General features: G+C 39.6%; 6 protein-coding genes across 12 annotated transcripts in view; 4 read left to right on the top strand and 2 right to left on the bottom strand.

Annotated features, from left to right (window-relative positions):
• Positions 1-1011, bottom strand: part of LOC121794977 (nucleobase-ascorbate transporter 6-like) — a 4944-nt gene extending 3933 nt beyond the window's left edge. Inside the window, exons 1-2 of one of the 3 annotated variants that reach the window (XM_042193399.1) lie at positions 991-1011; positions 482-604 (exon numbers count right to left, since the gene is read on the bottom strand). In XM_042193399.1, coding sequence (XP_042049333.1) covers positions 482-587 — 106 coding nt within the window. In that variant the 5' untranslated portion in view covers positions 588-604; positions 991-1011. Of the gene's footprint in view, positions 1-481; positions 605-769; positions 952-990 lie in introns of those variants that run through there. The other 2 variants (XM_042193398.1, XM_042193397.1) reach the window with 2 other exon arrangements.
• Positions 1012-17274: 16263 nt separating this feature from the next.
• On the top strand, positions 17275-20281 carry LOC121794976 (39S ribosomal protein L47, mitochondrial-like). Of its 3 annotated transcripts, none has more exons than XM_042193395.1 (4): positions 17275-17337; positions 18083-18271; positions 18773-18930; positions 19906-20281. In XM_042193395.1, the coding sequence occupies exons 2-4, from the start codon at positions 18109-18111 to the stop codon at positions 20011-20013; spliced, it is 429 nt and encodes a 142-aa protein (XP_042049329.1). In that variant the 5' UTR covers positions 17275-17337; positions 18083-18108; the 3' UTR covers positions 20014-20281. The 3 variants fall into 3 exon arrangements, with proteins under 3 accessions (XP_042049329.1, XP_042049328.1, XP_042049330.1); XM_042193394.1 differs by lacking the exon at positions 17275-17337 and adding an exon at positions 17343-17438; XM_042193396.1 differs by lacking the exon at positions 17275-17337 and adding an exon at positions 17372-17396.
• Positions 20282-34239: 13958 nt separating this feature from the next.
• Positions 34240-38601, top strand: LOC121796573. Its single transcript, XM_042195396.1, has 2 exons — positions 34240-35003; positions 38463-38601. Exons 1-2 carry the CDS (start codon positions 34240-34242, stop codon positions 38599-38601), a joined length of 903 nt encoding a protein of 300 aa, XP_042051330.1.
• On the top strand, positions 38168-45519 carry LOC121794974. Of its 3 annotated transcripts, none has more exons than XR_006049386.1 (5): positions 38168-38325; positions 38463-38892; positions 39737-40108; positions 40192-44538; positions 45251-45519. XR_006049386.1 is itself a non-coding variant. In XM_042193392.1 (4 exons), exons 2-4 carry the CDS (start codon positions 38710-38712, stop codon positions 44365-44367), a joined length of 4731 nt encoding a protein of 1576 aa, XP_042049326.1. In that variant the 5' UTR covers positions 38168-38325; positions 38463-38709; the 3' UTR covers positions 44368-44680. The 3 variants fall into 3 exon arrangements, 1 of the variants encoding a protein (XP_042049326.1); XR_006049387.1 differs by having other exon boundaries at positions 45184-45519; XM_042193392.1 differs by lacking the exon at positions 45251-45519 and having other exon boundaries at positions 40192-44680.
• Positions 45520-45739: 220 nt separating this feature from the next.
• LOC121794975 (rac-like GTP-binding protein ARAC8) lies at positions 45740-48574 on the bottom strand. Its single transcript, XM_042193393.1, has 7 exons — positions 48359-48574; positions 47950-48037; positions 47709-47818; positions 47563-47626; positions 46887-47017; positions 46505-46599; positions 45740-46011 (listed from the first exon to the last, which is right to left on the bottom strand). Exons 1-7 carry the CDS (start codon positions 48572-48574, stop codon positions 45984-45986), a joined length of 732 nt encoding a protein of 243 aa, XP_042049327.1. The 3' UTR covers positions 45740-45983.
• An 18482-nt stretch (positions 48575-67056) lies between these two features.
• On the top strand, positions 67057-69103 carry LOC121795420 (probable inactive receptor kinase At2g26730). The gene is made up of 2 exons (XM_042193949.1): positions 67057-68279; positions 68400-69103. Exons 1-2 carry the CDS (start codon positions 67067-67069, stop codon positions 68921-68923), a joined length of 1737 nt encoding a protein of 578 aa, XP_042049883.1. The 5' UTR covers positions 67057-67066; the 3' UTR covers positions 68924-69103.
• The last annotated feature ends 2078 nt before the right edge of the window (positions 69104-71181 follow it).

Below are 71181 nucleotides of genomic sequence, written 5' to 3'. Positions count from 1 at the left end.
GAAATGCAGCATAGCCATAAAAGCACTCTAAACTTCAAATTTTAAATGGAAAGGCAAATAATATGGTGGAACCCAATTAGTAAGTGCAAACATCTGTTTAAGGAAAATGAATAAGATCCTATACACAACAAAGTAAGAAATTAAGCATCTAGTAAAAGCAAGCTGGGGTAATAAAAGAAAAAGGAATCATAGAATCAGAAAATATTTGATGCTAGTTGACCACACAAGAATCAATCAACAAGGAAGCAGAAATAATAGGTGTTGGAGCAACTGGCTCCACCCAATATTCTGCAAACACTTTCTACCAAAACCCAGAAAACAATTGACTCAAAGAATATACACCAATACACCAAGAATTCTTCAAGCTAAAAGAGAAAAGTAAAAAAATAGGGCTACAGCAAATCCCCAACCACCCATAATAAATTTAAAAACAGAATATGCTAAAAACGTGACAAAAGCAGCAAATTCATGAGATACTGACGCCATGGAGGAGGGCTGGTAATGCAGTAGGAAACTTTGGGAAGCTGATCTTTCGGCGGATGCGGCGCCGGCTCGTCGGCCTTCGGTGGTGGACCTCCGCCTGCCATTTCTTGCTTCTTCTAATCTTCAATGTTTGCACAAGAAAGGGTAACAACAAAAACAAAAAAGAAACATAGTTAGAAAAAAATAAAATAAGCAACAAATGCAAAAGCCCCAAATCTGCAAATACCCAGATCAATAGCCTTCAAAAGTGTTGCAATTCAACAACAACAAAAAAAAAAGAACTCACCACACACCAACCTATTTGAGCTAACAGTAGCTAGAAGAAATCAAAGAGCGCAAAATTTAGGAAGGGATAAGGATGGAAATGAAGGTGAAACAGAAGAAAGGTGTGTGTGTGTGTGTGTGTGTGTGTGTTAAAGAAGTGAAGTGTCATTATTGCAAAAAAATCAGTATTATAACCAGAAAAAAGCAGCAAAAAAAGATGAACAGGAGAGAAAAGAAAGGCACCTAAATAGTGAAACTTTTGAAGAAGGTAAAATCTTGAAGTGAGCCAATGTCAATCGATGGAACGACCCCACCTCAAGTAAAGAAAATTGGAAATAAAGCAGAAAGCTTGAGCAAAGGTAAGACCATCCACAATAACCGCCCAGCGAACCGCCCAGCGCCGGGCAAAGGTAAGACCATCCACAATAACCGCCCAGCGACCGCCCAGCCGAGCGCCGGCGCTGGGCGGTTCGCTGGGCGGTCTATTGCAGCCGCCCAGCCGCTGACTGGAGAGAGAAACCGCGCAGCGCTGGGCGGTGGCGTGGCGCTGGGCGGTCGGCTGAGCGGTCCTTTCGGCGCTATTGCAGCTCTCGGATCGCCCAGCGCGAAAATTAATTTTTTTTTTTCCGAAACACTATATATACGCGCTTTGCTCGTCATTTTCATTCGCACCACTTGTCACTCTTTTTTATTAATGTATTTTTTTTAAAATTAATGTACTTTTTTTAAATTATTGTACTTTTTTAAATTTTAATAGTATTATTAAACTTTTCCCGTATATGTCTCGTAAATTAAATTCCGTATATTGTGTGATTGTTAATTATGTCATTTTATATAATTGTTATTAGTGATGTGACTATTGATGTGGCTGGGCTATTTATGATGTGGCTAGGCTATGGCTGGGCTATTTATGATGTGGCAGGAGGATTTTTAGTGCTGATGATGTGGCAGTGGCTAGGCTATGGCTGGGCTATTGCTGGGCTATTCCTATTGTGGATGGCCTAAGGAAAAGTGTGCGCAAAAAATGTGAAAAAAGAATCACCTGCACCGAGCAAAGCTTGTGAACTGTCAAACCCTCTTTTTTCACTCTCTCTCTAGAAAAAGAAATGGTAAAGAATGCAGAAAAACATTAATCTCGGCGTGAAGAGAATCTCTTAACAAAGGTTTTGTTTAATGCTTTGTTTTTTCTCTTTTCCTTTTTCTGTGTTGTTTGTTTCCTTTTTCTGGCAGAGGATAAGAGTGTTTAGTGTCAGTAAAAAATTATTAAGAGAACTTAGTATGTTTAATCTGAATTATGATCTTTTTTAAATCAAGTCCATTCATGTGATCTGAATTTACAAAAAACTTGATTTTATTTAAATGACAACTGTAATTCAAATTAAAAATAAAGACTTTAATCAATGTAATAGTGTGCAGTTTCGATCTAAGTTCAAACTTACAATTAGTATACATTTTCATACTATTAACTTTTTTATCCTAACTTTTTGTATAGTTTGGTCAAAATAATATGAAGATTCATTTCTTTAACAAAATTTTGTAACCCATTGCAGTAAAACAATGGTGAATGGAATTTCTAAAGTATTATCGATAATGTTTCCAAAGTCTATTTTAGTGTTGAATGTGAATTCACAATATTAAAATAATTAGGGGGTGATTGACCAATTGATAATAATTGTAGCTACATTCAAAAGGGAATATTGGGATACCCAGAGAAGGGAGTGAGACTGGACTTAGGGATACCAAACAATGCACACCGACACATTCTTTTCATACCTTTTTTATTTATCAACTTGCATTTTTATCTACATATAGGCTTTACTTTAATTTCAATTGTTTTGAAATACTATATATTTACATATATAAACTTCGCATATATGATAATTAAGCTGCGGTCATTATGGACATGGACGAATGCAAAAATAAATATAGTAGGTGTTGTATTATCAAAATGCTATTTGAAAGTATATTTTTAGATAATTTAGATCATTAATAAGGATTTTTATATAACTATAGAACTATATATAAAAATATGAATAAATTTTCAAACTCTATAAAAGGGAAGATAGTTAAAAATATTAATTTAGCCCATGAATGTGGATAGACTATGTGTAAGTCGATATAGAGAATAAATTCATGTCATTGTTGTTACGCATATAGTTTCAAAGATTTCATTAATTACAATTGACATTTTTCAATATCTTCATTACTTTCAATACCGACACAGAGGCACTATAATATTAGGTAAATATAATTCCAGCAAATTTCCAGCACTGCGGCGCTTTTATTCCCTACTAATATCTACATGTACATTATATTTTCTTCTATCTCTTATGTTGAATTCTCTTATATCTCATTCAAGAAATAATGGTTCGACGTAAATAAGTGGAAGTAGTAATTGACATGTTAAAATAGTTCACAATTGCCGAAAAAATTATCAAATTTTATAATTTTGAACCAATTTTGCAATTTTTAAAATAATCAATTTGTAATTTTAATATTTTTTTCGATTGTTTCGGGATCAACAAAATCGACCTCCTATACATGTTCAATAATTGATGTATAATAGGAGTATTATATATGCTTCTATCAACTTTACTTATTAAAATGTATAGAGAGCTGATTTTTTAGTTATAGAACGATTGAAAAAATTATACTAATAGTATGATTGATTTTTTATTTAAATTATGAAATTAATCATAAATTGTTTAAATTTGATGATTTTTCTAATAGAGTTAAGTCTAAAATAGAGTGTCAATGAATTGAAGTATAACCCTCCACACATTAACATTATCATATATACGAACGTTAACTCAAATGGTTAAGGAGCCATATAATAGCCTCATTTTTAATTTGTTTATCAGGACAATTTATACTACTACTACCTCCGTCCCTGAAAATTTATCTCATTTTTCCATTTCCGTCTGTCCCCCACAGTTTGTCTCATTTCACTTTTTATCATTTTTTGTAGTGGATCTCATATTCCACTAACCCATTCCTACTCATATTTTATTATAAAATTAATATATAAAAGTATGACTCATAATCCACTAACTTTTTCAACTTATTTTTCATTACATTTCTTAAAACCCGTGTTGGGTCAAAGTGGGACAATATTTTTAGGACCGAGTTAGTAGTATTTAATTTGATTGAACAAGTGACATGTAGCTAAGATTGACTAACAAAAACCTGACACCACAAAATTGTATGTATTGGTGAAAGAAGTGCCTTGTGTAAGCCATGTGGCACTACAAAAAATAAAAAATAAAATAAATAATAATTGGAGTATGTGTTTGGTATTTATTAATATGTGGGGGGCGCTTTGTGTCATTAGATAAACGATTGGTTGTGGTTTGGTGAATTGGCATTTTCATGCTCATCGCAATCTCCAACTGTAATTGTTTTGTTCTATTTCCATCCCTTAACTTTGTTAGTATGGCATCTTCACCCATATAAAGTTTACACTAAAAAAGTATATTCTTAAATGTCATGTTTTAATCGATGCGTGACTCCTGATCATGTAAAAAAAGTCGAAATCAAAGTTGTCAAATCAACCTAGAAATTAATCTGTAAAGTTAGAATTTTATTTCTCAGCTATTGTATGAACTTTTTATACACTGTTCACCTACAAAAGGTAATTTAGTACTAAGGGCACCCGCAATGGGGCGCCCGATGGCACGCCCTATGGCGTCCATCGTCCTCGAGCGCGGACGATGCCCCCATTGTGGGTGCCCGCCATCGTCCGTCCCCTTCGTCCGCGGCCGATCCATAGGGCCCACCCTATGGCGCGGACGATGGCCTATCGTCCACGCCATTGTGGGATTGGCGGACGATGGTCGCAGACGATGGCACGCGTTTTTTATGGCTATTTAAACCTCGTTTCTCTTTCACTTGTTCGTACGAACATCTCACCTCTCTCATTTCTACCTCTCTCAAATACCAAAATGAACAACGACGATAACGCCACTAGTTCTAGCTCCTCGGAGTCGGGTAGTTCGACCTCGTCCACCTCGGAAGCCTTAGATGCAGCCGTTGAAGAGGCCATGGCGGAATGCTTAGCCCAAATGCAGCGCGATGCGGCAGCGTCAGCGGCGGAGGCGGTGGCGGTGGCGGCGGAGCAGATCCACATGCCTATTCGACGTCGGAATTCTGTCCGACGCGACCGCGCTGCAGCTCACGAGCGTCTGATTGCAGACTATTTTGCCGATCAACCACGGTGGGGAGAGACTGTTTTCTGCCGTCGGTTTAGAATGCCACGTTACCTTTTTCTCAGCATTGCCCGGACATTGTCATCACGTGATGAATACTTCACGTATCGAGAAGACGGCATCGGCAGACCCGGCCTTTCACCGTTGCAAAAGTGTACGTCTGCACTCCGTCAGTTGGCCTACGGCACCACGACGGACATTTTCGACGAGTACCTCCACGTCGGGGAGACAACAGACCGGGAGTGCCTGAAGAGATTTTGTAGGGGAGTTGTGGAGGCCTACGACGACACATATTTGCGCAAGCCGACTGCCGCTGATTGCCAGGGCCTGATGAAGATGGACGAGACGGCGCACGGCTTTCCTGGGATGCTAGGGAGCATCGACTGTATGCACTGGCAGTGGAAGAATTGTCCGACGGCGTGGAGAGGCCAATTCACAAGTGGATACAAGGGCAGCCACCCGACGATGATCCTCGAAGTCGCCGCTGACCATCGGCTCTGGATCTGGATCAGCGTAGCCGGGTCGAACAACGACATTAACGTCCTCAACTCATCCACCCTCTTCACCGAGCAATGCAATGGCAACGGCCAGGCCATCGAGTTCACTGCCAACATGCGCCAACACCACATGGGGTACTACTTGGCCGATGGCATATACCCACGGTGGCTTGTTTTTCTGAAAACGATCAGCTGCCCAATTGGTGAGAAGAGGGCTTTATTTGCCCAAAAGCAGGAGTCGGCGCGGAAGGATGTCGAGCGGGCATTTGGTGTGCTCCAAGCACGGTGGGCAATTGTGAAAGGGCCGGCTCGTCTCTGGTTCAAGAAAGTCATCGCCGATGTCATGTTCGCGTGCATAATCATGCACAACATGATAGTCGAGCATGAGGGTGGGAGCATCACCGACTACAACGATGATGACGGTGCATCTAGCTCGTCCAGCACGGCGACCGAGCCCCCCCGCTAGAGGATTACCGTCGAGCTTCAATGAGGTTCTAGCTAGCCAGGTCTCAATGCGCAACCAACAAGACCATGTTCAGCTCATGAACGACATGATTGAAGAAGTGTGGGCCCGTAACCGCCGTCGCTGAGTTTGTGTATTTTTTTAATTCGTATTGTAATGTATTAATTTCTATAAATGAAATGAAGTTTTTCCCCAATTTTTTGTGTTATTTAAATTTTCTATAAATGAAATGAAATGAAAATTCATAGGGCGCGCCTTAGGGCGCCCCATTGCAGGTGGGGGGTAGGAGGATAAAACTGATGACGTGGCGCGCCATAGGGCGCCCCATTGCTAATGGCCTAATATTTTAAAATTATTAGATAACTAGTCCTTCGTCCCATTTAAAATGTTCACCTTTCCTTTTTAATTTGTTTCACTCAAAATGTTCACTTTCTATATTTGAAAATAAATCTCTCTATTTCCTCTATCCTCATTAAAATATTTAACTATTTTTTTCTCTCGACTTAATCTACCCAACAACTCATCATAAAATTTTGTGATACTCAAGAATGTGGACATCTTGAATGGGATGGAGGCTGTATATATTGCATTTAATTATCTTGATCATGTACTCCCTCCATCTCACAAAAATATCTCACTTTCCTTTTCTAATTTATTCAATTAAAGATGTCATATTTTTATTTTTAGAATTAAAAAATTTCACATAAATATAAAAATTATATTTGTCCTCTCCGCTAGCAGAAACTACACAACGAGCGATGGAGCTCCGTTCATCGACCTCAACATGCCGAGTGATGGACTATTTATTAGCACTAAAAATACCTGCAAGTTTACATGGTAGATCTAGTATAGCTAAAGGTCAGTACCGAGATATCGAACACAGGAAATAAGATTGCAACTGAGTATCATATACTAAGCGTCATATGCTATCTAGAGACACGAAGTATTTTTGGTTTTGGTTTTATAAACTAGACATAAATATAAACAAATAAAAGAAAGTATAAAAACCAAAAAATACAAAGCAGACGAATGAATGTAGAATTTTAGGATCCAACTACTACAACCTAGTGATGAGTAATCTCACAAAACCTTTACTTTTATGTGTCTCTAGGATTATTAGAAAAATCGCGATTCTAAAAGAAGCCATCTCTCGAGTGCACCTATCAAGTAGATTAGACTCTAAGAGCATCCGCAGCGGTGCTCGCTGGCAAGGACGGTGTTCGTGCCGTTGGCGCTGCTGACCCCTGCTCGCCACTGTGCTCTTGCCGTTGGCACGGCGCTGCTCGATGCATCGAACACGTCCGTGCCGCTGAGCAGCTGACGTGGCGGCGCCTGATTGGCCAACGGCAATGCCGTTGGCAATTTCACTTTTTTTAAAAAAATCAGATTTAATTTAAAAAATCCAAATTAAATAAAAAATATTTTCCCACTTCCCAATAAATTATATCTGTTTTCTCCCCACTTTTAATTTATTTTTCAATTTTTCCCCAAAATTCACATTTTCATCTATAAATACCCCTCACTTCCACACCAAAAATTTCATACTACACTACACAATTCTCATCTAAATTCTCTCATCTTCTCTTATCAATTCTCAATCTTTCAGTCTTACTTACAAAAAAAATGTCCAACTCCGGCGATCACCCCTCCGACTCCCGCGGTTGGAACCACGAATGGTTCGGCTCACAACCATTTCCTAGTCCAGAAATGCAATTTTCGGCTCCTCCTCAAACCTAAGATTCTCAAGTTCCGGGTGGTTACCGGCCTTACCCGGTGGACGACCAAGATGCCCCCGATGGGCGATACGGGTGGGCACCCGAACCCAGATCGGGAGGGAGTGGCGGCTCTCAAACTCCTCCTCTTCCTACTCCTACTCCTACTCCTCGTGGTGTCCGCACCCCGTACACTCCGGCGGAGATGGATCAATTATTCAAAGCCTATTTGATTATCTCCAAAGATCCGGAGATATGCACGAACCAAAGCGGGGATAGGTTTTGGTTGCGCGTATCTCGCCGGTACAATGAAAACCGCCCGGCTGGAACCATCGAGCGCAATGAGAGTATGGTGCGCAATGCCATATTCAGAGCCAACGAAGAAATCCAAAAGTTCCAGGGGTATTACCTCCAGGAAGAGCAGTCGGCGGGGAGCGGTACGAGCGAGCTCTACATCATCAGTACCGCCTTGGCGACCTACCAATCCATAAATTACAAATCGTTCAAGTACCTCAACGCTTGGCAGGAGGTGCGTGTGCATCCGAAGTATAGGGAAGACGTATCATCCTCCTCCAGCTCCCCCAGCAAACGGTCGAGGTCAGTATCCCTATCCGACGCCGGCGAGGATGAGGTGGCTAGCCAGCTCGCCGGAGCTAATTTGGGTAGCCCCGACGCCGGCCCGAGCAGTTCCCAACGCCGGCCGCAATGAAGGAAGAAGGCGACGACCAACCGCCGTAGCGCCGCAACTCCATCCGCCCCCGCTCCCTTTGTGCCACCTCAACCCCCCACCAACTCGTTGTGGACCCTTTTGGCCCAACTCAATTTGGCCGATAGGTCAAATATGACCCCCGAGCAACTTGATTCATATTTGGCAATGATACGGGGTCTCCGAAGAACATTGGGGATAGGGCCAGAGGAATAGTCTTCCACGGAGGTATTTTTTAGCCTTTAATTATGTATTTTTTAATTTTTAGGATTTTAATTATGTAATTTTAAATTTTTAGTATTTTAATTATGTAATTTTTAATTTTTAGTATTATAATTATGTAATTTTTTTATTTTTTTAATTGGTAATAGTATTGCGGATATTTTTAATGCATTTTAATATTGTGGAAATGTTTTTATTTAAATTGAATAATAGAATAGTGGGACCCTTGAGCATGTCCTAGCGGAACAGCATGGATGTGGGTGTTGTGCTCTTGCCTAAGAGCAGGGAGTAAAAAAGTAATAAAAGTGGGTCCGAGCCCACATCCGTGCTTTTAGGCAAGAGCACGGATAGGGATGCTCTAACTATCAAAGTTTCCTTCCAATATATTAGATTCTAACTCCTTAAGTTCTTAAGACTCAAGCCCTCATAAAGGGTCCCCTCTCGAGTACAGATAAACATATGTGTTGTACTCGTTCCTTTTACCACGTAAAACTAGCTATCTCTCGATTAATCTAGTTAGACGGATATAGTTCTAAAGTTGGCCAGACAAAAGAACAATAAAAGCACAAAAACAAGCAAAACAATCACAAGAGCTAGGAAAAAGTTCAATTCAATAAATCAAAGCATGTTCATAATAGTCATCATAAAAAAACTACAAATGATGTTTAATTACTCATAGACAAGTAGTAAAAACAATAAAAGTATGAGATATGGAAGAAATTGATAAAACCAAAGGTTGAATCATCATCAATCTTCAGTCTTCTCTTGCCTAGATCTGCAGAGCTCCACTCCAATGTAAGATGAATGAATTATTTGTGGAAGATGGAATGGAAGAATGTGTAGAGGGGGGAGAAGGAATAGAGGCTCTGAGATGAAGAATATGAATTAGGTTAAGAGGTATTATAGGGTGGGAAAAGGTTTAGCTTTGATAATTTTCGTGCCCTGCAATAAATGGGAGAGATTTGGGCAACAATTTATTTTATTCCTTGAATTTCCTCCTAAATTTCCGTCAGCTTTTACTACACCGCGCAGTGTTCGTAGAATGGTCATAATTTTCTCTACAGAACTCCGATTGAGACGTTCAATATATCCACGCGAAGATCTTTCGAAAACGAAGAGAATGGTATATAGTAAGCACTAATTGGACTTCAAACTCACTGGCAGAATGGGCTCGAACAGAGGCTGCTGCACCTTAGCTTTTTTGCACCTTTTTTCTCTTTTTCTATCATATATCAACAAACATATCAAAAATACCAGCGGTATAATATATGCAATTTAAGAACATAATTTACATGATTGACATTTAAAATGAGTCAAATCTAGCCCTTAAAAACATGCAAAATCCGTGTTTGTCACCGAGGAGGAGCCCGACATGTCATCTCCCAACACTTAGAGCTGTCCGATGGGGACTAAAGCGGCGAAGAAAAAAGCGAAGGGGAAGGCTACTACAACTGGGTGTAGTATGTTGTTGTCACCTAATGTGAATCAAATTGTAGTCGTTTATTGCATAATTTTAACACATTTTTTTAGGTGAGCAATGTACTCATTTTGATATATTGTAGGACAAAAGACTGAGCTCTAACAGAGCGAGGACAAAGGAAAAAAAGTCTGAATCTAAACAGTAATCAGCATGCCAAGGTTAATTTCAAACGCTTATACAAGGCCACCGTTTCATTCAACTCCGAAAGAGCTTCACGTGGATACCTCGCACGCTTCAATCGGAGTCCGGTAGAAGAAGATATGGTTGTTTTACGAAGACTGTGCATTGCAGGGAAAAAAAACGTGTGCCCTGAGCATTTTGGAACTATAAACGCCCGACCGGGTAATTTGGGCACATCGCGAGTCAAAAAAATATAAAAAAGCCTGATCGAGCAAAATGTGTATGTGCCTATTTTTCAAACCCTAACTATTTAAATAGCTAGGGCATCACTCCAAAACGATCTTTTGACGACTAAAGGCAATTTTAATGGGAGAAAGATGCTTGGAGTCCATTTTTAGGAGAAAGAAGATGTTTGAGGCTAATCCTTCCCTAATCTTTCCCATATGGTAACATTTACTTATTTTCTTGTATTTTTGTCCACTATGAATGGCTAGATTTTAGGGATTACTCTTAGTTAGTTATGGAAGCTTTTAAATATGACTATGTGATTGTGTTTTAATAAATTTCCGTATTTTAGTTTTTGTTTATTTGTTTATTTCATACGGTGTTGGGTTTTGCTAGCAAACTTAATCCGCTAATGACCCTAACTTCAATGTCTTTTTAAATTAGATTAGGGAGCTAACATAGATAAGAAACCTTATGGCTAAACTGATCAGTGGATAGTTCAGGGTGGATCTTGGGTGTTGAACATTCATAGAAGCGGTGCACTATTTATTAGCACTAAAAATACCTGCAAGCATACATGATAGATCTAGTATAGCTAAAGGTCAGTACCGGATATCAAACACAGGGAATAAGATTGCAACTGACTACCATATACTAAGCGTCATATACTATCTAGAGACACGTGATTTTTGGGTTGATTAATTAAACTAGACTGAAAGAAATAAACAAAAAAATGGAAACCATAAAAAGAAATAATACAAAGCAGGCTTAAGAATGTAGAATTTTAGGATCCAAAAACACAATCGACTTCCTTGAATTACGGTCTCCAGAGCTATTAAGTCGATCACAATTATAGATTAAACCCCCTCCCGGGGTGAGAAACCTGTAGGTTAGGTGATAGGATTGAAGTCCCCTTCTAACCCTTAAACCCCTAACTCCTAAAAGCATATAAGATCAGAGACCTCACTCAAAACCTCAACTCTCCCGAGTTCTATTGAATTAAGGTGTGAATTATCCCTTTTTCCAAGTCAATTATTTCGTCTCCCGAGTACTCTAATCAATTCTAACATGTATTCAAGAGGTAGCTAATCAATTGAACATAGAAAGCACCAGATAAATCAAATAACTGCAAGAGCTAACAAGGAAAATCAATCGAATATCTATACCAAATATTCTACTACAAAAGATGTTCTACTCATAGACAAGTAAAAAATACAATTAAAGTACGAGACATGAAAGAAATTGATAAAACCCAAGGTTGAATCTTCAATCTTCAGTCTTCTCTTGCCTGGATCTGCAGAGCTCCGCTCCAATGGAAGATAGATGAATTATGTGTGTATTATGGAATGGAAAGAGGTGTAGAGATGGAGAAGGATTGGAGGCTCTGAGATAAAGATTATGAATTAGGTTCAAAGGTATTTATAGACTGGAAAAAGGTTTATTTTTAATAAATTTCGTGCCCTACAAGAAATATGAGAGATTTGGCTTCACAATATAATAATTTCTTTCTTCCGTGAATTTCCGCCTAATTTCCGCCAGATTTTGACTGCACTGCGCGATGTTTGTAAAATGGCCATAACTTTCTCCACATAACTCCGATTTAGATGTTTAAGGTATCCACGGGAAGGTCTTTCGAAGACGAAGAGACTGGTATCTAGTAGGCACTGATTGGACTTCAAAATCGCTTTCAGAATGGGCTCGAACAGAGGCTACTGCACTTTGGCCTTTTTTCACCTTTTTCTATCTTTTTCTATCATTTATCGACAAACACGTCAAAAATACCAACTGTATAACATATGCAATTTAAGAACATAATTTGCATGATTGACATTTAAAACAAGTCAAATCTAGTCCTTAATCTAGTCCTTTTTCTATCTTTTTCTATCATTTAGGGGTTACTCTTAGTTAGTTATGGAAGCTTTTAAATATGACTATGTGATTGTGTTTTAATCGATTTCCGTATTTTAGTTTTTGTTTATTTGTTTATTTCATACGGTGTTGGGTTTTGCTAGCAAACTTAATCCGCTAATGACCCTAACTTCAATGTCTCTTTAAATTGGAATAGGGAGCTAACATAGATAAGAAACCTTATGGCTAAACTAATAAGTGGATAGTTCATGGTGGATCTTGGGTGTTGAACATTCATAGAAGTCAACCTCAAACTAACTATGTGTCTTGTAGGAGTGAGGGGTTGGTGAATAGAGCCTAGGAACTCGTGATCAGCTTATCCTAGATGTAAAATTCCACGATCAGTGATCAGTTGCGTGAAAACGTAAAATCAACACGATCTCGATACATAATGGAAATTAACTAGACATTAGGATTTAAGTGAACAAGCACCCTGAAACAATCTAGGAGTAGTCTTCCCTCTTTATCGTGATTCCCTTGCATTTTGCTTTCTCGATTCGTCCTTCGCTTGTCTTCTGATAAAAAAACCAAAATCAAACAAATTATCTGTTTTTTAGTTAGATTGAATAGTTTTAGCAATTAATCTCTTCCTTATGGATTCAACACATTTTTATAATATTGTTTTGCATGTCTCTATACTTGCAGAACTAGTATTTTTAGGGATTTTTTTAATTTGTTTTGTGGACCTAATTTGCACCCTATAGATCACAACACTGCCACCGCCTCGCTAGATAAGATGTCAGACTCTATGAGCTCCATGAGTATCGCAGTACATGTCAGCTATCTGAGAGAGCTGATGGTGGAAGATACGTCGTTGAAGACGGAGATGCAATATGAGATACACAATGACATGATCGTCTTCATTCGCGCCAACTAAGAAAGAAGTATTTTTTGGAAGAAATTTTAAATATTAGGATTTGTAATTTCTCAATAATTAGGATTTGTAATTTTTAAATTTTGTAATGAATGAATGGATGTTCTGTTATATACTTTATCATTGTTTTTCTATTTTATAACTAAAATAGTTAATAGTGTAAAATTAATATTTATGGTGTGGGAAGGAGTGTTGAACTATGGAAGTTGTGGTTTGACGCATAAAAAAAGAGAAATAATTATGTGGCGGGGAGGCGTGGATTGTTGATGCTCTAATAATAACTAAATGTAACAAATATACTGATTAGTTGGTAATGACAATCTGACAATCAATAAATCTAGTTATTAATTACGTATATTGTAAGCATTAATATAATTTGTCAATGATTTGATAATTACGTATAAACAATTATGCTACCCTGCAGTGGCGGACGCAATTAAGAACAAGGGGTACGATTATACGCCAAAATTATAAGTAGCTTAGTGGTAAAATGCCCATGTGTCAAATAGAAGAACCCAGGTTCGGTTCTCACCAAATGCATTTTTTCAAATTTGTTCTTCTGTATTTGTTTTAATTTCTAACTATTAGGTTTTGTTTATGCTTCGCCTCCCTCTGCCTCGTTTTTTCCCCTATTATATCTTATATTTTATATTTTGTGTTAATCTGCTAAATGTTTTACTTTTGTTAAACATTGTATATAATCATTTCTAGTTTTTATGGTTTCTAATAATGTATAATTAAATATAATAATTTATTATATGCTCTCTTATTTGTTTTTACACAATAAAACATATATGGATAGATATAATTATTTAATTTAGAGATTCTTATTATGCTCATATTTGAGATTATATAGAAATATAAAGTATTTTGTTTAATTTTAATATTTAAAACTCTTTCTAAACTAAAATAAATTATCTATTATATACATTACTAAAAATCTATTTAAATAGTGATTTTTAAAAAGTAATAATATTAAAAATAATCCATTTTTATTTACAATGATTCATTGGGAAAAAATAATAAAAATAACAAAAGAAAAAGATGAAATTGAATTTTAAATCTCCAAGTCGATATAATTATCGAACCCCCAATATAAAATTCCTGGATCCGCCACTGCTACCCTGACTCTTGATGTATTTTTTTTTGTTCGTATTTAAAATCTACCGTTGCGTGCGATTATTCTGTTTGGACCCATCAAACCAACATTCCTTCCGCGTAACTATTATTGTTCGCTTCGTTTTTCACCAATGATCGATTCCCAATAACTTAGTTTTTTCATTAATGTATGTATACAGACAATTTTCGTGCAATTATGCATTCATGGGTGCGAAGAGGGTGTTTTGATGGAAATATTTAATTTTAATACCTTAGCCTGTAAGAGTTGGGTTCCTCATTTAGGAGCGAAATAAATTAAATTTATTACTAATTAGATTTTGTATCAACTACCTATAGTTATATTTACCAAACAAAAATACTTCAGTAGTAGTCACGACAAGAATTGGCTGAAAAGTATCATTATGATTGTTTTTGATAAAATTGTTTGATACCCTAAAATTGTTATGGGAGTGAGATTAAATTAAATTGAGTTTATCACCACAAAAAAGATATAATTACTTCTTTCTCCGGCAAACAACTCAACCATTCAGAAAGAAAGCAAAAAATTTATAATTTCATTATGAAATATCTCTTTCATATAATGAAGGTATATCCAAATTAATTCTCCTAACTAAGTTGAATCATTTTATTTTTTGACTAAAAACAAAATATTCAATCACTCTTAATTTTTCTTACTTTATTCCATCACTTACTTTACTCTCACTTTATCTTCCTAATTTTATTCATCTCTCTTACTCCACTTTTCAATACAATTTCTTAATCTCCATATCTAAAAGTTTTGAATGAACTTAGTAGGAACGAAGGGAGTATTATTCAAAATTTTTACACACATTAATGCGTGCAACAACATATAACTTGTGCAGTTGCCTTTTTTCCTAAAAAATGCATAATGTTTCAATCATGGCAGCTTGAAATTTAGTTGGACAATAGTTTGCTTTATTTTATAGTGGTGGATAGCTAATAGTATAAAGTTGTCACCACTATAAAAACCTTAGAAAGTAATTAAACCAACTTAAATCTAATTTGTGATTGTGAAATGGGTCCACCTAGATTTTGTCATTTTTGTCATTTTTCTCATTCTCATTTTAACTTTTTGGGCTCTCTCTCTTTTATTTTGGTATTAAAAACTGAAGAACAATTATTATTGGATGAGTATTCTATTTTACTTCTTTTGCTATGGATTAGGAATGTATTTGAACTCGGAATGGGAATTTTCGAGTATATATGCCGCGAATAAAAGAAGTTTAAGTCCGGATGCACTATCAACAAAAGTATGCTAAGACGGTATATATTTATTTCTCCCTCGATCCCACCATAACTTCGATGATCCAAAATTTCAGGCTTGATGTTGACTTCCGTTCTTCGTCCGATATCTTATTGTCACATGCTGCCACGCTGCCTTCCGACACTAGCGACAACTTTCTTTAATATGCTCGATGTCACGATTCATTTCCTGGATCTGTCATTGCCGTGCAAATACGACTCCATAAATCCAAATTGATAAATATAATATACTATAACAATCGCACCTGGAAAGATGCATTATAAAACAAGATTATTATGTTTGTTCGAATGATATAATGCATAACATCCCTTAGTTTTAATTACATATGGAAAGCAAATTAAAAAAAATTCAACAAATTGGAGGATAAAATATTAATTCTTATTGAGAAAATATATAAATAAACTCGGCAAACCGTCTCCATCAATCCCCATACATATAAAATGAATCTGAAATTATCGTTACTTTTTGTTTTGTTTTGATTCTAAACCAAAAAGGACCACCCTCAATTCCAAGTTGATGAAAATGTGTGAAGCCTTTCTTGTTACTTTTTTTTTTTTTAACTTTCTTGTTACTTATATACCAAATCTTTCTAAGTAGGTAGGGATATCGTTAAATATTTGGTGCTCCTTTCTTTCTATGACCACCTATTTATCTTTAAACCCATAGATAGATCTGACTTCTTTTATTCCAATAAAATGGTAGAACATTTGATCGCATATGGTCTTAATAGGCACAACTATTAATTATTACTACATGTTACCCCTAAAGTTGATGATTTTACTGACCAAGCTTAAAGTTTGCGAAAAATATCAGATTTTGCCTAAAATTCACAAAAACCTTCACCCTACTAGAGTCTGTCTCTTTCTTTCGTAAGTTAACGATGACTTCTTTATACATCTGCCGTTGCATACAATTCACCAATCTGAATTAATAGTACTACTATATAATAATCCCATTTGAAAATTGACTGGACACTCTCAACATCATTATTCTTTTGTTCAAATATACATGTGACACAAGTTTTTCTATATATTGTAGCAAAATGCTTTAAATCACTTAATATTGATGAACAGAGAGCTTGCTATATCGGAAACAAAAATCAATAACATATTACAACAATCAGCAAGCATAAGCATAATAAAAAAAAATCCCAAAAGAGAGGAACAAAGTCGCGGGTGGTGTTAATCATACCCTTGTATATTATCCTTCGCCTCCAATACTTTGAATATTTTCCGACTAACATAAAACTCGATAGTCATAAAACTAATTTAATCACACTATAAAGGGGAATGTAATCAAATGCAAACTCTAAATATTGTACAAACTCCAAGATCTGGACCTTTAAAAAATGTGAACAATTACAAAATAATAGCAACAGAAAATATCAACACCGTGTCAACGATTGACACCGTGTTGACATTGTATTGACACCAAAATCTTGAAATTTGACACTGTGTTGACATTGTGTTGACGTTGTGTTGATACTGTATTGAAAAGTTTGGAATTTGTACAATATATGAGTTTGCATTTTATCATTACCCCTATAAAGGGTGCAGGGTAGTACTATAAAGGGTGTAGATTGTAATACCACAATTTCATTTGCTTAGTTTAACAAATTTATTCAATGCTGAATGTTAGGCCTATTTTAGTTGACGAATATAAGTTCTTATTGGCCCAAAATATGATGGGCCGTTCAAAATTGAGTTTCATGGTTTTTTTTTATTATTTTTTTATTTATTTCGCACTCTCCTGTCTCCTCCTGAGCTCTCTCAAGGTCAGTTTCTCTGCCTCTCGCCGTCTCTCTTTAATACGATGCTATTCTATTTCTATTCGGTTGGTTTGGTAATCTCTTCTAGTCTAGGATTTAATTAGCAGGTTTGAATCTTGATAAATGCTTATATCTCTTCTAGGATTAGATTAGTGCGTTTGCTGCTGAATATTCTGGTTTGAGACTTTGTTTGAAATGAGGCGACAAGTAATTTGAAAGAATGTGTTCACTTGTAGTAATCAGCTGCATTTATTCATAAATTGTATGTACAGTTGGATGAGAATTTATGTAGTAGAATTGATGAATTTATGCTTGCTTGTGCTGAGTTTGTAACACTGATTCACTCAAGTCTGAACAGAGCTCTTAATCCAAGGAAACATCGTGGTTAACAAAATGAAATGAGAAAATTGACCGTTTTCTACTGAATCATTTCATTAAATTAATTTTAAGTGATACCATCTTGAACTAGAATGACCAATTTCATTTCATGAATTTTAAAATGATACAATCTTGAGTAGAACTTAATTTTTCAAGAATAAACAAATACAAAAAAAGGGAAAATGGAATCTGTTTGCATTTTCATTGAGGCATTTGGGGATGACCCAAAACCTACTGGGCTGGCCATATTGACATCCCTATGTGTTATACAACATGATCTTGAATCCAATATCATTTGGTCAGATCAATGTCCAGATTTGTGCTTAATAGATTGTAGGTTATTCATTGGTTCTTTGATTTCTTCTTTTTGCAGAAAGTCGTTAGATTTGTGAACCATCAATGTTCTTAACGAGGGTTTTTGGGAAGGCCCTATTTGGTGCTGCAGCCAAATCCGAGGCCTCGGTTGCTGCAGCTGCCGTATTTTCTACTGCTGCACGCAACCCTCTCGAGGAATTCTTTGAGGCTGATAGAAAGCCAGATGACGACAAGCCTGTTGTCTATGGTAAAAATAATACATTTTCTTTGTACATTCCTGCATTGGTTTTTTTTCCATATCCTTATGCTGCCTAAGGTATTTCGGACTTGTAGTTGTTACATGAGAATCTGATGATTTTGTTAAGCTACTTGGTCAATAAGATGAATGGAAGATTTCTTTTGAACATTTCTAGGTGTATTTTTAGGATTTTAGACCATGTTGTCGATCTATTTCTGGGGGTTTGCCTGACCTGGACCATGGCTTGATAAAAAAGGTGAAAGCTTTGTTCCTATGAATATAATGTACTTAAGAGAGTTGCACGTATCCACTTACTTCTCAAGTATTTTGTAATTTTTGACGGAGTCAGCTCAAAGTGAATATTGTTTAGACACAATAATTCCCTGTTTGTCTGTAGATTTTCTTCAGAAAGTTTACTTTTTGTTCATTTGGTTATTAAGAAATCCACTATTCATTATTTGAACAAATAAATGTGTGTTTAAAGTGATTTGCCATCAATTTTTTATTCAGGTCGGAGTTGGAAGGCTTCTGAACTGCGTCTCAAGTCTTGGGATGATCTTAATAAGCTCTGGTATGTTCTTTTGAAAGAAAAGAACATGCTGATGACTCAGCGACAGATGCTGAATGCTCAGAACTTGAACTTTCCCAGTCCCGAGCGTATTTCAAAGGTGCTCTTTCTATTCTCTGTTAGTTTATATTCTATATTAGTATTTCTGAATCTATATAATGCACTGCAAATTTCCACTGACTTCAGTTCTGAAATCTATATGCCACTAATTCGCACCCAACAATATTCAATCCATTCATGTTCTTTGTTAGTGTAGAAGTAGCATCTGGTTCCTCTAAGCTAGGATGATGGCTTTACTGCCCGTTCTCATAGGATCTTTGCTTGCAAAATAGAAACTTCTGTTTACTCTGTTATTCCAGCCTCTCTGTACATAAGACAGAAGTCAAGCTTATTTGCTAACCTCATGAAATTGATTAATGTATTATGAGTAGCCTACATTGTATAATTGTCATCATGCTATCCTTCTAATTTTCGGCTGCAGTGCCAGGTTTTACGACAATTCTAATGGTTTTTTGTAAAACCTTAAAATCATTCACTTGGAGAAGTATGGCTGATATCACGAGAATTCGGGAAAGTATTACCAGTGGGTAACCTTTCCTGCTGGAAAACCCAACAAACATAAATTACGTACATAGATCAGTAAGGAAATACTTGAATAAACACGGTACTTAGAAATTACCATTGCCTTCTCAAATACCTACCCGATTCTGTTGAATTTGTTTACTAAAGAAGTCGAATCTCCTTATCTTGGCTTCCATCTGTTCTAATGCAAGTAGTTTGAGGTTTCATATCATGATCTTCCTATTTTGTTTTTATCCTGTCTAGACTGTTAAAATTCAAGACCATATATTTTGTTGCAGATTGAAATACGCATATCCAAATATTTGGAGTTTCTCTGAAGTATGCTTACTTGGTTTTCCATATTCTTGTTTTAGTGATTTCAGTCTCCCTGTTTTCCTATGTTTAATCTGAATTTCATTCCACTCAATTGTTTACGAGTCAGATTGCCATGGCTATCTCGAATTTTTGTGCTTCTCTTCTGTTTCTTGTGCTTACTCGAGTTTTGATTGAACAGGTACGCAAGTCGATGTGCCGAATCAAGCATGTCCTAACTGAGAGAGCCATTGAAGAGCCGGATCCGAGGAGGTCAGCTGAGATGAAGAGGATGGTCAATGCCTTATAACTTGCAAGTTAGTGTTGGGTGTTTCGTCTTGATTCGAGCTTCTGTCCTCGATTCTTTGCTAGGTCCTTTGTCTGAGTGCAAGTAGGAGGTAGATTTGCCTGTGGCATGTCACCTATATGTCTGTCTTTGGAGGCGTTTCCAAATGGAGAAATAAGCCTTTTTTGAGTGAAATATCACTATATGAGGTTCCAATTTGAATTCCGTTCTGTGGTTGATGTGATAGGATTTGTCCTTTTTCTTAATATGAATTTGCTAGTTCATTGCAATACTTTAAGGTGCAATACACAATATAATTCAGTGAAGATATCTGTTTCAAATAGGAGAAGCAATCAAGCACAATGAAAAATATCCCACATAACGTCTCACATAAATACAATTGAAATCAAAGTGTTGAAAGTGCAATTTTCGTCAGGATACCTTTAACTGAACATGAGTGATTGTAAGCCCCTCAGTTTCCACCATTTCCTTGAAACCCTCCATATCTGGTTGGTACATTGTTAGTTGAACCTTAAGAACACCATTGCCCTGATTCTTGACCTCTTCTTCCTTAATTCTCACTGCTGGCAGACGTGCTGCAGCGACTCATGTGAATTGAGTTCCAAGCGTTGGTATTTCCCCGATGCCTAACGGGATCTCTTCCAAGTACCACAAGTCTGAAAGAATAAGCTTCTCCAAAACAGGGAAATGGGAGTTGTTTGCATCCCAATATTGTAGATCACAGAAATTGGCCTTCAACAGGACTCCACTTTCTCCCCCCTGTGATAGAGTTACCTCCTAGATGGAGAACTTGGAGTTGGGGCAATGAACCCATCATCCACACATCTTCCCACCCAAGGTGACAGCCTTTCAAGCTCAACTTGTTTAGTGAAATGGGGAATCTGAGGATCTTATCCATCTGTGGTCTTAAACAGCTTCTAAACGACAACTTGTTTAGTGAGATGGGAAAACTCACTACCTTGTAAAGCTCTCGATCTCGAGTTGACCATCTACTTACTTGGATACTCAACTTAAGGGACTCAAGTTTGTGCAAACAATCAAGATTGCACAGACACTCTATCAAACTATCAAACAGCATACAGTAGATGCAATTTCTTGATGTTGGGGATTACCTTGCACACTTTCTCAGACACCTTCAAATTCACAGCTTCTGTAAGAGTCTGTAAGTTATCCATCATTACCAAACCATTACTTTGGCGAGGAGGGTCAGGAACATAAATCCGAAAGCACTTGACATGCCTAAGTTGTCGCATCTTCCAAATTTCAGTCAGAACAACAATTACATGGATTGACCAATGTAATATTAAAGTTTGCAGATTCCAAAAATGGGGTCCTAAACTAGGAACTTCCACAATGACTGATCAAAATACTGGGAACTGTAAGCAAGGTAGCGCAAGTTAACATTCTCATGCAGGTGTCCTGCAAGATAGCCTTCAACATCCAAAACTCTCAACAATTTATGGTGACTCAAGTGACCAAAGAGCCTCCCCGACAATATTGAGCGTGCTAGCGATGGTCCATTCTGTTGTATATCATCCAGAACAGAACATATGTGGCGATACTCTTTTCCTTGTATTTCTCTTTCACTCACAATGAAAAATCCTTGTTTCTCACCTAGTCTCAAACATAGGTCTCTCACAAGATCATGAATGCCACAAGAACCTATCCTTCCATTATGACCATGCTTTCTAACTGAAACAAGGTTTCTGTCAATCAGTTCCTTCAAGTAACTCTCTGCAACCTTGTCTAAAACCTGGGCGTCCTTTGGTCTAAGAAACCCCTCAGCAATCCAGAGCTCGATAATTTTGGAGACACGAATCTCTGAATCCTCCCTAAAAACTCCCATGTAAAGAAAACATGGCTTTAAGATAATATATCTAAGCTTTCTTCTTTCTCTTTAGCCTTAGGATTCGATTTGATATTTCTAGCAACACTCCTCCAGAACTGTAGAGACTTAGGTGAGTTGAGAAGAAGGCTTCCTACGACAACAGTGGACAAGGGCATTCCTCTGCACAATCTAGCAATCTCCTTTCCAACTTCCTCAAGTTCAGGAAAAGGGCAATTTTCTTGTTTGAATGCCTCTTTACAAAATAGTTTCCAACTTGTTTGCTCATCTATTAAGCAAGACCGGGAATGACAGCTTCTAGCTACGTTCGACAACCTAGTGGTATGAACAACACGACTTCCATTTCCATTATCAGGAAAGAAATGCCTCAAGTCATCCCAAACTTGGACACTCCATACGTCGTCTAATATAATAAAATATCTCCTACCTGACAGAGTCTTATGAATCATCCTGTGAGAAAACGAGCAAAAATTGAAAGATGATAAAAAGGCATAACAAGAAAGCTTGACAGAGATAACATTATGTGCTGGACCAATCACACTGGATGAGCTGGAGCTAACTTCTCGACAAACTTTATCTTCAACATGTCCCACCATGAAAAAAAAGCATTGTCCCACCAATGACAGCTACGTGAAAGGATGTGATATCTTTTCAACGTCGAAAACATTATACAAGCTCAACTGAAAAGATATGAGTATAACAATAACACATGTTGTTGATTGTTCTTTTAGCTAAGGGCACCCACAATGGGGCTCCCGATGGTGGCCAGGGGCGGATCTACACCATAAGAGGGTAGGGCTTAAGCCCTTACCCATTTTTTTATTTTTTTATTTTATATTTATAAATTTTTAAAAATTTTAAAAAATCATGTTAAGTCCTTATTAAGGTGATACTAATGTAGAACAAATTATCTTGAAATAATTAATAGAAAGGGCTGAGATTAATGAAAGAAGTAAAAATTTGCAGAGCATTAACAATGGTGGATGATTATTGTGAGGAAGAAGATGACTTTAAAGTTAAATAATACATATATAGTTACATAAAATTAAGCCCATCACAGGAAATAAATAAAATTCAGCCCAAGAAGTATTAGACAAGTGAGTATAAATAAAATTCAGCCCATAAAAAGGTCCAAAATAAAATTTGTTTTCAGCCCAAAATAAAAAATACTACTCAAAATAACTAATTAAAAATAAAAATAACTCAGTAACAAAATGTAAATAAAAAAAACGAGAAAAGCAGCAAAACTGAAAATCCCCAATTCCATGAAACGTCTCTTCGCCGGCGGTGCCGCATCGCTCTATCGAGGCGAGGCACGACGCACGACGCTGCGGACATTCGCCGCCCGCGCCATCCGAAGGCCCGGAACGCCGTTTCTCTGTTCTACACGGCGACACCAGCGTTGCTGCCTGCTGCACAGAGACACGGCGACACCAACGCGACTCTGCTCGACTGCACCTCAAGCCCTAGTGGAGCCCTTACTGGCAATTTTTTCTGGATCCGCCTCTGATGGTGGCCATCGTCCTCGGGTGCGGACGATGCCTCCATTGTGGGTGCCCGCCATCGTCCGCACCCTACCCCCACGCCTGATGCATCGTCCGCGGAAGAAGCGCGGACAATGGCCTATCGTTCACGTCATCGGACGCCCCATTGTGGGCTAGGTGGACAATGGCGAGGATGATGACACGCGTTTTTTATTTTTGAATTTTGTTTATTTAAATCTCGTTTCTCATTCACTTGTTCATACGAACATCTCGCCTCTCTCATTTCGCTCATCTCTCACATTTCTACCTCTCTCGCATACCAAAATGAACCACGACGACGACACCACTAGTTCTAGTTCCTCGGAGTCAGGTAGTTCGACCTCGGAAGCCTTAGATGCAGCCATTGAAGAGGCCATGGCGGAATGCTTAGTCGAAATGCAGCGCGAGGAGGCGGCGGCTGCGGAGCAGATCCACAGGCCTATTCGACGTCGGACGTCTGTCCGACGTGATCACGCGGCAACTCACCAACGGCTGGTTGCAGACTATTTTGCCGATCAATCACGGTGGGGACTGACTGTTTTCCGCCGTTTAGAATGACGCATTACCTTTTTCTCAGCATTGTCCGGAGGTTGTCGTCACGTGATGAATACATGACGTATCGGGAAGACGGCATTGGCAGACCTGGCCTTACACCGTTGCAAAAGTGCACGACTGCAATCCGTCAGTTGGCCTATGGCACCACGGCGGACATCTTCGACGAGTACCTCCACGTCGGGGATACAACAGGTCGGGAGTGCCTGAGGAAATTTGGAGGGGAGTTGTGGAGGCCTACGACGACACATATTTGAGCAAGCCGACTGCCACTTATTGCCATGGCCTGATGAAGATGTACGAGACGGCGCACGGCTTTCCTGGGATGCTAGAGAGCATCGACTGTATGCACTGGCAGTGGAAGAATTGTCCAACGGCGTGGAGAGGCCAATTCACTAGTGGATACAAGGGCAGCCACCCGACGATGATCCTGAAGCCGTCGCTGACCATCGGCTCTGGATCTGGCATGCTTACTTCGGCGTAACCGGGTCGAACAACGACATTAACGTCCTCAACTCATCCACCGTCTTCACCGAGCAATGCAATAGCAACGGCCCGACCATCGGGTTCACTGCTAACAGGCGCCAATACCACATGGGGTACTACTTGGCCGATGACATATACCCACGGTGGCCTGTTTTTGTGAAGACGATCAGCTGCCCAATTGGTGAGAAGAGGGTTTTATTTGCGCAAAAGCAGGAGTCGGCACGGAAGGATGTCTAGCGGGCATTTGGTGTGCTCCAAGCACGGTGGGCAATTGTGAAAGGGTGGGCTCGTCTCTGGTTCAAGGAAGTCATCGCCGATGTCATGTATGCGTGCATAATCATGCACAACATGATAGTCGAGCATGAAGGTGGGAGCACCGAGTGGAACGATGATGACGGTGCATCTAGCTCGTCCAGCACGGCGACCGAGCCCCCCGCTAGAGGATTACCGCGGGCTTCAATGAGGTTCTATCTAGACAGGCCTCAATGCGCAACCAACAAGACCATGCTCAGCTCATGAACGACATGATTGAAGAAGTGTGGGCCCGTAACCGCCGTCGCTGAGTTTGCGTATTTTTTTAATTCGTATTGTAATGTATTAATTTTTATAAATGAAATGAAGTTTTCCCCAATTTTTGTAGTTATTTAAATATTCAATTAACAAAAATGCATAGGGCGCCCCACTGCAGGTGGGGGGTAGGAGTATAAAACTGATGACGTGGCGCGCCTTAGGGCGCCCCATTGTGGATGGCCTAAGAGCATCCGCAATGGCGGACTTCCGCGCGGATGTCAGACCGGCGTGCGCGACGTCCGCCATTGTGCAACTGTTCAGCGGATACAGACATCCGATACGGACACCGCATGTCCGCGCCTTTCCGCTGACGTCCGTCGCGACGTCCGTCATTGCGTTGACTCCCACGGACGTCGGTGCGGAATTCCCGATTTTTGCATTATTTTTTTTGAAAAAATTCTATAAATACGTCTCGTTGCATTTCGTTTTATTTGCACCACTTGTTTTAACAAGTTTCTCTCTCTCTAAATTTCTTTTATATTTCCGTATGTTGACAGCGTCGCCGACATCATGAACGCATGTATTATCATGCACGATATGATTGTCGAAGATGAAGGCCCAGCTCTGACCGATTGGGCCAACGATGATGCTACGGCTGCGGGTCCAAGCCACGGCGTGGCCACTGGCAATGTACGCATGGGGATACCCCATGACGATGTCGAGCGAGTCCGTGCATTCGCCGACATGTGCCAAAAACAAGCCCATGTTCGACCCAGAACAATATAATTGAAGAAGTATGGCAGCGGAAGGGGTCGTCGTTGATGGAGTTTTTAATTGTTGAAATGTATTTTTTTTTATTTTGGTGAAATGTACTTTTCTTTTTTTTAATTAATGAAATTTTTATTCCGTATTCGTTTCGAATTTTTCTTCCATAAATTACTTAATTCCGTAAATTGTTAAATTGGTGAATTTGTGATTTTTTTAATGTGGGAAGTCTGTCATGATGTCCTTGGGGATGTCCGCCACTGTGCAGTGGGATGTCCGTATGACGTGGCAGGAGGTGTTTTTGAGATGTCCGCGACTGCGGATGCACTTAGTTTGTTTTCTTTTTTATGCTTCTTTCAAATTCAATTTATGTGTTGTAGCATGCATAATTTACGTATTTTATGACTAGATTTTAGCTCAGAAAATGCTCCATGTTTTTTATTGTTACTAGAAAATGTGCTCGAAATTTTGTCAGAATTATTAAACGAGCATCTTTTTTTAATACTATATTTTTTGTATAATACTCCACTAGTAACAGGGATGTCTTTGTTTATTGTGTGAAAATATGCATAATTAAAATTTTATACGTATGCACATAATTTTTTTGGCTATAAATTGATAACTATTTTACTCCCCGATTTCCTGCCGTTATTAATTCCACAAAATGTTATTCAATTTTGCTTTAAAGTATTTCAAAGCTTATTTTTTCTCACACACGCGTCTTTTAAATTTCACTTGCGCAGCTCAATTGATAAAATACTTCCCCACCAATTAATAGGTTGAGTATTCGAGTCATAACGAAGGTAAATAGAAAATCATTGTTGATCTTCTAATAAAAGAAATTTTCAGTTGCGCAGCAACCAATGTTCCATTTGGGATCAAGATTTTGTTAGTTTTCTCTTGTTTAAACCCATTTTACTGGGTCAGCCTTTGTTACTAGTCAGTGGACTTTGAAAGATAATTAGAGACAAGGTACAGAGAAAGGGTGAAATAATAATACTCCTATGACATATTGAACCGGTACTTATTGATACAAACCTTATTAACTATGATCATATAAGTTGTTTCATTACCTAATTAATGTTGAAAAATTTTGAGATACTAACTTGCTGGGCGAAAATTACACGGTAAAAAACAAAGAGAAAATTACACGGAAACAACTGAAAAAAATTACACGGAAAAACTTGTGGAAAGCGGTAAGCCGAATCGAGGAGTCCTCTTTCCGCAAGACGAGATACGCCCCGATAGTGCTCTCGGTTTGTCGTGTCGTCCCCAAAGATAAAACGGCTTCCTCTCTGAAGTAGCAGCACCGCTAGCAGCAGAGCTCCGGTGAACGGGAGTAAGGCGGGGGCAGAGCTTCGACGGGAAGATTATGCAAAGAGGGAGAAATGAATATGCTACGGTCATCTACTCGGAACTTAGATCAACGCTATTGCATTTAATTTCACAAAATTAAATGTCTTGTAACATTTATTATTAGTCAAAGTCGTTTGACCAAGCACGATTCCAACAATCCCCCACATGAGTGGAAATTGCCAAATGCATATGTATGCAGACACAAGCTCAACCCTCAAGAGGTATGTAAACATAAGGATATGTAGTTTTTGGCTTTGAACCATTCATAGTCAACACCATCGGATACACAGGCGGACTAGTAGCGTGATGCTTTGAACTATTCCTCCACGGCGTGCTCCGAGACAATGATGTTAACATTTAAACACCTCAACCTCGTCCTTTCTCACGTTTTGTGTCCATTTCAGGCCTTGGACATCACTTTGGATTCATAAGTGTATTGTTTGAAGCGACCCCACTTCACACTTACATAGATGATTCCTCGTTAAGTATCTTGCCATACTCGGTCTCCTTGAGAACTTCATCTCAATGAGATCCTTTAGGGATCATTAAAAGTCATAGACTTAACCTCACCACTAGGCAAGTTTTTTTTTCAACGCTATATTACTCTTTAGAGAATAGATGTAGATGAGTGTTCACACGAATTCTCACAGCTTAGTTTTCCTATTGAACCAAGTTCTTGGAATCTCCAGTCATCATGGTTGGGTTACCACTATGACAATTCTTTAGTTTGTGGATTTCAAACCCAATCCCTCTAGCAGTTTATTCATTTGATCACGATTTAACTCTTCGGTTAGCGGATATGCTAGATTATCCAATGACTTCACGTAGTCAATTGTAATCACCCCAGTTGTGATCAAATGTCTCACGGTATTATGTCGTCGACGAATGTGTCGAGACTTACCATTGTACAAGCCACTGTTTGCCCTCCCAATAGCGGCTTGGCTATCACAGTGAATTAACACTAGAGGCACGGGCTTTGACCAACATGGAATATCTTCAAGGAAGTTTTTAAGCCATTCAGCTTCTTCCTCAGCTTTATCTAAAGCTATAAATTCTGATTCCATGGTGGATCGGGCTATACATGTTTGTTTCATGGATTTCCACGAGATAACACCACCCCCAATGGTAAAGACATATCCACTTGTCGAAAGTGAGTCTTTGTTATCAGATATCCAGTTTGCATCGCAGTACCCTTCAAGTATCGGGGGTATCTCGAAAAGTGTAGCCCATGATTTTGAGTATACTTGAGTGGTGAGGGCAATGTTGAATGTTGCACCGGGTGAGTCATAGCACGCTGATCACGGTTCTGCCACGGCCGATGGGGCCCCCCTGACGTCGCTGGAGGGTGTTCACTGCAACTGTCGTACTCAATAGCCAGTGCCATAGCCGCTGCTACTGACGACGGGTTCTGGTGCTTAACCTGGTTCTTAATTGGCTGTTGCAGACCTTCCACATAAATCGGAAGCAAAATGTACTCCGGGACCCCGCGCACATGATTAAGCATTGTTTCGAACGCCGTGTGGTACTCTGCCAAGGACCCGGACTGTCTCAATTTGGCGATCAATCCTATAAAATTCTGAAAGTATTAGGGGTCGAAACGACACCTCACATCCTCCAAGAAATCCGTCCATCTTGCCTGCGGGTTGTTCGCACGATAGTTGAACACCCATTCCGAGGCCGACGGGTCGAACAACATAACCACATAATGTAATATGTGCTCCTCCGACATCAGCAAGTGCTTGAAATAATATTGCACCCTCGAGATCCAACTCGCCGCCTCCGAGCCGTCAAATCGTGGCTGATGCATCTTGAATTGTTTCGAATCGAACTGCTGCCCCCCGGGCTGCCTAGCCGCCGGATTATCCCAGGTCGTTGGTCGCCGAGCACTCGCGCAATCTGCCCTAGCCCCTGGCGGGTCCCAAGCGGAAGATCGTGGTGCGTTAGGGTTCGCCCAAGAATTCAAACCCCCACTTGGATTAGGGTTCGACAAGATCCCAGCGTAGATGCTGTCCGACGGATCGCCAACCCCCAGCCGTGGCGTCCCGGCCCGCGCCCCTCCAGCTGCCTGTGCGAACACCGGATATTGGCTGAACTGATGCAGCCCTCCCGAAGGCGGCTCCGGATTGGGTCTCGGCGGCGGAACCGTTTTCGATGCGTCGCGGTCCTGTGCCTCCAGCCATGCGTCTATGCGCGCCTCCAGGCGTGACTCCATTCGAGCCATGGCCGTCAGCACCTGCTCCAGCATGATCGAACTGGGGTCCGTGGATTTGGAAGACAATGGTAGCGGTTCAAGGCCGCGGATCGTCATTGCCTCCGTACGGTCGTTTTGTGACATGATTGAGTGAGATCAAGATGAAAGCACCACTTGTTAAAGATGAAGTTCCTTAACGGTTGGAATTCGCATCGAACGTCGTGGGAGCCTTGCCCGTCGATCAATCCGGCGTCGAGTTCTAGGGTTTTGTGCATTTTCTTGCACGAGAAAAAGAGAAGATGGAGATAAAGTATTTTATTTCTTGCTTTGAAAGATAAATTATACCCCTATTTATAACTAAGAACCCTAGGGTTGATTCAACTTCGATCCGGGAAAGAATCAACAAAGAAAACCCGAAAATGAACTTAACGATCGCTCAACGATTAAAATAATCTAAAAATAATAAACTAACTAATTACCCTAACTAATTGTCCGAAAAAGAAGGAAACCTATTCCTAACGGGGAACGAAGTCCCCATAACGCGATGGTCGTCTCGTCTCTCGTCGAGTCAATCTTTCACGTCGAATCGCCTCCACCTCCCCCGTCTCCGCCGGCACCCTTGCGTCGGTGACGCAATCCTCATTCGGTGGTAGCTCTTGCTCCTTTAACCGTGCGGAGGGTGGTCCCGTAACACTAGTGCAGGATTATTAGGTGATACAAATTGATACACAATCAAAATTACAACAACACTTGACATAAACAATATTGATCCCGACACGATATTGAGAAAAAGTAGTATGATAAATCTCTATCACCTAACTTGTCTTTTTTTGATAAAAGAGTTTCGATTCTTATTAATAGTATCTATCGCAAGACGCAAGGAAAAACCATATTTTAAGGGGAAAAAACACCCACAATAATATATTTTTGTCCTCAGATTAAATGAGGAGGGCAGCTTTGTTTTATGCAAAACTTTTCAAATTAAATGAGAAGTGCAGACATAGTAAAAGTGTAATGGGCCAACAACTTTGTTTTATTCAGCACTTTTCCTAAGCACATGATGAACATCACCAAGACTCCAACAGAACCTTAATGTCACGCCGGACGATTATTTGTATCTAATTCTTTTTTTATATTGTTACATAGTAACTATGAACCATTTATTATCTCAGCATCTAAAATTTAATTCAGAAATACCTTGATAACAAATTAACAACTTTATTCAAAAGTAGAAAGAGGTAGATGAGAGTAATTTAACAAAAATGACAAATACAAAGAGAAGAGCAAAAAAAGAAAAAAGAGAGTCAACACTCACATTATAAACTGGTTGTGTGGCTGCCTGCTAGGACTAGGAGCAACTTAAATACTCCCTCCATCCCAATTTAGGAGTGCAATTTAGTTAGGGCACTAATTTTAAGAAATTGTTGGAGTGTGTAATAAGAGCATCCACAATGGAGGCTAGCGGATAGACTAGCCGAACGTGGGCGCTACCCGACCGCTAGCCGATCCGCTAGCCTCCATTGCGACAATTTAGGCTAGCCGATCCGCTAGGCGATCCGCTAGCCGCCATTGCGGGCTCGGAATCGACTAGCCGATTTTTTTAATTATGTAAATTTTTTTATAATTTACTTTTTTAATTTAAATAAAATTATTGCATTTTCCCGTATCTGTGTCGTAAATTTAATTCCGTATTTGCGTGACTGTAATTTTTAATTATGTAATTTCGTAATTCGTGTGTGGAAGAGGAGTTTTTTTAAATTAATGTAATTTTTTTAATTAATGTACTTTTTTTAAATATTATTATTGAATTTTCCCGTATTTGTGTCCTAAATTTAATTCCGTATTTTGCGTGATTGTAATTTTTAATTATGCAATTCCGTAATTCGTGTGTGGAAGAGGAGTTTTTTTTAAATTAATGTAAATTTTTTTAATTAATGTACTTTTTTTAATTTTAATATTATTATTGAATTTTCCCGTATCTGTGTCGTAAATTTAATTCCGTATTTTGTGTGATTGTTAATTATTTGTTTTTATAATTTTGTTTATTGTGGCTAGGCTATGGCTGGGCCTGGGCTATTGTTTGTCCAGTTGCTTGTCCTGATGATGTGGCAGGAGGAGTTTTTAGGGCTGCTGATGTGGCAGGAGGAGACCTCAAGCAGCACAGCTTTTCCAATGACCTCCATTGTTATTTCCTTTTCCCTTCTTCTTTTTATGTAATGGGCTTAGGTTTGGGCTTTTTATTAGTTAAAAAATACAATCAATACTTTTCTTTTTAAAAATTTTATCTTTATATAAGAGTTTAAACTTTATTTATAAATAAGAATTCTCGGTTTCTAGTTTAGTTGATCATCTTTTAATCATGTTTTATTACTCTTTTACTTTTATTTTTAGTAGTTTTTTTATTATCTTTTAATCATGTATTAGTTTTTACTTTTATTTTAAACTAGTAGTAACTAATAAATTTTTTATCAAATTTGAATAAATATAATAATTGCTTTTAATCATTGATTTTAATTACTTTTCATTTAGATTAATGGATACATTTCTTTTATAAAGATTTTGCACTTTCGTTTGTTCTTCTAGTACTAATGTTGAACACGACTAAAAGATACATATTCATAACTATTTCCAATGAAATAAGTTTAAGTTAGCTTCAAAATATGAATACTCATAGAAGTCAATTATCGTGCTTAATATAAAATAGGGATATTTCATTTGTACTGTATTTTTATTACTATTTTATATATTTAAATATTATTATATTAATTTTCTCGTCCGACCCTACCATTTTTAATTCCTGGATCCGCCATTGGCTATTGCTTGTCCAAAACCATTGCGGGTGCTCTAATTGAAGTGAGATAGTGGTTGTTGGAGTGTGTAATAATTGAAGTGAGGTAGTGGAAAGTGATACCCTTTAGACTTTTTGTATGTTTAGAATTTTGTTTTATTTTATTTTTATGAAAGTAATGGCATTTGAGTGTAAATTTCATCAACAATGAGGTTAAATTTTATGTCCAAATATGGTAAATTCTAAATGGAACTCTTAAACTGGGACAGACGAAAATGGCAAAACATGACTCTTAAACTGGGACGGAGGGAATACTTAATATCAAATGCTAAGACATGAAAATATGATTATTTGTTGCACCATACACCATAAATCGTCGACAACCACAATACTCTATTGAATTCGGCCTATGAGTTGCCGCTGACCCACGATGCGACCCTTCAAAATTGAGGTTCACTTTTATTCTTCGTCAGCCATCTATTGTTAGCGACGATCACTGCACTGCCTCTGCCTTCTTACGCAACAACTTCTTCTCTTTATTCGGCCCCATAGATACATATTTTACCAAACTTATTACTAATCTTTGCATTCTTTAGAGATTAGATATAGATCCAATCTATTGAAGGATAAATATTTCAATCAACAGTAAATCATGTAAAATACAAAGAAATAAATACTAGTCCACGATTTACTATAAACTATGTAAAAAATAATACTCTCCCCGTCCCAACTAAGTTGAGTCAAAAATTTTAGACACGAAGATTAAGAAATTGTGTTGAAAAGTAGGAGAGAAGAATAAAGTAGAAAAGATAAAGAAAGAGTAAAATATGTGATGAAATAAAGTAAACATAATTGGATATTTTATTTTTTATCAAAAAAAGAAATGACTCAACTTAATTGGACATTTTAAAAATGAATCCAACTTAACGTAGTTGGGACGAATGGAGTACTATAAGTTGCATTAATAGAACGAAGGTATGAAATCAATAAATAATGTAAAATTGAAATAAGTTTATTGCGTATGGTGTATGTCAGCACAGTGATGATGACACCAACTCCCAGCAAAGAACTTTCGATTTAGAAAAATAATAATGTTCAATATTATAACAAAAAAAGATAGTAAAAAAGATGAAAGTCAAATGTGATGAGTCAACTAAAGTGCAGTCACATTGAGACATTGAGTGATACTCCTTCTTCTCCGCGAATAGGAGTCCCGTTTTTTCATTTTGATTTGTCCGCGAATAAAAGTCCCGGTTCATAATTACCATAAATGGTAAGGAGATCCCACATTCTACTAACTCATTCCACTCACATATCATTTAAAACTAATATATGAAGTGGGACCTCTATTCCACTAACTTTCATCCACCCACTTTTCTTAACATTTCTTAAACCTGTGTCGAAAACAAATGAGACTCCTATTCGCGGACGGGGGGAGTATCGAACTACCTTGAGGGGCGACATTAGGGTATCTACAATAGGGGCGGCGCGTCGGCCGCCGCGGCTATCTATAGTGCGGAAGACGTCCGCCCCGGCGTGGACAGATAGGAGGCGCCATCGGCGATAAAGTGGCGAGGACACGCCGGTTGGAGAGCGGCGCGCCTGTCTATTGCGCGGCGGCCGCCGTTTTTTTTATTATTAATTTCGAAATTTTTATAAATACCTCTACTCCACACACATCTTCACACCCATTTCACTCTCTATCCATTATTCACTCTCTAATTTTGCTATCTCTAAAAATGCACGGTGGAGACGAAGAATCACTCGACACGATGAATCGGGATATGGCAACTATCCTCCTTCCCAGCCGTGGAGATCGAGTCCAACTCCCCCTCCATTCCAGTCGTGGTCGCTGATATCCCCGCCGTGGCAACAGACCCAATTTCAGGGTCAGGCCTCTTTTCAGAGGAATTTGGGTCGATCGGCGTTCGGAGATTACAGACCCAACATTGACGCGCTCAACCATCCGCGTCCGGATACCCCTTTCCAACCCAGCCAATCTCCTCTGTTTGATGCAGATAGATTCGACCTATAGCAGAGTCCGAGCTTACCGGATACTCCGCCAGCACGTGTGGATACGCCGGTTCCGACGAGAGTCGGCAGGATCGGTGGGGAGGGTGGAAGCGGCGGTGACGGTGGTGGGGGGAAGGAGGCGGTCGTCGGTCCACGCACTACACCAAAGCGGAGTCCATTGCGGTGGTGAGGGCCTGGCATGCCGTCACATCGGACCTTTTGGAAGCGCGTCCTGTTGGTGTACAACGAGTTCAAGCCGAGAGGCGCCAAACCGCGTGACGTGGAACATATCCGCAAAAAATGGTCTTTGATTCTGAGAGCCACTAAGAGGTTCGCGGGCATATACCAGAACAACCTGCTCACTACTGAGAGTGGTCGCAGCGAAGCAGACGTGAAGGATCTGTCTATGTCTCAATTCAACACTGAAGGCTTTCCTAAGTTCACCTCCTTAGATGAGTATCTCGTTCTCAAGAACTGCCCGAAATTCAAGGCCATCTGTGCGGAGGAGTGGGATGTTCCTGGGGCGAAGCGAACTAGACACAACAGAGCTGGGGACTACAGCAGCGGCAGCAACTCACAATCAATCGACCTCAACGACGCCCAAACGGAGGAGCCCTCCGCTACACACACTAGGCGCCCACGCCCTCCGGGGCAACAGGCCACTATCCGAAACATTAGGGGATCTGCAGGTTCCTCCCGCCTCTCGTCGACCGCGTCTGGATCGCGTATCTCGCAGCCCGCTTCTAGATCGTACTCCGTGGGCACTGGTCCTCACGAGGTCTTGAAAAGGAACCTGGATGTGCAGTTGATGAAACAACTGCAAGATAACTGTCGTTTCTACGAGACCGCAACCGACCCGATCACCAAGGAGATATACTACGCGCTCATGTGTAGGATCAAGGAGCAGCTGGGTTGTCTGGTGCAGCGGGCGACGGAGACGGAAACGGTGGAGAAGAGACAGCGGTTTCCGACTCCGCCACCGAGTAGACGGTGGCGGTGTTTTTATTTGTTTTTTTTTAAATGTTCGTTGTATAATTTTCCCGTATCCATAATACAACGAATATTTGGTCCCAATACTTTTTTTAAATTTAAGTATTATCTCATTTTCTAATTATTTACAGTCCGATAACTTTAATTATAATTGAATTAAAATATATAAAAAATAAAATAAAGTGAAATGTGGCTAAAAAATATCCACTATTGCCGCGGAAACTTTTTTTGTGGCCGCAGACAAATCAAAAGTAGTTGAAGACAAAAAAAAGTTGCTTGTCTAGGGGAAGTTTCCACCCTATCGTGGATACTCTTATTATTAGAGCATCCACTATAGGGGCGGCCCGCCAGCCTCCCCGGAAACGCCGAGGACGCGACTATCTATAGTGGGAGAAGTGTCTGCCCCGGAGGCGGACGCATTTTCGGGGGCGGAAGTGGCATCGACGGGTATTCGCCTAGGACGCGTCGGCCGCCCCGGAGGCGGCGATAGGCACGCCGGCCTATTGCGCGGCCATCCGGAAACTTTTTGTGCAGAAACTTTTTGGGGCGGAAACTTTTGGGCGGAAGTGTCCACTATTGCTCCAGAAACTTTTTTTTGTGGCCGCCCCGGGATGGACGCTTTGGAAGGGGTGAGGCGGGTGGAAGTTTCCACCCTATAGTGGATGCTCTTAGAGTGTCCACTATAGGGTCGGCGCGCCGGCCGCCCCCAATCCGCCGCCGGCCTATAGTGCGAGAATCGTCCGCCACGAGGCGGACGAATTTTTTGGGGCGGACGACCCTTCTGCGAGAAGAGTGCGAGGACGCGTCGGGGGGGACCACCGCGCCGATAGGCGCACCGGCCTATAGCGAGGCAGTGCGCGGCGCCCCGGATACGGGGTGGACGATTTGTTTTTCCATTTTTTAAAAATTCAATTTAATTTACCTTTAAATACACTCCATTCCCTTCATTATTTTCACACCATTCCAACTCTTCACTCATATTTTCTCTCACTAAAATTTGTGGATTCAATTGGTATTAAAAATGGACGATTTGTGGAATGACGCGTGGAATTCGCTGATTCAAGAGGTGCAGAACCAAGCCGACGAGAAGGATGTGGCGCGCGAGGCTGAAATTGTGGAGGCCCCGATCCCTCGTGTGATAACTCGTCGTCGGACCATCCAACGAGACCATAGCGGAGCGCACCAGCGTCTAATGGCGGAATACTTTGTGGATTACCCCCGTTATCCACCAGAGATTTTCCGTCGGCGATTCATAATGTCGCAACATCTCTTCAAACATATAGCGACGAATTTGGAGGAGCGGTACCGGTGCTTCACCCTCCGGAGTGATTGCATTGGTCGGATCGGGCTGTCTACTTTTCAGAAATGCACCGCTGCAATTAGGCAGCTTGCCTATGCCGGACCGGCTGATATGTTCGACGAATACCTACAGATGGGTGAGACGACTAGCCTAACGGTGCTCAGGCAGTTTTGTAAGGGGGTCTAGGAAATATTTGGTCCGGAGTTCCTACGAAAGCCCACCCCTGATGAGTGTCAGAGACTGTTAGATATGCACGGTTCGGTTCACGGTTTCCCAGGGATGTTAGGAAGCATCGATTGCATGCATTGGGAGTGGAGAAACTGCCCGGTGGCGTGGAAAGGCCAGTTTACTACTAGTTTCAAAAGCAAAGGTCCATCGATGATTTTGGAAGCTGTTGCTAACTACCGTTTGCGGATCTGGCATGCGTATTTCGGTGTTGCAGGTTCGAACAACGACATCAATGTTCTTTAGTCATCGCCTTTCTTCAATGATGAGTGCCGGGGGGAGGATCCAGAAATCAGCTTCGTAGCCAACGGAACGCAGTACAACAGAGGATACTATTTGGCAGATGGGATATACCCTCGGTGGCCCGTATTCGTCAGGACAATTCGCCAACCGGTTGGACCGAAGAAACAATATTTTGCGCGAAAACAAGAGACTGCTAGAAGGGATGTTGAGCGAGCTTTTGGTGTCCTCTAAGCGCGATGGGCCATTATACGGTGCCCGGCACGAGTTTGACACGAAGATGATGTCGTTAATATTATGTTAACATGTATCATATTGCACAATATGATAATAGAAGATGAAGGATTTGGTGACCTATACAGATGGGCGTACCACGGAGCAATGAATATTTGCTCCAACGTTTCACTGATATGCGCATGAGCACATCACATACCACACTCCAGGCCGATTTGATTGAAGAAGTTTGGGCACGTAAGGGAGGTGGCGCAGCGTGAAGACCATTGTGATTTTCAATAGATTAGACCATTGTGATTTTCAATAGATTAAATTTTCGTTGTATAATTTGTTCATTACTTTAATATGACGAAAATTTAGGGTTTAATTTTAATTTCTTCATTTATAGCCGTTTTTTTCTAATTATGTATAGTCCGATAATTTTAATTATAATTGAATTAAAATAAATGAAAGTTTTTTTGGGCTATTGGAAGTGTCCACCTTATACCTGCGGACAATTTTTTTTATGGACGCGGACAAATAAACTGGGACTGTGGACAAAAAAGGGGCTGGACTATTGGGGCGGTCCGCCTTAGGGCTGGCAAATCGTGCGGATTGGGTCGTTATCGGGTCAACCTGATAATGACCCAACCCAATAAGGCCTAACCTGAACCCGACCTGTTAAGAAAACTGTAAATCCGAACACGAACCCGACCTGCTACCTTCAAATCCGAACACGACCCGCACCCGGCACGAACCCGTTATCGACACGATATAATATGGGTTGACACGACACGATAACAACCCGAACCTGATATTACACGATTAAAACCTAATATTACACAATTAAACCTTAATTTTAACCTAATTTACACAATTAAAATTCGTTTTATACTATTTAAACCTAATTTATAAGAAATTAAAAAATTAAAGTAATATATATATTTTTAAATAATAATAAAAATAATAATATTATTTCTTAATTGGTTACCCGTATCCGACCCGAACCCAACCTGAAATTATCGAGTTCTTAATGGGTCAACCCGATAAGGACACGGATCCAATAAGACTTGACCGCAACCCAATAATTTCGTGCGGATTCGTGTCTTATTATCGTGCCGTGTCGAAAATTGACCGCCCTCACAGTGGATACCTTACATCCCTCTGCCGGATCTGCCCGCCTCCAATCAAACTGAACACGACGCCGTTCCCAATTCATCTCTCTCTCTCTAATTTCTCCTTCTCAACTGTATCCCGCTGCTCTCTCTCTAGAATCTCCGCTGCTCTCTCTCCATCTCTGTCGAAAAAGTACCGCAGGTTTATTGTCTCTCTCTCCCCGCTATCTACGCCGCACGTGTGTGCGATTTTTTTAATCTTCCGTTCGTGTGTTATCATTTACTGTGGTTTTAATCACTGATTGTTTGATTGATGTGGTTTTGTTTTCCGATCTGAAGGTTTTACACTCGAATTGGATTTGTTCCAGCTTTTGAAAGTTTGGTGAATAAGGGTTTCTCTGTAATTGGAGGGATCTGTTTCACGGTGGTTGAATTGGCGATTTGGGTTTCTGGATATTGTGAAGATTGGGGGTTTTGATGGAGCGTGTTAATCTGGTGAGCAATTGTAATCCGAGGGTTTGATGCTTGAAATTGGGGAATCGGGTGGTGTAAGAATTGGGGAAAATGCAAGATACAGTGTCTTATTATGCATGGGAGGATTCAGCGCGACAACGAGAGCTCTAGAAGTTTAAAGAGGAGTCGTAGTAAGCATATGCGGTCAGTCCCTCCGTTGTCGACTGCCGATAAAGCTGTAGCTTCCGCCGGAGATAATCATTCTCCTGTTGGCTCTTCTATCACAACCTCCACCACTGGTAGTTCGTTCTTCAAGGTATTGATTTGGTGGGTTTTTGAAATTTTTGTTTTTATTGCATCTGTTTGCTGCAACTAGGTGGGGTGTATTGTGTTTCTCCTTTTCTGTAGCTCAAGTATTGTGGATTAACTTCCTATTTATGGTGCACTACTGTGTTTGGTTGATGCTCTTTCCGTTTTATTGATTGACCTGTTGTGGATTGACTCCCTAATTATGTCTGATGTTTATTTGGGCTGCAGAGTTTGCTCGTCATTTTCCCCTCAAAAAGGGTTATGCTAGGTGTATAACATTTTAAATACTTTGGAGCAACTAGTATTTTTGTCTCTCAGTCCATTAGATCACCTATTGATATTTTTAGAATTCTATTAATCTGATCATTTCGTGTAGTGTCATATCCTTTTCCTTTAATAGTATTGCAAACAAATTCATAGTGCTCTGTTTTATTATAGTATGGCACCCATTGGTATCTTGTAAGGATGAGGATATATTGGCAAGAATTTGTGAGATGACATTAGGATTTACAATTTGCAATTGCTGAAAGTAGCATGCCTTAATCTTATCGAGCAAAATGAAAATTTTTTATTATTCAGGTTAAAAATAAGCAGCCTTACTTCCCTACACCATGTCCAGCTGCCTTGTCCAACAATAATTTTCTTTCTTTGTACTATTATGTCATTTTTGTTTAAAAAACGACAATAGGAATTTGTCCACCCTTTCCCAGCCCTTTCCCAGCAGAGTCAGAACTTTTATGCATTCCCGTTAAAGCAATTTTATGTTATTTGGGCTTTATCTCTTTCACACTAGGATGCCTGATCTTGAGTTCAACTGTACTGTTAATTTTTTGTCTAATTTATTTTTGCAGGACGGTCGTAAGATTAGCATTGGAGATTGTGCTCTTTTCAACCCACTTAACAATTCTCCACCCTTCATTGGTTTGATACGTTGGTTGGCATTGGGCAAAGAGAATAACCTGCAGCTAGGGGTAAACAGGCTCTATCGATCATCTGAGCTGAAGCTTGGAAAAGGGCTTTTACCAGACAGTGTTCCAAACGAGACCTTCTATTCCTTTCACAAGGAAGCAATTCCTGCTGCATCACTCCTCCATCCTTGTAAAGTTGCTTTTCTTCCTAGAGGTGCAGAACTTCCTACTGGGACATCCTGCTTTGTTTGTCGACGTGCCTATGACATTGGGAAGAAGTGTTTATGGTGGCTAACAGATCAAGACTACATTAATGTTTGTTATAATATTTGAGTAGCTCTTCTCTGTTTCTTTTTCTTATTTTCATTTTAAATACCAATGGATGTTTGGTATTGCAGGAGCAACAAGAAGAAGTAGATAAGCTTTTATACCAAACTAAAAAAGAGATGCATGTGACAATACACCCTAGTGGCCGTTCTCCAAAGCAGGCCACAACTCCAACCTCAACCTCACAACTGAAACCATCTTCTGATAGTGGTCAAAATAGTGGGACTTCTATACCATCTCAAAACAAGGGAAAGAAGAGGCGAAGAGTTGATCATGGTGCAGATCCTGTAAAACGAGAACGGTCCTCTAGGACTGATGAAGGTGATTCTGGTCTGTGTAGAAAAGAAAGTAATTTAAGATATGAGATTGCACGAATAACAGAAAATGGTGGAGTTGCGGATGTAAAGGGGGTTGAGAAGCTCGTTCAGTTGATGCAATCAGATCAAACCGAGAGAAAAATTGACTTGGTTAACCGTATCATGTTCGCAAGAGCAATGGCTTCCACCGATAAGGCTGATTGTCTCAATCGGTTTGTGGAGTTAAGAGGTGTTCTTGTAATGGATGAGTGGTTGCAGGATATTCATAAAGGGAAGATTCATAATGGTAACCCAAAGGATGGTGATAAATCTGCAGAGGATTTTCTTTTGATTTTACTTCGTGCACTGGATAAACTCCCAATTAGTCTTCATGCCCTCCAAATGTGCAACATAGGCAGATCTGTGAATCATTTAAGATCACATAAAAATACCGATATTCAGAGGAAGGCCCGAACTCTAGTCGACACATGGAAGAAGCGCGTTGAAGCTGAAATGATGAGCATTGATACGAAGTCTGCATGGTCCTCCAAATCACGACTCCCAGAGGCTTCTCATGGTGGAAGCATTACTCCTAGTGGGTCTGATGTTGCCATGAAAAGCTCTATTACACAGAACTCTGCTATAAAACCTACTTCTGTAAAATCTTCACATGGGGAAACTACCGCAAAGTATGTCTCGTCCCCTGGGCATGTGAAGCAAGCTTCATCTCTTGCATCTGGAAAGGAGAGCCAGTCCAGAACTTCTGTTGGGGGTACTACCGATGCCCATCAAAATAGAGAGGACAGAAGTAGTAGCTCAAACCAGTCTCATAATTGTGGTCAATCTTCCTCATCCAAGGAAAATTTAAAGAGTTCTGCTTCTGGTTCGGGGACGGTTAATAAAGTGTCATCTAGCACACGAACTCGAAAATTTAGCAGTTCTTCAGGAAGATCGACATCTGGAAGTCCGAAAGAAACAAACTCTAAGAAGAATTCTTCTGCACACAAAAGCATAGCTAAACAGAAGTTTTACTCTGCGTTAACTAGTGAAAGGGTTGTTGCGAGGCCTATCAATGAAGGAAGTAGCCATAAGCTAATTGTTAAGTTACCGAACAGGATAAGAAGCCCTGCACAAGGTGCCAATGGGGGATCTCTTGAAGTTCCTACAGTTATGAGCAGTCGAGCTTCCTCTCCTGTGGCTAAGCACGAGCAGCATGATGATCCTTTAAAGGGCGAGAATGGTTTATATGAATGTAATGCTGTTGCGGACATGAAGACATGTCAGACCAGTGATCTAAAAGACGCGTTGACTGGATCAGAAGGTGCTGGGTCGCCAGCAGTTCCTCCTGATGAAGAGCAAAGCATGACAACTGAAGACTCCAAGAGAACAATTGAAGGCCCTACTGCAACTTTACCGAAGTTGGTGAAGTCGCATTCTTCTTTCAGTCCCATGAATGCTTTAATTGAAAGCTGTGCTAAATATTCTGAAGCAACTTCTTCTTTGTCACGTGAAGATGACGTTGGAATGAACTTACTTGCTAGTGTGGCTGCTGGTGAGTTATCTAGATCTGATGTGGGTTCTCCTGCTAATTCTACTGAAAGAAGTATACCTATTGCCGATGAAGTTTGCAATGGCAGTGAAGCAAAATCTAAGTTTTCCGTTGAAGATTCTGTTGCTTGTAAGGGCAAACAACATGCTGGTGTAGAAGGTTGCTCCTGGTCAAATGATAGATCACATTTGTCCAGAAATGCATCACCTGAGGTTTCTGGTGACAGAAAGTGTTCGCCGTCATATTCTTCCAGAGATGTTTCAGCTGGAGAAGGCACAAGGGACTTTGTTTCCTCAAGTACAGATTTGAGAAGTAATGCTGATGTTAAGTTGGAGGCTGAGGAGAGACCTAATATAAAGACAGTTGCCGTTCCCATCTCCTTGGAGAAGGTGAGAGAGAGTGAATCTGGTCAAGGTAATCATGAGGAAAAGGCCACTACCTGCAAGGAGATCTCTGATATTCCAAAATGCAGTAGTGGTGGAACCGATGTCATGGTTACTGAGGAGAAATGCGGTACTGGTTATTTTAGTACTGGTGAGTGTAAGCCAATGGCTGGAGACGAGGACTCAGATCCTTTGCTTGAAGGTGACTGCATCAAGCTAGAGAATGAAAGATTGAGCAGGTGCAATTTTCAGCAGAAAGTAACAGCGGCAGTTGTAAAGTCTGAACATAGAGAGAGTAATGAAAAGCTGTACCAAACTGGATGGTGCCATAAACCAGTTCCAGAACTTGGTGAGGCGGTAAAAGTAAGAGAACCAGATGACATGTATGCTAAGAGTTGCATGAGCAAATCTGAACAGCTGGACGTTGATGAAGATGTTGATATGAGTGCAGTTAAGGAGAGCCATAGTGCTGCTGTTGTCTGTTCAATATCACATGATTTGAACAATAATGTTGAAGAGACCAATGTAGGAAACCAGGCAACTCTGGAGCAAATTTCCCCTCCTCAGAGAAGATGTCCTATTTCTGTGGACTTTGAAGGCCAGAAAGAAGTTAAGTTAATTCGGTTTGCATCTGCTAGCAAACAACAAGATGAGGCAGACAAGTTTGCTTCCACTTGTGATGGGGCTGCTTCTTGTATTGCTGAAGGAACAGCAGTTCCAGGTGCCAAAATAAAGTTTGACTTGAACGAATTTAGTAGTGAGGATGTGAAATGTGGGGATTCTCTCAATAAATCATCACCTACTTTGTCCATTGTTCATATGAACTCATTGGCAATCCCAACGAGCTCTATAATTGATGGAAACTCTGCATCTGTTACCATAGCAGCTGCCGCAAAAGGTCCATTTGTTCCCCCGGAGAACTTGTTGAGAAGTAAAGTGGAACTTGGCTGGAAGGGATCTGCTGCTACAAGTGCATTTCGGCCCGCTGAACCCAAAAGAAGTCTTGAAATGCCGTTAGGTCTAACTAATTTGTCTTGCTCTGATTCTTCCACCAGTAAGCATGACCGTATTGCACTGGATTTTGATCTAAATGTAGCAGATGAAAGAGTTCTTGAGGAAATGGCTTCTAGTGGTTCTGCTTTGGTAGTTGGCTCAACAACTGAGCCAGCAAGCAATTGTGCTAATGATGCATCAGATTTTTTGCCTGTTCGTGGTTCTTGCGTTCTGGATTTTGATTTGAACAGAGTTGATGAAACAAATGATATTGGGATCTGCTCCACCAGCAGCAAATGTGATGGACAGCCTTCTATTATGCATGAGAAACCATTAGGTGGTTTTCATGTTCAGAGGGATTTTGATCTCAATAATGGACCTGTGGCTGATAATGCTGGCGTGAACCAGTTTATGGGTAATCAACTAGTCAATGGTAATTTCACATCGCAGCCGCCTTCTGCGGGTGTTAGAATGAACGGTCCAGTGCTGAGCAGTTTCTCATCCTGGTTTCCTTCTGGTGGTATTTACTCTACAGTAACAGTCCCATCAATATTACCTGAACGAATGGAGCAGCCCTTTCCAATGTTTCCACCTGGTGCACCCCAGCCAATATATGGGTCCGCAGGTGTCAGCCCATTCAATCCTGATATGTACCGCGGATCAGTGTTGTCTTCGTCACCTACAGTGCCTTATGGGACTAATTCTTTCCAATTCCCAGTCTTTCCTTTTGGAACTTCTTATCCTCTCCCTTCAACTCCTTTTACAGTTGGAGCAACATCATATGTGGATTCCTCTTCTGGTGCAAGGTTCTTTGCTCCTCCAGTAAATTCACAATATCTGGGTCCCATTGGTTCTTTTGCATCCCAATTTCAAAGGCCATATATGGTCAGCCTTCCTGACATTAGCAATAATGGTGGGCTGGAGAGCAACAGAAAGTGGGGTAGACAGGGTCTTGACCTTAATGCAGGTCCTGGGGTCATAGAAAGTGAAGTAAGAGATGAAATATTGCCTCTATCATCTGGTTAACTTTCTGTTGCCAGTTCGCAGGCTCTACTGAAGGAGCAGGCCCGGATGTTCTGCCTCAGGTAATATTTAGAAGAGGAAAGAGCCTGATCGGAGCTGGGACGATACCTTCAGAGATAGGCAGCCCTCTTTGCAGTAGAATGTAACATTGAATATACCAGTTGCCAAAATGCTGTAAGTTTTTCCAGTGCAGTGCGTAATAAATAATAGATGATGTTTGGGAGAAGCTAACTCTAATTTTGGTATGATATTAATGTTCTTTTTCAGCAACACACCTTTTTCAGTTTATTAAAAATGAGATGGATATTGGTCTTCATGCTTTTGACTTGATTTGCCAACTGACAACAAGTTCTTTATTAATTTTTAGTTTGGATGATAGGTTTTCTGGGGAGTATAATTTGTCTTATCTTGAGCACAAACAGATGTTTGTGCTGTTAGAATTCAATTGTCTTGGGGTCCAAATCACTTTATGACACAACTCTGAAGCAACGTGACTTGATCCTATCTGATTGAATTATTCATTAAGTGCTTCTCATGGAGCATGTATGGCTTTACTAGAAGTGGATAGGGATGTATGGCATCATACCCAAGGCTTTATCTACTTGTTTTTACTTTTCAATGCTATACATTAGAAATCTGCATTGTTTCAAATTTGACAACCATGTGAGTCTCTTTTGGTTATTGGCTTGTTCATTTGATTTAATTGGTATTTGACCCAATTAAACATGATTTGGTGGTTACTTTTAAAATAGATTGATGACTTATGAGTAGATTTTGCATGTTCATACCCCCCCCCCCATCCCCTCATCTGCTTGCTAGGTCTATTACTGCAGAGTTTCATGGCTGTTGTAGTTGTTTGTCCCAATTACGGATGTTGTTGCTGCAGAAAGCACTAATTTTGCAGCCTAGTTATGGAAGTTTGATACGGTGACTAGTTTGGTGCAACATCCTGACTATCCTCAGGCAGATGGTTTTGGACCGATAGATTGGATTTTGACCCTCCTAAGGAAACGAGCTATGCTCATGTTCTGTTCATGTTTTCGGCCTATCTTTATCTCCTGCATATGAACTTGTGTTCTTGCTCTAGCAGGGACTGGTTTTGTGATGATGATGGGAATCTTATTGCCATGAAGACTAATGTATTAATGTCGTTTACAATTTCGTTTTTGGCCTGTTGTGATTCTGTAGCATTTAGCAGTTTTTTCGCTTTATTCCAATCTACATTCGGGTCCTAAATTACCAAATCACAAGGTATTCTTTGCATTTGTGCTCAAAGCATTTGAATACATACCTCAGGCTGAAGAAATCAGATGTTTAGTTGACTAGATACTACTAATATTCAATTTGATTGAGTTTCCGTCTGTAATGCAATCAATTCAGTTCATTTGTGTAATACTATATATATCTGCACCCAGAATCAGTGTAGTAATTACTAGTATTAGGTTTTTACATTACTCCAAAAAAAAACATTAGTTCTCGACTTCTCGGATTCAGTCTCTTCTCAGATGAAAAGAATTGTGCCTGGAGAGACTAGTCTACCACACTAATACTATAAACAGCTTTCTCCTCGTTAGCGTGTGCACCCGATGGAACTGTGGACTTGAAGCGTTTCTTTCCTGCTAGACCGTTCTTCCACAGAAGATATTCCTGCAAAATCAGATTCATAATGTCAATGAAAAAAGAGCGAGCAGCCAATTGAATTGAAGGAAAAACAAGATAAACAGAGTGTACTTATATTCAGAGCAACATGAAAGCACTATAATATCTTGTTAAAAAACTTCTTTCCAGATGATAAGCTTAAATGTTTACCAAGCAAGTTTAGTAAATCGGATATAGAAAATAGTAGCAGAAATTTGAGCGAGTAACCGAATCATGTTTCTAACTGAAGACCATTTTAATTGAGTGTGAGAGCAGCATCTACAGGTGAAGATAGCTTTAAGCAGTTCACTCAGGATACAAGAGCTAATAGTATACGAGGATTCATATTGTTTTCTTTAAATTGACTTATGCATGGAAAATGCCATAAAAATTTTGTGTTGGCGTTATATGATAGTGCAGATTAGGTGATCAAATGAGAAATCAATGTCAAAGTATGGAAAATAAAATCTACAAACATGATTGGAAGAGTATATGTACTTACACAAGACATCCTTGACGTGCCTTTTTCTTCTCCTTCTGCTTTTGCGGAGGCTTGATGACTACTCTGATAGCAGCATCAAAAACTGCTTTCACATTCTGCACATGAAACCACTTATCCATATCTCAACATTTGGAGATTACAATGAATGGGGAGAGAGGGTGATTTGAGAAGACAGTGTTCAATTTGTAACCTTTTAGGTGGTGTTTACTTTGAATGAGAGAATGGATTGATAAAAAGAATCCAAGCTAATGCACTGTTCACTTTGATGGGTTGAATAATTTTGAGCTTGTTTGACCATCTTATTCTTCGGATACTCAATCTTATGTTTCACAAACAAGAGAATTACTTAATCACATAATTAAATCAATTTGATGACTTCTACCTGTTGAGTTTTCGAACTGCATTCAATATAGTAGGCGGCACCAATTTGCTTGCGGAGCTCCTCCCCCTGTGCAGTGGTAACACACACCAATCCAGGATGATCAGCTAAGTAATGCTTATCCTCGCGAAGATCTGTTTTCAGTGCATAGACATTTTTTCATTTGACATATAGTGTAACGGATGAACATATGAAGCATCGCTTGAAAGAAAGATGAAAAACCACAAAAGAATAAGGTTCATGAATAGATTTTTTTCCCAGATGAATATATGTTTTTCTTGGCCAGCCAGCACTAGTAAAGACTGTGTCCCTCAACCCGCACCCCAATCGTGTGTCCACAACAGAGGGACAGGGGCAGCACGTGGAGAATGTCAGAGGCAAAAACATGTTGGATAGTGAGAGCAAGAACAGCTTTTAGCATAAGAGCTCTTATATACATTATCAATTTAAGTAACATTTTTCCAGTACCATGTCTGTGCTTAATACCACAGGCTAGCTAACTTGAATCAATCAGGTTACCAAAGCTCTGTAAACAAGAGATATGTTCTTTTCTACGCATGAAGTCAAGTATCTAGGTGGGTTCGGAGATAATCTTAGAAGCATCCATAAGATATCAAGTATTGCCAACAAGAACCAATTCAACAACTTTTGTTGGCGCAATTTCCTCAGCATGACATACCTAGTTTGGTGCCAACAAGGACAATTGGAACCCCGGGAGCAAAATGATTAAGTTCAGGGATCCACTGCCAAAATAATGCCAAGTTAAATACTAATTCAAGAAAGGATATACCAAGAAACATATACAGATCTCTACACTGATCTTACCTTCTTAAATATGTTCTCGTAGCTCGCACGGCTGACTAATGAAAATGCCAAGACAAACACATCCCCTCCTCTGTAGCTCAGAGGCCTCAACCTATTGTAGTCTTCTTGGCCTGTTAATAAGATCACACATCACAAAAACTACTTTATTTTCTTAACTTCATGAAATGGTTCATGATGTTTCATGTGTTAAAGCCATATTCAACCAAAAGTTCAGCTTATTTCAGCTGGGAATATGAATTACCTGCTGTATCCCAGAGGCCTAAGTTGACTGTAGTTCCTTCAACTACCACATTTGCACTGAAATTATCAAATACTGTTGGTATATAGTCCTAATTTCCCCAACAAAAAAGATTAAAAGAAACAAATTAGTAGAATCGCCTAAGATTTTAAACAGCCAAATATTTATTCAGAAAACTGAGCTTGCTAAAACCTAGATCACAAATTTCAAGAAAGATACCTACAACAAGAAGTGGATGAAATCAAGATATGCCCTTTTGTCTTTGCATAAAAAAACAGATGATAGAAACAGAAAAAGCTGCAAATCCCAGAATCCCAACAGACACTAGCATAAATCCAACAATGAATATAAATCTTGCCAACAAGAACACGATTCTTTCACTACAGTTTCGAGATAGAGAGAGAGGACTGACAGTGGGAAATTTGTTACTGGTGTAGCAAATAAGCATACAAGTCTTGCCAACAGCACCATCACCCACAGTCACACACTTGATGAATCTTGAAACGCTTGAAGACATTGTAGCATCACCGCACACACACACACACCGATTTTTCAAGAAAACTGTTGAAATGGTAGTCAATGACGATAACCAAGAAAGCCAACAGTAAAATGTTGCATGCATGATCATTCATGCGTAAAATGCATGCAACACAAGATAGCGAGCTATAAAGGAAGTCGTTGGAAGTTGGGAGTTAAGTAGGAGTTAGTTGCTGTGTAACTAACTCAAGCCAGCTGGCAATCATCACGTGAGATATGACGTGTTGCAGCCAATGAGAGTCGAGCACGTGGATGTTAGTTAGTTAAGTGAGCTAAGATGAAGAGTATAAGTAGAGGAGTTGCTTATTTCTTTCGGTTATGTCGAGTATAGTGTTGAATTGTAAATCGGAGCTTAGATCGTGGATCTAGTTCCTCCTCTTCGTGTGATTGTTTCTATCGTGTAAACTTCTTGTTGATTCAATAATACGATCCTCGATTGTTCATTCAAGAGTTGCTTTGCGTATTATCGCTGAGTTCGGCAGTGACGAACTAAGAGAGGGAGACCGAGAAGAAGTCACTGAGTTCGGCAGTGACGAGCTAAGATAGGGAGACCGCGAAGAAGTCATTGAGTTCGGCAGTGGCGAGCTAATATAGGGAAGCTACGAGCTCGGATCGTAACAAGTGGTATCCAGAGCAGTCGATCTCCGGAAACTGGAACGGTGACGCGAGGCGCTGAAATGGAGAAGAAAATGGCGGAATTGATGGATCAGAAGTTAAGTGAGCGTGATCAAGTCATTCATGAGCAGGAAATCCAAATTTTGGAATTGAGGCAAGCAATCGCTACGATTAATTTGCAGAATCAGAAAAACAACGCAGCAATGGATAATGGTGAAGGAAGTAGCGAAGGAAAATCAGATTGGGGAAGATCTACTCGATATGAGTTTCCTAAATTTGATGGTGAAGGATTTGAAGGTTGGATGATGAGAGCTGAATATTTTTTTCAAGTAGCAAGGGTACCAGAGGCGGAGAAAGTAAAGGTAGCAGCAATTCATATGGAAGGAAAAGCTCTCCAATGGCATAGAGGATTTTTGACTCTACATGGAAATGAGGCGTATGTTGATTGGAGATATTACATCTCGTGCGTAGCAGCTCGCTTTGGAGCTCATGCTTTTGAGGATCCGCTTGCAGATCTGAGGAATCTCAAACAAAAAGGTACGCTACAATCATACATGGATACTTTTGATGAGTTGTATCCGAGAGCTAGTATAAGAGAGGATCAAGCACTTAGTTTTTTCTTATCTGGACTTATTGATGAACTACAAATGCCAGTGAGAATGTTTAAACCTAAGAGCTTGGCTGAGGCTTACTCATTAGCTAAATTGCAAGAACTAACTGTGAAGGCTTTAGGAATTAAGCCTAAGGTGATGCAGAGTAATGTGTATTCTAATAGCAGTTATTACTCGAGTAGTAAGCCTCTGGCAGTCACCACTAATAGTAAACCTGTGGTGAATACTAACAATTGGAGTGGAGGTAATAAGGAGCCTAATCGTTTGGGTGGTGTTAGAGCTAGCACTAATCTATCACCCAAAGAAATGGATGAAAAAAGAGCTAGGAAGGAGTGTTTCTGGTGCACTGAAAAATTCACTCCTAATCATCAATGTTCTAAGAGGAAATTTTATGTTATACAACTGATTGAGCTGGGAGACACAGCAGAAAGTGAGGAACAAGCAGATTTGGCAGATGAAACAAGGGATGGTGAAGAACCGGATCTCCAGCTGTCTTTACATGCTGTTTGGGGTAAGAATGGACCTCAACTGATGAGGATTAGGGGAATCTGTCAGAAAAAGGCTTTAAAGATCTTAATTGATACTGGGAGTACTCATAACTTCTTGAGTTCCAGAGTAGCTAAAAAGATTAAGTGTGAACTCACTGCAGTGAGCTCTAAGGCTGTAGAGGTTGCTAATGGACAACTACTGCAATGCAATCAGAAATGTAGTAACCTTGAGTGGGAAATGCAGGGAGCAACATTTCAAGCTGAGGTCTATCTTATTCATTTAGAAACTTATGATTTGATATTGGGTGGTGCTTGGTTGTCTACCTTGGGTGAGATTACATGGGATTTCAACAAGCTGACTATGCAATTCAAATTATCTGGTGCGGTTGTGAAGTTGCAAGGAGAGCTATGGTCACCAAAATCTGATCAATTACATTGTTTACATATCTGCAACCTGCAAGAAAAAGATGAAAATGAAAGAAAGATCAGCCAGCTGATGCCTTCAATAGAAGAGGAAATTTCCTTATGTTATGAGATCAGTACAGAGGAAATATGGCCAGAACTTAAACTGATATTGGATGAGAATGAAGCCATATTTGCAGAGCCAAGTTCATTACCACCACCGAGGGAGCAAGATCACAAAATCATTTTGAAAGAGGGGTCTAATGCTGTCAACATAAGGCCCTATAAATATGCTTCCAAACAGAAAGATATCATTGAAACTATGATTGATGAAATGCTGAAATCTGGAGTTATAAGGCATAGTGAGAGTTCCTTTGCTAGCCCTATTGTTTTAGTCAAGAAGAAGGACTCATCATGGCGCATGTGTGTGGATTATAGAGCTTTAAATGCTATCACGGTTAAGGATAAATATCCTATACCGGTTATTGAGGAGCTTTTGGATGAGTTGGGTGGGGCTACTTGGTTTTCTAAAATTGATCTACGGTCTGGCTATTGGCAAGTTCGAATGAGGCTGGAGGACATCCATAAAACAGCCTTCAAAACTCACTCCGGTCACTATGAATTTTTAGTGATGCCATTTGGATTAACAAATGCTCCGGCCACCTTTCAAAACTTGATGAATTCTGTCTTCAGAGAGCATTTGAGGAAATTTATTTTGGTTTTCTTTGATGACATCTTGATCTATAGCAAAAGTAAGGAAGACCATGAGTTTCACTTGAAGGCTGTGATGAACTTAATGAAGCAGCACAGACTTCTAGCTAAGAAGTCTAAATGTAGTTTTGGGTGTAGAAGGGTGGAATACTTGGGACATGTCATTTCTGCTGATGGTGTTGCTACTGATGAAGCCAAGATAGCAGCGGTTAAGAATTGGCCAAGACCAAAAACGATTAAACATGTTAGAAGCTTCTTGGGTTTAACTGGATATTATAGGCGATTTGTATACAATTATGGAGTCATTGCTAAACCATTGATAGAGGTGACAAAAGGTGCTGCATTTAGTTGGCCTGAGGAAGCACAAGAGGCTTTTGATAAATTAAAAAGTGCTATGATATCTGCACCAGTTTTAGCTTTACCCGATTTCTCCAAGGAGTTTGTAGTTGAAACAGACGCATCTGGAGTGGGTATTGGTGCTGTACTAATGCAGGAGAAACATCCTATAGCTTTTATCAGCAAAGCCTTAACTCCTAAACATCAAGCCCTGTCTGTGTATGAAAAAGAACTCTTGGCTATCTTGATGGCAGTAAAAAAATGGTATTACTACCTGCAATGTAGGAGGTTTATAATCCTAACTGATCATCAGAGCCTCAAATATTTGGTTGAGCAGAAGTTGACAACTCCAACTCAACAAGCTTGGATGACAAAACTTATGCAATTCGATTATGAGATAAGGTACAAGAAAGGATGTGATAATGCAGTGGCTGATGCCTTATCTAGGGTGCCAGAATCTATGATATTTGCTCTAACTTCTCTTATAATTCCCTTGGAATTAATTGAGCAGATTAAGGAATCTTGGAAAGCAGATCAACAAATTCAATTAATTTTGAATGCAAAACAGACTGATACTACTTCTCACCCTAAATTTAGCTGGAAAAATGGTGAGTTAAGGAGAAATGGCAGACTTGTAGTTGGAAATGATGTATTCTTGAAGGCCAAAATTCTAACTATATTCCATGAGTCTGCAACAGCTGGCCATTCGGGTGTGTTGGGAACTTACAAGAGGATCTCTGCCTTGTGTTATTGGCCTAAAATGATGAAGGATGTTAAAGAATTTGTGAGGATGTGTGTGACTTGCCAAAGATATAAACCAAGCACTACTTCCCCGGCTGGATTACTTCAACCCCTGCCTATGCCTGCTGCAATTTTTACTGATATCACTATGGATTTCATAGAGGCTTTACCTACTTCGCATGGAAAAGACACTATATTTGTGGTGGTAGACCGGTTGAGTAAGTATGCTCATTTTATGGCTTTGTCCCATCCTTTTACAGCCAAGAAAGTAGCAGAAATATTCATGGATTTTGTTTTCAAATTACATGGCATGCCTGCTAAAATTGTGAGTGATCGAGGTGCTGTGTTTGTGGGAGCTTTCTGGAAGGAGTTTATGACTTTATTGGGTGTGGAATTGCTATATTCTACAGCCTATCACCCTGAGACCGATGGACAATCTGAGGTTGTTAATAGATGTTTACAATGTTATTTGAGATGCTCTATGGGAGAGAAACCACACTCTTGGGTTCAATGGCTGGGATTAGCCGAATATTGGTACAACACTACTTATCACTCGAGTATTCGGATGACTCCCTTTGAAGCATTATATGGATTTCCACCTCCTTTACATGTCCCATACCTACCTGGGGATTCAGATATTGAAGCTATAGACATTGCTTTGAGAGATAGAGAGGAGATGATTGTCATATTAAAGAAAAATATTGAGAAAGCTGCAGCAAGAATGAAGAAACAAGCTGATCTTCATCGTTTTGACAGAGAGTTTCAGATTGGTGATTGGGTTTGGCTGAAGCTTCAAGACTATAGGCAGAAATCTATTCGGGGCAAACACCACAAGTTCGAAGCTAAGTTTTTTGGACCATATCAGATCGTGGATAGAATGGGGAAGGTAGCTTATAAGCTGAATTTACCCTCATCAGCTGCTATACATGATGTCTTTCATGTTTCATTACTGAAGCCCGCTGCACCTCCTCTCGGGCCTATTTCAGATCTACCATCTACATCTCATATCAATGATGCTATACCACAAGCGATTCTGGATAGAAAAATGGTGAAGCGACACAATCAAGCGGCTACAAAATGGCTGATCCATTGGAACGATAGATCCCCTGCCGATGCTTCTTGGGAATTCGCGGACGTGATCACCGAGCGTTTCCCTTGGTTCCTTGAGGACAAGGAACCTTAAGTCGGGGGTATTGTTGCATGCATGATCATTCATGCGTAAAATGCATGCAACACAAGATAGCGAGCTATAAAGGAAGTCGTTGGAAGTTGGGAGTTAAGTAGGAGTTAGTTGCTGTGTAACTAACTCAAGCCAGCTGGCAATCATCACGTGAGATATGACGTGTTGCAGCCAATGAGAGTCGAGCACGTGGATGTTAGTTAGTTAAGTGAGCTAAGATGAAGAGTATAAGTAGAGGAGTTGCTTATTTCTTTCGGTTATGTTGAGTATAGTGTTGAATTGTAAATCGGAGCTTAGATCGTGGATCTAGTTCCTCCTCTTCGTGTGATTGTTTCTATCGTGTAAACTTCTTGTTGATTCAATAATACGATCCTCGATTGTTCATTCAAGAGTTGCTTTGCGTATTATCGCTGAGTTCGGCAGTGACGAACTAAGAGAGGGAGACCGAGAAGAAGTCACTGAGTTCGGCAGTGACGAGCTAAGATAGGGAGACCGCGAAGAAGTCATTGAGTTCGGCAGTGGCGAGCTAATATAGGGAAGCTACGAGCTCGGATCGTAACATAAAAAGATTGCACTTTTTCACGGCCCTGGTGGTTGGAATGGTTGGGAAAAGAGGATATTTTATATGGGCCACAGAGAGAGAGAGACAGAGTCAACTAAGCCTAGGTCACATGATACTTATCAATACAATAACCCTTTTTTTACAGCAGAGTTTGTTGAAGCTTTTAATCAATTTTAAGCTGTGGCGCTTTAAAGACTGTCCCTTTTCTGTCTCTGCCTCTGCCTCGTGGAAATTGATTGTTGCAACTTAAGTTAGTTGCATTGAAACTCTGCAAAATGAATTAAATAGACAAGAATTTGTTATATGTGCATTTTTTTATAAGTAATATTTTCTGGCTCTTATTTGTTGTTTGAGCATGAGAAAATTGAACATTGTTCAACAGTATATATTTAATAATCTCAAACTTCTGGAATTGCATGGTCAGTGCGTGGGCCCTTCAAAATTAGCATAAATAAATTTATTTATTTATTTACTATAAATCTTGAGATCTGATAAGGTTAAATTAATTTTCAATTTTGGAATAATCCATTAAAGGTGGTGCTGTAAATAAGAATCATTAATTACCTTTGCAGCAGTTTATATTTCTTTTCTTTTATTAATCTAGAGAAGAAAGAGGAAAGTGACTGTTAGAGAAAGAAAAGGGGCCACAATTGTTTTTCCATGATTCATGAAAATATTGTACATCACATTTTGCAAACTCATGAGTTGCATTTCTTTGTTTTTTTTAGAAGAGGGCTCATGAGTTTTGTGTTGCTTTGAATTGTGATTGTGATAGGACTAAATACGTGAGAGTTGATGCTAGGAATGATAATATGTATAAATAATTGTTTTAACAAAATTGTTCCTCTATACAAGGAAAAAAAATGTATTTATGTGCATATTTCTTATGATATTACATTTAATGCAAAATTTCTTAATATAGCATGTAATCAGGGGGGGTGGGTGGGTGGAAGCCAGGTTGCAATTAATTCTCCTCAAATAGGGACTTGGACTAGTCAAGATTTTGTTGCCTTAGTGCACCTGCCCGATGGCACGCCCTATGGCGTCCATCGTCCTCGGGCGCGGACGATGCCCCCATTGTGGGTGTCCGCCATCGTCCGTCCCTTTCGTCCGCGGCCGATCCATAGGGCGTGCCCTATGGCGCGGACGATGGCCTATCGTCCGCGCCATTGTGGGATCGGCGGACGATGGCGCGGATGATAGGCTATCGTCCGCGCCATCGGGCAACCCATTGCGGGATCGGCGGACGATGACACGCGTTTTTATGGCTATTTAAACCTCGTTTCTCATTCACTTGTTCGTACGAACATCTCACCTCTCTCATTTCGCTCATCTCTCACATTTCTACCTCTCTCAAATACCAAAATGAACAACGACGATGACGCCACTAGATCTAGCCAGGTCTCAATGCGCAACCAACAAGACCATGTTCAACTCATGAACGACATGATTGAAGAAGTGTGGGTCCGTAACCGCCGTCGCTGAGTTTGCGTATTTTTTTAATTCGTATTGTAATGTATTAATTTCTATAAATGAAATGAAGTTTTTTCCCAATTTTGTGTGTTATTTAAATTTTCTATAAATGAAATGAAATGAAAATTCATAGGGCGCGCTTTAGGGCACCCCATTGCAGGTGGGGGATAGGAGGATAAAACTGATGACGTGGCGCGCCTTAGGGCGCCCCATTGCTAATGGCCTTAGTAGTATTTCTAAACCTTAGAGCATCCAAAACCGTGCTCTTGCCAACGGCACGGTTGTGGGCCCGGCCCCACTTTTTCTGTCTGCTCTCTGTCAAGAGCACAACACCCACAGCTGTGCTCTTCCGCAAGGACGAGCACAATTCAATTTAAAATTTAATTAAACAAAAACATTTCCATAATATGAAAATTCATTAAAAAATCAAAATAACATTACAAATTACAAATAAATTTAAAAAGACATAATTAAAAGCCTAAAAATTTAAAATTACATAATTAAAATCCTAAAAATAAAAAATTACATAATTAAAATCCTAAAATTAAAAAAATCACTACGCGTTGCCGTATTTCGCCCACATGTGTTTGATTAGGTCTTCTTGTAGCTCAATGTGGGTTCGGGTATCGCGCATTGTGTGCCTTGTCTCGATCCTCTGGCCCACCGTCGTATGCACACCTCGGCGTGGGGGAGACCTCGCGGTTGAGCTTCCGGCTTCATCCTCATCGTAGAAGCTAGCCGCCCTCAGTCCTTCGTCGGCTATAATCATGTTGTGTAAGATAATACACGTGAACATGATGTCGGCGATATTATTGACGTACCACAGCCGAGCCGGGGCCTTCACAATGTTGAATCGGGCTTGAAGGACCCCGAAGGCTCTTTCGACGTCTTTCTGTGCGGACTCTTGACGCTGCGCAAAAAGAACCCATCTCGGGTCGTGCGGGTTGCTGGGCGTCTTCACGAAAGTCGACCACCTTGGGTAGATACCATCGGCGAGATAGTAACCCAAGTGGTATGCATTTCCGTTGACGGTGAAGTCGATCGCCGGTGCTACACTATTCATCACATCATTGAAGAGTGGTGAAGAATAGAGCACGTTCAAGTCGTTGTTGGATCCGGCAACGCCAAAATATGCATGCCAAATCCATAGGCGGTAGTCGGCGACCACCTCAAGGATAAGTGTTGGCCCGCCGCCTTTATGACCGCTTAAGTGTTGCCCCCTCCAAGCAGTCAGGCAATTCTTCCACCTTCAATGCATGCAGTCAATGCTGCCAAGCATGCCGGGAAAGCCATGGACTGATTCGTGAAGATGAAGCAACCTTTGGCAATCATCGGTGGTGGGTACCCGAAGGAATTCATCACCGAAGGCTGAACGAACGCCATCGCAAAAAATTTTTAGACAAAGGATTCCAGTGGACTCACGGATATGCAAATACTCGTCGAAGAGGTCGGTCGTTTGCCCAGTAGCGAGTTGTCGGATGACACACATACACTAATGCAACGACGTGATACTTTGCCGACCGGTTGCATCTGGACCTGTTTGGAAGAATTCAACACGTGCGAACAATGTGTTGACAATTCACATAAACAAGCGCTTTGACATGCGAAAACGGCGCCTGAAGTAATCTGCCGGAAACCGCGGCTGGTCGGCAAAATAGTCGGCAACGAGCCTTTCGTGGGCTCCCTCCCGGTCACGATGGATGTAGCGGCGAATTGATCTAGTTCGTTGAGGAGGAGGAGCGGGGGTATTCGCCGCGACATATGCGTCGTAAGCGGCACGATGTTGTTCGTAGTATTCTTGTTCTTCGCGCTCCGCTTCCGCCATAAGATGGGTGAAATCCATTTGAGGTTTTGAGTGAGAGATGAAGGTGTAGATAGTTTGTATGAGAATTATGAATGAGAGATGATTTGAAGTGATAAATGGATAATGAATGTGTGTATTTATAGATGGTTTTGGGGGAAAAAAATAAAAAAAAAATAAAAAAAAATCAGAAAAATGGGCAAAAAACGGCCATATTTTTGGGATTCGGAAAATATTTTTTTTATTTTTTATCATTTTTAAAAATTAAATACCGAATTTTTAATAAAAAAAAAATTCAAAGGCAACGGCTATGCCGTTGCCCAATCGCTTGCCGCCACGTTGCCTGCTCGCTGACACGGACGTGCTCTTCGCAGCGAGCAGCGTCGTGCCAGCGGCGGTGGAGCTTGTCCGTGCTAGTGGCACGGACGGACGGACGCCGTCCGTCCACCGCTGCGCATGCTCTTAGATTCTAACTGAAATTGTTCCCCATATATTTATGTGTGTGTGTTATGTATATATATTGGCAGTAGTTGAAATTAAACTAAAGTATTCAAAACTAAGGGTACCGTTTAGTTTGTTGCTATAATCAAATAAATCAAGCCTTGATTTATGTAACGAGAGGATGAAAATTTTCAAGAATTACATAAATAAATTAAGGTCTATCATTTTGTGAAGAGTCAAATATACACATTTATCATAAAAAAATCATCAAATGAATCTATCAATTATTCAATCGAACGATCTTGATTGAAGGAAATGCCATTATTTAATATACCTTGTCACACATAGAATGTCCTATACATGAGTCACAAATCACAAAATATTCGAAATGGATTAGGCCAACATCAAATATTACTACGAAGTTCTTTGTTTGGATTGAGAAACATGCACATGGATTATGAAAGGCACGTCACAATCCCATAATATTCTTTGTTTGTTTTGGCTCTTTCTTGCAATGGACGGATCATTGCAAAAATAAATAAATAAATAAATAAATAAATAAATAAATAAATAAAATAAAATTATATTTCATGATTGTAGGAATGTAAAATCAACAAGGTACATGATTAGACAAAACAATTTGTGACTAATATGCCATATGTGTTTATGGAGAGGGCATGTTGTGGTATATTAGGTATAGATAATCATGGATTGCACAAAAATCATGTAATTTGGTAGCTACGGATTTGAGCAAGAGTTTGTTTATTCTCACCATATCTTGTGTAAATTAAAATATGCAATGGGAAAAGGTAACGTAATCAAAGTTTAATAGGAATCTAGATACTTAGTGATTGCGTTCAAGAATTGTAGAAAAAGGAAGTTATTAATTAACTAAGTAATCATTACAATACAAGTTGTTACTTTAGAAATTTGTATAGAAGATGGAGTCAATAAATATTATTATCTCATTTCCTAGATTTAAAATGTACAGATATAGTGCTATCATATCTCACTTCTTCAGGTGAGATATGGCACGCAAATCGAAAAAAGGGCTCATGAAATAAATACAGTACTAAAATTAAAAGAAAGTCTAACATATCGACTTATTTACTTAATTGAAATTAAATAAACAGTGAATACTATTCATCAGCAAGATTTATGAATGATTTTTTGTAGAATATCTAAGATCTTGACAATAATTACTAGATCTTGATGAATAATCCTTTTAGTAGTCGTAATTAGGTTCGACATAATCGAGTTCACAAATATTTTGGTATATTAAAATAGTATGGGGCTGAAGACAGCTCAAAAGCAATAATGTGAAGCTAGGCAAATGATAAAAGGTTTTTTGATTAAAGACCCTTTTGTTGTGGGTAGGCATATGGCTGAAGTAAAGATTAAGCAACTCAATAAAAGATGCCTATTTGGTTGAAATTAACCACGAAAAGAGAAATAAAGCAACGAAAAAGACGAGAGATAAATTAAATTTGCATCACCACGAGGTATATGGTATATAAGGTTGACTTTAAAAAAGTTACATGGAGTAATAAATTTTTGAGCTTTTTCTAAGGAGAATAAATAATACAGTAGTAGTTCTTAGAGCACCCGCAACGCGGGCCGTGGGCGTTCCGCGTTTCGTTCCTCCGGAACGAAACCGTAGCGGAACGCGTTGCGGTGCTACGTTTCGTCACGGTTCCGTGCCCATGCCGTCCCGGGTGCCGTCGGCACGAGACGCGGCACGGTCTGTGCCGCCACGCGCTTCGGCGACGTGGCTCTCCCCGCGACGTGCGTGACGCCCACTCGCTTCCCTGCGAGTGGGCGTCGTCACGGTGACGCAATAATTCGATTTTTTTTAAAAAAAATCAAATTTAAAAAAAAAATACTTTTATTTATAAAAATTGTTTTTATAATTAAAAACAATTTTTACAAATAAATGAATACAAGAAATTCGTAATATCCCATATATATTTGATGGACTTGCGAATTTATGAAACCATTCTTGGTTGTTTCTCTTTTATAGAGACAACCTTGAATGTTTTATGTTCCACTTTCGATGTGGGACAAACTCATTCTTGGTTGTTTCTCTTTTATAGATACAACCTTGAATGTTTTATGTTCCACTTTCGATGTGGGATAAAATCATTCTTGGTGGTTTCTCTTTTATAGATACAACCTTGAATGTTTTTATGTTTCACTTTCGATGTGGGACAAACTCATTTTTGGTTGTTTCTCTTTTATAGATACAACCTTGTATTTTAAATTATGTCTTTTTTTTAGGATTTTAATTATGTTTTTTTTTATTTTTTTGAATTTTAAGTTGTATTTATATTTTATGTTGTAATGTTATTTTAATTTTAATGAAGTGTGTTTGTTTTAATTGAATTGGATTGGAAATAAAAATAAAAAATGAAATTGAATGAATAGTAATTTAAGGAACGGTTAAGGAACGGATAAGAAACGGAGGGTTGCAGGTTCCGTTCCTTAGTTAAGGAATGGAGTAAAAAAGTACAGTGGGGCCCTCAAATAGTGGTTTAAGGAACGAGATAGGAACGGTATAGGAGCAGCGTTGTGGATGGCCTTATTTACTTCATAATTAGGGGAATCAAATCACAATCTATTAATTAGAGATGAAGCACTTTACCAACTAGAGTCAAACATATATTTCCCATTTTTGCATTTGATTACAAGTAATGATACGAAACCACAAAATATGAAGGACTATGAAATTGAATTTTTGTTTATTTAATTTATTTTCACCATCGCCAATATCTTTTTTGATGTAGTTATTCTTTTGAAGAATAATTAGTTCTACTAATAATCTCGTTCTCAACCTAGAGCTTAAGCATTTATTTTCTATTTTAAATCGAAAAGGGGATGGGAAAAGGCCCAATATATTTTTTCAATACAGGCCCAATATAAGGCCCATAATCAGCCCACTATTACATAAACATTTTTAGTGAGCTTAGCCATTTGTTATCGGTTAATGATAGGTACTACTAGTATAAAGTTATTTCGGTTTATGATGAAAATTAATTTGAATGAATTTATATATATTGTGATTTATAATCAAGAAGACGATAAATTAAACATCCAATTAGTAGCTTTGAATCCCCGTTTCATTAATTCATTTTTACAGAAAAAAGCCTGGTGATGGCTTACTACCCACCTTTTCCACTACGTAGAAATTCCTTCCCAAATACTGAAATATAAATGAATTAATTAGTTTTAATCTTGTAAGAAGATACAGTTAATTACTAAAAGATCCACTAATTCTTACCCAATATTAGCTTTAGACATGTTTTAGAATCGAAATCGTTGCGATATAAATAATTTTTTTTATTTATATTACATTTATAATGCCCTGAGTTGTCTAGAACACAAACAACCCGGATGAACAAGTTCCCAGGTAAGAACCAAAAAAACAACAGAAACTTTAATAAGACAAATATGTTAGAAAACCAGCAGAAAACCAGCGCAGGAATCCGGCCAAAACAGTAACCAAGATCGAAAATAAAACGCAGTGGAAGAACACACACAATTACGTGGTTCGGTCATAAGACCTTACAACTTTGATTTCCTCACACAAAAAATGACTCTCTCTTCTTGATCTCTCGCCTCCACTCCAGCTGAATCAGCCTATATATTGGTTGTTGGAGCTCTTCGATCATCCAACGAGATTGAGCTTGAAAAACTGCTTCGGTAAGCATATCCGCTGCATCATCTTCAGTGGATATCTTCATCACTTTCACAACCCCTTTATTCACTTCATCCCTGATAAAGTGTAACTTCACATCTACATGTTTACTCCTCTCGTGGAAAGTTTGATGCTTGGTGAGGCAGATAGCACTACTAGAATCACAGAAGATGGTCACTGCCTGTTGACTTACTCCAAAATCAGACAAGATTCCCTTTAACCAAAAACTTTCCTTCACAGCTTCAGTTAATGCAATGTATTCAGCCTCCGTTGTTGATAGAGCAACTACTGACTGTAAGATGGACTTCCAACACACTGCTGATCCATATAAGCAAAAGACATATCCAGTTTGTGACTTTCTTGTATCACAACTTACTGCGAAATCAGAGTCACAAAATCCTACTAATGGATCTTGCTCACTATCTGCTGTTCCTGAGAAAAGAATACCATAATCAGATGTCCCTACCAGATATCTCAGAATCCATTTTAAGGCACGCCAGTGTTCCATCCCAGGATCAGCCATGAATCGGCTGGCAACACTTATAGCATGGCTTACATCCGGCCTTGTGCATACCATTGTGTACATCAGACTTCCAACAATGTTGGCATAAGGTATCTTATCCTTTTCCTTTCTCAGTTCTGCTGTCTCTGGTCTCTGAGTCATACTCAATTTGAACTGCTGCCCAAGTGGTACTGAAACCGGCTTGCTCTTGTCTAGCTGAAACCTCTTCAATACTTTGCAGATATAGTCCTTTTAAGTGAGCCAAAGCTTCTTTTCACGTCTGCTCCTGACAATATCCATTCCTAAAATCCGTTTTGCATCCCCTAGATCTTTCATATCAAATTCTAATTCCAAACCCTTTTTCAATGTTTTGATTTCTTCCAGATCTGCTGTTGCTGCAATGAGCATGTCATCTACATAAAGTAGAAGGTAAGCAATTGGTGTATTCCCCTTTCTCTTTATGAAAACACAGTTATCATACATAGACTTCTCAAAGCCTATTTTCTGGATATACTCATCAAATCTCAGATACCATTGTTCGGAACTCTGTTTCAGACCATATAAACTTCTCTTGAGCAAGCACACTTTCTGTTCATCTCATTCTCTGACAAAACCTAGTGGCTGTTCCATGTAGATCTTTTCTTCTACTCATCATGTAAGAAAGATGTTTTTACACCCAATTGTTGTAATTCCCAATCTCTATGAGCCACTATAGCAAGTAAGATTCTGATAGAGGCATGCTTCACAACAGGAGAAAAAATTTCATTGTAGTCGATTCCCTCTTTCTGAGTGAATCCCTTAGCCACCAACATGGCTTTGTACCTCACTTTGTTATTGTTGAATGCTTCCAACTTCTTCTTGTATATCCATTTACAACCTATAGTCATCTGTCCATGGGGCCTCAGGACCAGAATCCACGTTTGATTCTTATATAAAGAATCAATCTCATCCTGCATTGCCCTCACCACTTATTCTTTTCATAGCTTCTAACTGCTTCCTTATATGATGATGGCTCATAATACTCCACCTCTTCAGCTATGGCTAAAGCATAGTATAGCATACTATAATCACTAACTTAGAAGGAAGTTTTATCTGCCTCTTTGCCTTTCTAGCAGCAATGCTCGGCTCAGGTGATGTTCTAGATGGAGGCTCTGGATATGGTAATATAGTATCTGAACCTTGAGCATCAGTATGCTCCTTATCCCCAACTCCATTCAACTCTACCTCAACTTGAGTGCTAGCTGATTGTCTGCTCAGATAAGGGAACTCCTTTTCTTGAAAAATGACATCTCTACTGATCACTACTTTCCCATTCTTTGGTTCTGAGCACCACAATCTGTATCCCTGACCCCTTTCTGATATCCCAGTAATGCACACCTTAGAGCTACAGGTTCAAGCTTGCCCTGCTTTATGTGTGCATAAACCCTGCACCCAAAAGTCCTCGATCTTGAATAATCCCCTGGTGAACCATACCATTTCATATATGGAGTCTCAAGGTCAATAGCTGAGGATGTACACTTGTTGATCAAAACGGTTGCCGTAGAAGCTGCTTCTGCCCAGAATGTCTTAGGCATTCCAGAAGTGAAGAGCATGCACCTCACCCTTTCCAAAACTGTCCTATTGGCCCTCTCAGCAACTCCATTCTGTTGGGGGTTGTTAGCAACGGTTCTGTGTCTTTTGATCCCCTTTTCTTTGCAATACCGATCAAATTCAGATGAAAGGAATTCTAAGCCATTATCTGTTCGTAGGCATTTAAGAGATTTCCCTTTCTCTAACTATACTTTAGTGCACCATTCCTTAACTTAGAGAAAGCCTCAGATTTTCCTTTCATAATATATATCCATAGTTTCCTAGAAAAATCATCTATGATGGATAGAAAATACCTTCCTCCACCTGTGCTTTGAGTTTGTGATGGCCCCCAAATATCTGAGTGTACATAATCCAATGGAGCTTGTGAGTTGTGCCTTGTTGCTTTGAAACTCAACTTCTTGCTTTTAGACAATATACATTGCTCGTAGTTGCTTAAATCCACACCATCAGTTGACTGATCACATTGAATCAGTAATTTCTTGATCAGATCCTTAATTCCAGCTTCACCTACATGCCCCATTCTTTTGTGCCATGTAGCTAAGTCAATTTTCTGCACTGTATTAACCTCTGCACATATAATCTTGGCTCTCAGATAGTAGAGGTTGTTCCTTCTAACTGCCTCCATCACAACTTTACCATTACTCCGCGCCTGCATTACACCACCAGCTGAACTGAAAACCATTCCTTTTTCTTTCAAGAGTCCCTAAGGATATCAGATTTCTCTTGATTTCTGGGATATATCTCACGTCAGAGAGTGTCTTGATAGATCCATCATGCATACACAACCTTATGTTGCCAATACCCTTTATGTCAATGCATTGTTCCATCTGCATCTTTCAAATCAGAAAACCATGCCTTATTGGAGGTGATGTGGAAGCTACATCCTGAGTCCATCACCCAAGAACCCAAGATTTGTGCATCCGAAACATTCAGGATATGCCCGTCATCAACCATTTGTGTAATATCAGCTGTATCTACAGGTTTCTCAGCCTCTGCCTGCTTCCTTCTCCAAGCATAGCAGTTTTTCTTCAAATGTTCGGGCTTCTTGCACCAGTGGCAAGACCTGGTTTCCTTTTGATCTGACTCCTTTTGAGGCTGGGATTTCCCTTTATCAAAAGCAACCTTCTTGTTCTTGGAGGGCTTCTTACCAGCAGCTTTCACATTCAGACTTTCAGCTGCTGGATCAGTGGTCTTCCTAGCTGATTTCTGGAATTCCTTGAGCTTGAGTGCAGAGTGTACCTCCTCATAGGTAATCTTGGAGTCTCTCCCAAGAAGTATGGCATCTTTAAACTGCTCATAACACTTCGGCAGGGAGTTGAGAAGCATGAGCGCCTTATCCTCATCTTTGAGCTGCTCATCAATGTTCTCTAAATCATCTATGCATTTCCCAAACTCATCTAACTACTCCAGCACACTTCTTGATTTTGAAATCTTGAACGTGAACAATCTCTGCTTGAGATGCAGACGATTGACAAGAGACTTGGTCATGTAAATTGACTCAAGCTTTTGCCCAAATTCCAGCAGTTGTTTCCTCCTTTGAAACTCCCCTTAATACTCAATCACCGAGGCTAAGAATCAAGGTGTTGTAGGCTTTATGCTGGAGCTCCTGCTTCTTCGGATCAACCTTCTCTTCACCTTCAGTCGGCTTCTGACCCTTCTCAATCAAGATCTCCCATAAACCCTATTGCATCAACATTGCTTTGATCTTCAGCCTCCATAAACCAAAATCGTTCTTCCCCGAGAAATTTCTCCACATCGATCTTTGCCGAAGCCATCTCGCCGATCAACAATCAAACCCTCGGTTCCCGTATACGGCGCCAATTTGTTAGAAAACCAGCGCATGAATCCGGCCAAAACAGTAACCAATATCGAAAATATAACGCAATGGAAGAACACACACAATTACGTGGTTCGGTCGTAAGACCTTACAACTTTGGAGAAGCTATCAACCAATTTATTCAATACTCAAACACAATCGAATTATGCAAAACATGAATTTGGTCAAATCTTGCGAGAATCAGGGTATTATCACAACTAATTGTTATATTAATAGATATTATCACTCCATAATTTATTTGTTTGTCTTGTGTCATCAATCTTAGCTAATTGATATTGCAATCCTAAGATTAATATTTAATTTTAATAATGCAATAAGATGTGATTTAGTTTTAATTACAATAACATGCATAATATTGTGTAGATATTAACATTAATTTGACTTAAAATCCATGAAAAAAACATCATAAGAATGCACGTTGAATGCATGACAGAAATATATACGCAAATATCAAGAGTCGAGATTAATTTGTTATTCAGAATCTCAAAGATTAAATCAGAAAACAACAAATTAACATACTGTATAGAAATGCTGAAATCTGAATTGCCACTACGAACATTAACTTGTTACCAAAATTGGAATTAACTGGTGTTTTTTTGTTGCTTATTTAGGTAATCTAATTTAAACCTTAATTAACAGCCGTTCATTCTACTACATTTTCGATCTTTTTATTACTCCTATTTGTAACATACTCCGTATGCAGTAGAAAAATGGAACAAACTTCATTTTTGCATTACCGGTATCAAGATAAACAATCAGATTAAGAGATCCTACACTTACATAAATATTCATAAGTGGATACCAAAACTTAATATCCAGCAAAGATAAGAGATCATATAACATCTTATAAAATGAGGTGGTGTTCGGTTTCGTAGATAAAATAGTACTAAGATATATTTAGGATTGAGTTGTGTAATTATTTTAGTTGGATGGGGTTAGCTATGACTAATTATCTCATAATTATCCATCTAGGATTGAGTTGTGAGATTGAATCTTATGAACCAAACACACTGCATATTTAATTCCAAGACACAATCTCGTAAACCGAATGCTCCATGAATGTATTATTTTGCTTCATAGTAGTATACATAACAATACTTGACTACATCTCGTGTATTAAATTGTTGATTCTCCAACTAACAAATTGATTAATATCTGAATGAACCATATGGAATGAGTTCATCAAAAAGAACAAAAGTCATAATATGACAATTTCAACCCAATCATTATCTATATTCACAAACACTCGGATATCAGCAGATATTCATCTAACATTTTTATACTTTTAACATGATCAAATTGACTATTTCTCCCCATAGCCGGCACATATATATAATTCTCCCTATCACTCTCCCTCTCTATATCTATATTAGTACTCATTGTTTTCCTAGTCCTTTTCATTTTCACTAGCTACCAACTCAATGTAAATTCATCCCCATTCTTTACAAAAAAAAAACCTTGATACTATAACTCCATATTCTTGCAAATCATCCAATCACCATGATTATTAACTTCTGGTTAATCCTAACCGCCACATGCATCCTCACTTCCCCATCAAGCGCTGAAACAGAGCAAGTACGAACCGCGCTTGCCCTGTTCATGAAAACACTCTCTCTCGGGAGTAACATCCCAAGAGAGGCGAACTGGGGTTGGAACGCGAGTTCCGACCCATGCACCGATGGTTGGAAAGGCATCGCGTGCTACAGCGACGGGGCCACCGTCAAGAAAATCATCCTCGGCGAGCTCAACCTCACCGGGCCCATCGACGCCACCTCCCTCTGCACGGCCGCCTCGATAACCGTCCTCAGCCTCAACTCCAACGGCGTCACCGGAGATCTCCCGGAGGATATATCAAAATGCACCAAACTCACCCACGTGTATCTCCATGGAAACAGGCTGTCCGGAAGCCTCCCTGATTCCCTCTCCAGGCTGAAGAATCTCAAGAGACTCGACGTCTCCGATAATGGAATCTCCGGCGGCATCCCGGATATCTCGAGAATCTCCGGCCTGCTCACTTTTCTCGCTCAGAATAATCGGTTGAATGGAAGCATACCGAATTTCGACTTCGAAAACCTTGAGGAATTCGACGTCTCTAACAATGATCTCAGCGGCGCGATCCCCGCCGGCGGCTGGGGTTTAAGCGTGTCGAGGTTTTTAGGCAATCCGCAGCTGTGTGGGTCTCCGTTGCCTAATGCCTGCCCGCCTCTGCCTCCTCCGCCTCCGCCTCCGCCTAGAAAGAAAAGTGATTCTTCTAAAAAGGACTACTTTATCTATTCAGGCTACGGTTTGATCGGCGTGATCGTCGTGCTCCTCATCGCCTTCAAACTCATGAAGAAGACGGCGAGGAGAGAGAAGAAAGATGCGGCGGCGAAGGGGCTCGGGTTCCGGAGAGACAGCGGGCACGACAAGATCAGCGGATCGTCGAGCGATTCGAAGGCGGGAGGCGGGAACAGGTCGGAGTTCTCGATAACTCCGGAGAGTGGGAAGAATTCCTCGTCGTTGACTGTATTGTCTAGCCCTCTGATGAATGGTTTGAAATTCGAGGATCTGCTCCGGTCGCCGGCGGAGATGATCAGCCGCGGCAGGCACGGTAGCCTGTACAAGGTGACGGTGGACGAGGGCGTGAATTTGGCGGTGAAGAGGATTAGGGATTGGGAGATTGGGAGAAATGAATTCAAGATGAGAATGCAGAGGATTGATCAGTTTAGGCATCCGAATGTGATGCCGATTGTTGCATTCTATTGTTCTAGGCAGGAGAAGCTCTTGGTGTATCATTTTCAAGAAAATGGCAGCCTCTTCAACCTCCTTCATGGTAAATGAACTCTCTGGTCAACTTTATGTTTTCCTACTTCAATCAGTTGGTTTTGCAGGAAGAAGGCTTAAGATCTTCTGCGCATTAAGTGTGCATGTGGTTTCAATTCTGTTGTTACAGGACCTGCAAACAGTGGGAGGTTCGACTGGGGAAGCAGGCTAAACCTGGCGGCCAAAACCGCGGAAGCGCTGGCATACATGCACCAAGGGCTGAAGGGAGATGGAATCGCGCACGGGAACTTGAAATCCTCCAACATATTTCTCAGCAAGGAGATGGAGCCCCTGATCAGCGAGTACGGGCTGCAGGCAGGGGTCGGGATCCACGACGAGTCTATAGAAACGGACGTTTCAAGTCTTGGGATTGTGCTGCTGGAGCTCCTGACGGGGAAGGTGGTGCAGAACAACGGGATGGAGCTGGCGCGGTGGGTGAACTCGACGATAAGGGAGGAGTGGACGGTTGAGGTGTTCGATAAGGAACTGGTGATGGAAGGAGCGAGCGAGGAGAGGATGGTGATGCTGCTGCAGCTGGCGCTCAAATGCATCGACAGATCATCGGAGCTCAGGCCTACTGTTGCCGAAGTTGCTCGTGTGATTGCCTCTATAAGGGAGCAGGAGGAGAAATCTGCTTCTTTTGATTCTTTGTGAATTCACGATGATGATGACATTTTAACAGATTTGGAAGTTTGCTGAGGATTTGGCTTGGGGAATTTCCAGTTTGCATTTCTGTTTGGCCATTTGATCTGGATTGTACATGGCATTCTTTGTTTTTGTGTTTTTTACTTAATCGTGGGAAATAACCACTTGCTAAACAAATAAAACACTATACGATCGAGTACAAAATTATTTACATAAAAAACTAGCTACATGTTATGTTTCTCTTTTCGTCTGTCATTAATCGTATCAATCTTTTCGTCTGTCATGTATAAATCCATATTTTCATCTCATTACTATTTTTATTAATAAACTCAATTTTTTACTAACTTTATCTCATTATTATATTAAATCAGAATCCAAATTCCATTACTTTATCCACTCAATTTTATTATAAAACTTATACATTAAATAAAAGCAAACATCACATTCTACTTATTTTTCATTATATTTTCTTCAAAGCTGAACTAAGTCAAACCAAGTCAATAATTGACTAACTGAGAGAGTAGTACTAACTTAAAAGCAATTTGATTCGTTCTTACTCTTTTCTATCATTAAAAGTTTTTTGAAATTTAACAAATAAAATTGTTTTAAGAAAAGAACACCGTTAGTAGAATAGAAAATTCAGAATTTGTTGGCCTAAAAAGTGTTAACACGGTTTAAGTTTATATATTTTCATTAAATATATAGTAATTTATTTGAGATGGAAATGAAAATCTAAAATAAATATTCATGCGACATAAGAATTTGGATCTAAATAAACTAATTTCCGACTAGTCAAGCAAATTTTAAAGTTTGAACTTTGTCGTCACTTTTTTTTTTCCAACAAATTTAATCCTTTCTGGTAAGCCGGCCCAATCACTTTTGCTACTTATTTTATATTTTCCCCCGGCTTTATATACGATGAGTTTTATTATAACGAATTACATAGTAGTATTATTAAACATGGTAACGTAATTCAAAATAGAATGATTATTTTGGAAGGAAAATTAAAGAATGACACCGTTAGTCTTCGTATGTGACTTATGGCTTACCACCAACAAGAAAAAGACAATATTTTCCTTATTTTTTATTTTCTGCATTATATCTAAATTTTGCTTAATTGTTTTCTAAGACATAATTTGATTGGTCATTTGGGCAATAAGTTAAGTTGAATTTTGCTCTAATTGTTTGTTTGGTCATTTAATTTGGGTCCATTCCTTGGTGAATTTTAAAGAGTTGTATGAGTATTAGATTTTGTCCAAAATTGCCGGCATTTTATTCTATTTGATTCCCTTGTTAAAAGAACGAATACGGAGTACGGGAGTAGAATTTATTGATATATGTATATTGTTGGAGAACATTTTATCTTCACTACTATCTCAAATTTTGCTTCTGAACGTCTCTCTCTCTATATGTAATTGGGCTTTTACTATTAGTATGATTTATTAAACTCATAAAATTTATGCAATCAAAACATACAGCTTCGCGTCGACTAAATTCACAGCCCAATTTATTTGCATGTAACAAGTTTGATTCCTACTCAATTAACGCTATTTTACCATATGGTTAATTAATTAAAACAGCAATCATATTCTCATTTAGTAAGTATGTATATTTCATTTTTGACCCATCAGCCATAAGCCCACAGCATAACATGTCTCATTTATTAAGATTTAAGTATGTCTCACGTTTCATTAAATCAATTTATCCACGTTTCGTTATTAATTCAAATTAATAGTAATATAATATTTAAATTCGTTTTCCGCTAACTTCTTAGAGCATCCACAATGGAGAGCATGTGCTCGTCCGTCTGTCCGTCCGTGCCATCAGCCGGAGGAGCTGTCCGCCGCTGCGCTCTTACCGCTGGCACGACGCTGCTCGATGCATCGAGCACGTCCGTGCCAGCGAGCAGGCGACGTGGCAGCGTGTGATTAGCCAACGACATATCTGTTGGAAAATCATTTTTTTTAATTTTTTTTAAATCGAAGATAATACCAAAAAAAAATATTTTCCCAATCCCAAAAAAATGGCCGTTTTTTTGCTCGTTTTTTCTGTATTTTTTTTATTTTTTGATTTTTTATTTCCCCAAAATCATCTATAAATACACACATTCATCATCCATTTTTTACATCAAATCATCTCTTATTCATATTTTTCATACAACTTAATATCTACACCTTCATCTCTCACTCAAAACCTCAAATGGATTTCACCAATCTCATTGCGGAAGTGGAGAGCGAAGAACAATAATACTACGAATAACATCGTGC

This window comes from Salvia splendens, chromosome 3 (assembly GCF_004379255.2).
Source record: "Salvia splendens isolate huo1 chromosome 3, SspV2, whole genome shotgun sequence".
NCBI classification, from domain to species: domain Eukaryota; kingdom Viridiplantae; phylum Streptophyta; class Magnoliopsida; order Lamiales; family Lamiaceae; genus Salvia; species Salvia splendens.
Note: the sequence above shows the minus strand (reverse complement) of the source record. Positions and strands in the feature narration are given on the sequence as shown.

Coding starts and splice junctions, on each gene's coding strand:
- LOC121794974 (XM_042193392.1), top strand. CDS start 38,710: ATGCATGGGAGGATTCAGCGCGACAACGAGAGCTCTAGAAGTTTAAAG. Junction 38,893..39,736: donor CTGGTAGTTCGTTCTTCAAG/GTATTGATTTGG, acceptor TTATTTTTGCAG/GACGGTCGTAAGATTAGCAT. Junction 40,109..40,191: donor CAGATCAAGACTACATTAAT/GTTTGTTATAAT, acceptor TTGGTATTGCAG/GAGCAACAAGAAGAAGTAGA.
- LOC121794976 (XM_042193395.1), top strand. CDS start 18,109: ATGTTCTTAACGAGGGTTTTTGGGAAGGCCCTATTTGGTGCTGCAGCC. Junction 18,272..18,772: donor CGACAAGCCTGTTGTCTATG/GTAAAAATAATA, acceptor TTTTTTATTCAG/GTCGGAGTTGGAAGGCTTCT. Junction 18,931..19,905: donor GTCCCGAGCGTATTTCAAAG/GTGCTCTTTCTA, acceptor TTGATTGAACAG/GTACGCAAGTCGATGTGCCG.
- LOC121794975 (XM_042193393.1), bottom strand. CDS start 48,574: ATGATCATGCATGCAACATTTTACTGTTGGCTTTCTTGGTTATCGTCA. Junction 48,038..48,358: donor CCAGTAACAAATTTCCCACT/GTCAGTCCTCTC, acceptor TGGGGAAATTAG/GACTATATACCAACAGTATT. Junction 46,012..46,504: donor GCACGTCAAGGATGTCTTGT/GTAAGTACATAT, acceptor CTGATTTTGCAG/GAATATCTTCTGTGGAAGAA.
- LOC121796573 (XM_042195396.1), top strand. CDS start 34,240: ATGCCGTCACATCGGACCTTTTGGAAGCGCGTCCTGTTGGTGTACAAC. Junction 35,004..38,462: donor ACGGTGGAGAAGAGACAGCG/GTTTCCGACTCC, acceptor TCCGATCTGAAG/GTTTTACACTCGAATTGGAT.
- LOC121795420 (XM_042193949.1), top strand. CDS start 67,067: ATGAAAACACTCTCTCTCGGGAGTAACATCCCAAGAGAGGCGAACTGG. Junction 68,280..68,399: donor CCTCTTCAACCTCCTTCATG/GTAAATGAACTC, acceptor CTGTTGTTACAG/GACCTGCAAACAGTGGGAGG.